Source organism: Emys orbicularis, chromosome 4 (genome assembly GCF_028017835.1).
Source record: "Emys orbicularis isolate rEmyOrb1 chromosome 4, rEmyOrb1.hap1, whole genome shotgun sequence".
In the NCBI taxonomy this organism is placed as follows: domain Eukaryota; kingdom Metazoa; phylum Chordata; order Testudines; family Emydidae; genus Emys; species Emys orbicularis.
In genome coordinates this window covers 77,312,873-77,384,961 of record NC_088686.1, presented here as the reverse complement: position 1 = coordinate 77,384,961, position 72,089 = coordinate 77,312,873, and the positions used below count along the sequence as shown (strand labels likewise).

General features: G+C 43.7%; 1 protein-coding gene across 1 annotated transcript; it reads left to right on the top strand.

Moving 5' to 3' along the window:
- Positions 1 to 22,987: 22,987 nt before the first annotated feature.
- PRDM11 (PR/SET domain 11) lies at positions 22,988 to 54,896 on the top strand. Its single transcript, XM_065404120.1, has 7 exons — positions 22,988 to 23,103; positions 23,498 to 23,601; positions 25,176 to 25,438; positions 27,880 to 27,947; positions 47,726 to 47,913; positions 51,288 to 51,938; positions 52,732 to 54,896. The coding sequence occupies exons 1-7, from the start codon at positions 22,988 to 22,990 to the stop codon at positions 54,894 to 54,896; spliced, it is 3,555 nt and encodes a 1,184-aa protein (XP_065260192.1).
- The last annotated feature ends 17,193 nt before the right edge of the window (positions 54,897 to 72,089 follow it).

Genomic DNA, 72,089 nt, shown 5'->3' with positions numbered 1-72,089 from the left:
GTGTTGGACAAGAGAGTGTGTTACACTCTCCTTCACTGCAGCCGGTACGTGCTCTGGTTAATTTCTGTTCAGGTTCTGATACCGTGCCCATAAGTGTCTTCCCCTAGTCCCCTTGAGCTAAAGGTGTAACTCAGAATGATACTGCTGGGTTAGCTCTGCATTTTCCTTGCTTGATAAGGACCTTTCTGTGCTGAGCCTGCCCATCCCCAAGATTCTGGGATGCACCACTGGGTAGTGTCATGTCTTGCCAGCATTTCTCAGCTGGCCTTGTCAGCTATTGCAGAATTTAAGATTTTGTTAAATAATTATAGCTAGCACTGCAAAGCAAACCTGTGAATGTGAACAAACATCTTATGTAAGTGTAGTTACACTGACATAGCGAACTCGGAGAGGTGTGAAATGGTCCCATTTGTGTAAAGGTGTCATTGACTCTGAAGCCTAAGGATGTCCGTTTAAATGTCAGCAGTAATTACTCTATTGCTTATTGTTTTAACAAAAACTTCAGGCTGGTTTGAGATTATAGGTGGGCCGTGAGTAGTGTACCATCACTTCTTTGTTCCCAAAATAACCACTGTTACAAATAGATAGCACAGAGAGAAATTCTCAAATTAAAAAGTGAAGGTTTTTTTTGTTTTTGTGGAGTTATATGTAGTGTTCCCAAGTATTCAGACAGCCACTGCAAATCCCAAACTTTTTACAAATGATCATTTTGACAGCAATTGGCTATACTATTTGCTATTGATCATTCATTTATACTTCTGCGTAAGCAATTTGTTGCCACTCAGGAAACAGACACAGTATCATGTGGTTTGTGTGACAAACCACACATCATGCATAGCCCCAGTTAGCTGCTCACAAACACCCCAGAGGCTGAAACTTGTTCTCATAAGTCACTGGTCAGATACTTCCAAATAACAGATTTGCAGAAATCACAGTTTGGTTGTGAATGATTTGAAGCCAGAAAAAGTGTGAAATCTTCAACAATAAAATAGTTGCAGTGAATAATTCAAGAAGGCCTAGCTACATGCTTTTATAGTGCCTGTTAGTGTGGTGCCTCGATTTAGCATTTAGAAATAATTTACATTTTCAAACCATTTTACAAAGTAAGCCTCACCACCCCATATCCTCAGTAGGTAATTAAGCACTATCCCCTACTAAGAGAAACAAGTTTCAGAGGTGAAGTCACTAACTTGAGATCTCACAGCAAGTCAGCACCAGAGCAGCCAGAATTAGAATTTGTTAGATCCCGGCTCCAAGTTCAATCTGTTGGATTCTGATCCATCCATATAGGGTGACCAGATAACAAATGTGAAAAATTGGGATGGGGGGCAATAGGTCCCTATATAAGAAAAAGCCCCAAATATCAGGACTATCCCTATAAAATCGGGACATCTGGTCACCCTAGATCTGTATATGTATAAAAAAAATTAGAAGTTATTTAAACGATGGTGGGCCAAAATACAAGGTTAAAAACTTTGAACTTGGTCATCCTGTGTCGTATACAGGAAAAAAGAAGAGTGGCTTGAAGTCAGAATTGGAAGGTGTGAAATATTGTTTAGGATTAAGAAGGTTTTTGGTAGTACTTAAAGTAAGAGTGGATGAGAGAAGACAAAGAGCTATGTAGTGCAACGTAACATTGTTTTTTATATCAGCTGTATTTTGAAATCATTTAAACACGATAAATATTTTAACAAACAACTGACTCTTGCTACAAGAATTAGGAGTTATGCTGTTGTCTGGACAGATGAGCCCTCAAGGTTTGTAATATGTTTGCTAAAAGCTAAGTCCATGTGGAGTATATTTCCTTGGGAGGAACTAAAACTTGTACTATCCAGGGATCTACTTATGTAAAAGAATAAGATCTGCATTTTCCATTTTGAGTCAAAGCTGGTCTCTGCATATTCATTTACCCAGTATTAATGTTAGTAAGGTTCACGTTGTCTGGTTTTAAAATTAAAACTGAGAAACACGCTTTCCCCTGCCCTACGTCCCCCACACAGTGGAAATGGAAAAGTTGTTGCAGTGCTTTGCTGAAATAATTTACCATGTAGAAATTGTTTGAGTTGAATGCATATTGTTGATATGAGCAGTGAAATTCCTTTTATTTTTGTTATTAAATCCCTGGTGCTTCCTTCTGAACCCTGCCCCCCCCCCCCCCAAGAAGTGAGGAATATGGCTTCTCAGTTTGGGAGGAAATCAATTCCTTTGATTCTCCAGGCATTCCGGTTGGGGAAGTGAGATAACTGCGTCAAACCATGGTAGATCCCTGGCTTGTTGAATTAGGAAAGCTGTAGTTCAGCCTCTACGCAAAACAGTTGGGCCCTGTGTTCCCTTCTCTTTTCAATGACTAGGATCTTATATAAATTGAAGAGAAAAAAGGACTGACTTAAAAAAAACAACCTAAAACCTATCACAGTAAACCATTGTTCCTCTAGCACTGTGACTGCATTGAGTGTTTTACATTAGGTGCAGTGTACTTAAAAAAATATTGATTCCTGCCCCAAAAAGTTTACAGTCTAAGGATCCAACCTGCTAAGCAGTTCCTGGGAAGTAAAGAACAACTTCAACTGCCACTAGAGTCAGTAGAACTTAAGGGTACTTGGCACCTGACAGAATTAGACCCTAAATGTTATCTTGGTATGGAGTGAAATGTTACAAAGCAATGAAAGCAGGGAGGGAAGTGGCTCTATTTTTTAAGCTCCTTAATGACATATAAAAATTAGGACAGGGCATTTTTGCTTTAAATTGAGGATTATGATCTGAAACAAAACATAGTATTAGGATGTATATTTATTTTCAGGCAAAGGACACTTCTACCTAAGACACTATTCTCTACTGGCCTACAAACAACAGTCCAGCATTTCCCTGAAATATAGTTCACACACACGTATATCAAGCACATTATTGTCTTGACATTTCATGGGTTGCTCTTTATCTTTCTGATTCTGAGTCACATTAGCTGCTCTAAAGCTGGCAACAATCACTTGCTTTTTGGATAGTTCAGTAGGAAGGATTTTGGTGACGGTCACTTTTGCATTGAAATCTAGTTTTAAGAAAACTTGATTTCCTGCAGTTAATTATTTTATTGCTTGCCATTTAATGTAGTAATGCAAGGTTTTTTTGTTGAGATTTTTTACTTTTATTTGTTTTTTATACCCAGCAATAAAATGAAGGAACTTCTTAAAATCTTCTCCAGAAGATTTGCCTGGAGAAGCTAAACATAGCCCCATATGCATCACATGAGGGGGTGCATGTACCTAACACATAGAAAAATCTATTGCTTTCACAAGAGAAGCCAAAATAAGCAAAAAGACATTTTGCTGAATATGTAGTGCAGCTCTTTGGAATCTTAAGAAGTTGGTAGTCCCTTATATTCTAGATGTAATTCACATGCTTTCCCAGTGCAAAATTGGAGTTCTCTTGTCTCAAATACTTGCCCTTTGGTTAACGTCAAGCGCAGTGAGTACAGGTTCTTCTGAGTCCAGGTATGTGCCTTCCAAAGGCACCTTGTCTGTTATAAAGGCAGTCTGTGCATTCAGCAACTGCTATTATTAGGCAAACCACAGAAACATTACCACATGGTAATATTTATTAGACTAGTGCCCCCTCATTTTGCTAAGCTCTGTACAGACACAAAATAAGAGAATGTGTCTGCCCCAAAGTGCTTACAAGCTAAATAAACCTGACAGACAAGGGCTTGGAGGAGAAACAGAGTCATAGAAAGGTCTGTGTTAGATCGGGGAATAGAACCCAGGTCATCTGACTCCCAGTCCAGTGCCCTATCTAGACTGTGCTGGCTTTGGTTGGGCTGCTTAGCTTTTCTGCACCTAATCCCAGTCTACCCTCCTTCTCATTAAATTTACATTTGCAACACATTCCACCAAAAAGGGCACTAACTAGTTTTTGCTTGAAAAATGAGAAGGTCACCTCTGCAGCCCTGGCTTTTGGAATGAGAAGCATAAGGTTTCAATGGACCAACGACTCCTGCACAGTTGTAGGAGGTTGTAGCGTCTCCCTTAGCACTGGCCTTTTCCCTAGTAATGGGGCAAGTGGGTGCTCATTTTACAGGCTTTGGGTCTCTTCCCCATTTTCTCTCTGCTGCTGAAGGCTTCCCCACCCCACCCCCCAAGTGGAAAGGTTCCTTCTATACCGATGGTCCCATTTTGGCACAACATTGGCCCAGTGCAATGTTGTGTTTTTAAGGATTCCCTGTTGGTTGAGCTCATGGAGGGAAGGTTGGGGGCTGGTCACTTGATTCCACTGCCTAGAAGAAAAGTCAGAGAGGAGAATGTGCTGGGAGAATCTTCAGAATAGAGGCGATCCCCAAGAGAGCAATCACACTGCAGACTGAAAAGGCCAAATAAAGAACACAGAAAAGCTCTGCATGTGGCCTCTGGAGGGAAAGGGTGAGAACAGAGAGGTGGGTGAAAGAATAACAGGGAGAAAAAGAGAAAAGCTTTCCAAGGCAGGGAACATATGTTTTATTTGTTCTGCAAAGTGCCTATTTCATGTCAAGCACTGTATTAAAAATAGGAAAGATTGGGTAGGTGAGAGAGTGGGAAAGGAAAGGGTGGTAATTCTGAGGTGCTGCATGTGCAAATATTTACCATTTGGAAATACTTTGTATATAATGTAAACTAATGGAAACTGGTCTGTGAACAGTTTTCACACTTTAGAGTACTCATTAAGTGATTCAGGCTACAGCCAGGGGCAGTGTGGGGGGAAAGAGAAGGTATTTGAACTCCCAAAATCTCAAGTTCTTTTGGCTGAAAGAATGAGGCTGTTCAGAATGCTGATGCTTAAACTGTTACCCTTAGGCTTCAGAGTCAACACCTCATTGTGAGGAATGGGACTCATAAACATTAAGGCCAAAAGGGCCCATCATGATTATCTAGTCTGACCTCCTGCACATGCAAGCCACAGAACCTTGCCCACCCAGTCCTGTAATAGGCCCATAACCTCTGGCTGAGTTACTGAAGTCCTGAAATCATGATTTAAAGAGGTCAAGTTACAGAGAATCCAGCACTTACACTAGTTTAAACCAGCAAGTGACCTGCGCCCTATGCTGCGGAGGAAGGCAAAAAACCCTCCAGGTCTCTGCCAGTCTCACACTTCACATTTCTCAGAACTATTGCTTAAAAGCTTTGTGTCTTCAGCCTCCAGAAGACAACATTCCAAGTGTTTCACATTCAAAACATTTTCTTTGCATTCAGAAGGTGAAAACATTTTTTTTTTTTTTTAATGAAAGCTAAAATCTTCGGAAACTGATGGTCTCCAAAGAAATGTCAATGAAATATACTACAGGCTACCATCTCAGTGCAGCCCATAGGTCACAAATAGCTATCATTTTTATAATGTGCCCATCGCCAGGGTATCTAGGTGCATACATCTAATTTAAGCACACTTCACACAAAAGGCATGCCTACACAGCAGTTGGGAAGTATGCTTCTCAGCTCGTGTAGACATACACTAGCTCTGCTTGAACTAGCGTGCTAAAAATAGTTGTGTAGCGTGGCAGTACAGGCAGTGACTCAGGTTAGCTGCCTGAGCACAATCCCACCTGATCCCTTGGGTGCCTACTCAGGGAGCTAGCCTGAGCCTCCACTCTTGCTGCTGCTGCGGCCACTCACTATTTTTAGCACACTAGCTTGAGCTGAACTAGAGTGTATGGGTCTGTGTGAGCTGGGAACCATACTTCTTAGCTGTTATGTGGGCATACACAAAAGGACTAGCTTCTCCACCCCTCTCTCATTATGCTGCTGTTTCTTAGGCCTGGTCTACACTACGAGTTTAGGTCGAATTTAGCAGCGTTAAATCGAATTAAGCCTGGACACGTCCACACGACGAAGCCCTTTTTTTCGACTTAAAGGGCCCTTTAAACCGGTTTCTTTACTCCACCTCCGACGAGGGGATCAGCGCTGAAATCGGCCTTTGCGGGTCGGATTTGGGGTAGTGTGGACGGAATTCAACGTTATTGGCCTCCGGGAGTTATCCCACAGTGCTTCATTGTGACCGCTCTGGATAGCACTCTCAACTCAGATGCACTGACCAGGTAGACAGGAAAAGCCCCGCGAACTTTTGAATTTCATTTCCTGTTTGCCCAGCGTGGAGAGCACAGGTGACCACGCAGAGCTCATCAGCACAGGTAACCATGATGGAGTCCCAGGATCGCAAAAGAGCTCCAGCATGGATCGAACGGGAGGTACGGGATCTGCTCCCCATATGGGGAGACGAATCAGTGCTAGCTGAACTCCGTAGCAGTAAACGAAATGGCAAAATATTAGAAAAAGTCTCAAAGGCCATGAAGGACAGAGGCCATAACAGGGACGCACAGCAGTGCCGCGTGAAAATTAAGGAGCTAAGGCAAGCCTATCACAAAGCCAGAGAGGCAAACGGAAGGTCCGGGGCAGAGCCGCAAACATGCCGCTTCTACACGGAGCTGCATGCCATGCTAGGGGGTGCAGCCACCACTACCCCAACCGTGTGCTTTGACTCCATCAATGGAGAATCACTCAACAGGGAAGCGGGTTCGGGGTATGAGGAAGATGATGATGAAGACAATGAAGATAGCTCACAGCAAGGAAGTGGAGAAACCGGTTTCCCCAACAGCCAGGATATGTTTATCACCCTGGACCTGGAACCAGTAACCCCCGAACTCACCCAAGGCGTGCTCCCAGACCCTGAGGGCAAACAAGGGACCTCTGGTGAGTGTACCTTTGTAAATATTACACATGGTTTAAAAGCAAGCGTGTTTAATGATTAATGATTAATTTGCCCTGGCAATCGGGCTGCCTTATCCCGTCCAACATGGTAGGACACTTTACCACGCCAGGCCAGTAGCATGTAGTCTGGAATCATTGCATAACAAAGCATGACAGCGTATGGTCCCGGTGTTTGCTGGCATGCAGACAACATCCATTCCTTATCTCTCTTTGTTATCCTCAGGAGAGTGATATCATTCACGGTCACCTGGTTGAAATGGGGTGATTTTATTAAGGGGACATTCAGAGGTGCCCGTTCCTGCTCGGCTGAACAGAAATGTTCCCCCCTGTTAGCCACGAGGTGGGGGGGAGGGGTGAAGTGATCATCCCAGAGAATTGGGTGTGGGGGGGAGGGTAGTTGGGTTTGTGCTGCATGTTAACCCGGAAACCGAAGCCCCTCCTTTTACATTGCAAACCCATTTTAAATGGCCAACCCAACGGGTGCTTGGTATGGGAAATGAGGGCACTACTGTTTGAAACCATTCCCACATGATATGAAGGTTAAAAAAGCCAAAAGACTGTGGCTTACCATGGCTGCCTGCAAGCCAAATTCTGTTGCCTGGCACTGCGTGAGTGATCTCTCACACCAAACCGGCAGGCCCTCAATATAAGAGGAAAAATGCGACTTTTTAATGAAAGCACATGTGCTGTGTAATGTGAACAGCAAAATTTAACATGAAAGAGTGTACCCATTGTTCTCTAAAATGTGTCTTTTTTTATCCACCTCTCCCTTCTCCTCTACCAGCTGCAAATGTTTCTCCTTCACAGAGGCTAGTGAAGATTAGAAGGAGAAAACGGCGGACTCGGGATGATATGTTCTCGGAGCTCCAGATGTCCTCCCACGCTGACAGAGCACAGCAGAATGCGTGGAGGCAGTCAATGTCAGAGTGCAAAAAAGCACAATATGAACGAGAGGAGAGGTGGCGGGCTGAATCGCGGGCTGAAGAGAGCAAGTGGCGGGCTGAAGAGGATAGGTGGCGTCAGCTTGCTGACAGAAGGCAAGAGTCGATGCTCCGGCTGCTGGAGCATCAAACTGAAATGCTCCAGCGTATGGTTGAGCTGCAGGAAAGGCAGCAGGAGCAGAGACCACCGCTACAGCCCCTGTGTAACCAACAGCCCTCCTCCCCAAGTTACATTGCCTCCTCACCCAGATGCCCAAGAACGCGGTGGGGGGGCCTCCGGCCACCCAGCCACTCCACCCCAGATGATTGCCCAAGCATCAGAAGGCTGGCCTTCAATAAGTGTTAAAGTTTTAAACTGCAGTGTGTCCTTTTCCTTCCCTCCTCCCCCACCCCTCCCGGGCTACCTTGGCAGTTATCCCCCTAGTTGTGTAATGAATTAATAAAGAATGCATGAATGTGAAGTAACAATGACTTTATTGCCTCTGCAAGCGGTGCTCAAAGGGGGGAGGGGAGGGTGGTTAGTTTACAGGGAAGTAGAGTGAACCAGGGGAGGGGAAGGGTTCATCAAGGAGAAACAAACAGAAGTTTCACACCGTAGCCTGGCCAGTCACAAAACTGGTTTTCAAAGCTTCTCTGATGCGCACCGTGCCCTGCTGTACTCTTCTAACCGCCCTGGTGTCTGGCTGCGCGTAATCAGCGGCCAGGCGATTTGCCTCAACCTCCCACCCCGCCATAAATGTCTCCCCCTTACTCTCACAGATGTTGTGGAGCGCACAGCAAGCAGCAATAACAATTGGAATATTGGCTTCGCTGAGGTCTATCCGAGTCAGTAAACTGCGCCAGTGCACTTTTAAACGTCCAAATGCACATTCTACCACCATTCGGCACTTGCTCAGCCTATAGTTGAACAGGTCCTGACTACTGTCCAGGCTGCCTGTGTACGGCTTCATGAGACATGGCATTAAGGGGTAGGCTGGGTCCCCAAGGATAACGATAGGCATTTCAACATCCCCAACGGTTATTTTCTGGTCCGGGAAGAAAGTCCCTTCCTCCAGCTTTTGAAACAGACCAGAGTTCCTGAAGACGCGAGCATCATGTACCTTTCCTGTCCATCCTACGTTGATATTAGTGAAACGTCCCTTGTGATCCACCAGGGCTTGCAGCAGCATTGAAAAGTACCCCTTGCGGTTTATGTACTCGGTGGCTTGGTGCTCCGGTGACAAGATAGGGATATGGGTTCCGTCTATCGCCCCACCACAGTTTGGGAATCCCATTGCAGCAAAGCCATCCACTATGACCTGCACATTTCCAAGAGTCACTACCCTTGATATCAGCAGGTCTTTGCTTGCGTTGGCTACTTGGATCACAGCAGTCCCCACAATAGATTTGCCCACTCCAAATTGATTTCCGACTGACTGGTAGCTGTCTGGCGTTGCAAGCTTCCACAGGGCTATCGCCACTCGCTTCTCAACTGTGAGGGCTGCTCTCATCCTGGTATTCTGGCGCTTCAGGGCAGGGGAAAGCAAGTCACAAAGTTCCATGAAAGTGCCCTTACGCATGCGAAAGTTTCGCAGCCACTGGGAATTGTCCCACACCTGCAACACGATGCGGTCCCACCAGTCTGTGCTTGTTTCCCGGGCCCAGAATCGGCGTTCCACGGCATGAACCTGCCCCAGTAACACCATGATTTGCACATTGCTGGGGCCTGTACTTTGTGAGAGGTCTATGTCCATGTCAATTTCCTCATCACTCTTGTCGCCGCGCTGCAATCGCCTCCTAGCCTGGTTTTGCTTTGGCGTGTTCTGGCTCTGCATATACTCCAGGACAATGCGCGTGGTGTTCATAGTGCTCATAATTGCCATGGTGATCTGAGCGGGCTCCATGATCCCAGTGATATGGCGTCTGGGCTGAAAAAAGGCGCGAAACTATTGTCTGACGGAGGGAGGGAGGGGCAAGTGATGACATGGCTTACAGGGAATTAAAATCAACAAAGGTGGCTGTGCATCAGGGAGAAACACAAACAACTGTCACACAGAACGGCCTCCCCAAAGATTGAATTCAAAACCCTGGGTTTAGCAGGCCGTTGATTTCATGGAGGGAGGGGAAAGCAACTGAATACAGAACAAATCTGGTCCATCTATTTTTTACATCTTAGGCTGGCAGCAGATGGTGCAGCATGACTGATAGCCATTGGCATCTTCTGGGTGCTTGTCAGAAGATGCTGTATTATGACTGCTAGCCATCATCGTCAAGATGGTTCAATAGGACTGCCGGCAGGACTGAGTCTCCAGGAGACAAAACATGTCTGCCCAGGTGCCTCTGACCGAACTCACTGAGGAGTACGACGACGACGGATACCAGTCGTAATACACCATCCACTGCCAAAAGGCAAGGAGCTGCTGCTGTATAGCAATGCAGCCCCATGTCTGCCAGCACCCAGATAGCCGATGACGGCTACCAGTCATACTGCACCGTCTACTGCCAAAAGGCAATTAGCTGCTGCTGTGTAGCAATGCAGTACCATGTCTGCCGGCACCCAGATGACATATGGTGACGGTGAGCTGAGCTGAGCTGAGCGGGCTCCATGCTTGCCGTGGTATGTTGTCTGCACAGGTAACCCAGGTAAAAAGGCATGAATCGATTGTCAGCCGTTGCTCTGACGACATGTACCCAGAACCCCCGCGACACTGTTTTTGCATCATCAGGCATTGAGATCTCAACCCAGAATTCCAATGGGCAGCGGAGACTGTGGGAACTGTGGGATAGCTACCCACAGTGCAACGCTCTGGAAGTCGACGCTAGCCTCGGTACTGTGGACGCGGTCCGCCGACTTAATGCACTTAGAGCATTTTATGTGGGGACACACACAATCGACTGTATAAAACCGATTTCTATAAAACCGGCTTCTATAAATTTGACCTAATTTCGTAGTGTAGACATATCCTTAGATGACAATTTTACTTCAATTGTCTGACTGCGTCAGCAACATAGCCCAGCCATTTTACAGCTGCTATTAGGCAAACCACAGCATGCCCCATATGATGGTAGTTATTTGTAATGTCAGTTTATACAGTGTGCCTGACAGAAATGTTGTAGGCTTTTGAACTCTTAATAAAAACATATCAGTAAAGAAATTAAAGTTGGCGCAGTGTTAACCTACAGAGCTAAGATCTTCCCTGTCTCATTAAAAGCCTTGGTAAAAGACAATAGAGGCCTGGCAATGGATTGCCTTGGAGGCCAATGGATTGAAGTTGTGTTGGACCAAGATGGGAAGCAAATTCCAGAATCAAGGTTCTCTACCAAGTACATCATGTCCCCGTCCCCTCTCTTCTCCAGTACCTCAGCTGGAGGTATAACATGGAGCGAGAGGCAGGTTTCTTAGGGTATGTCTACACTAGGGATGTAAATATGGTTTTAAAAAGTACCCATTTAAACTATTACAATTATATCAGTTAACCATTTAATTGTTAACATGACGGGGTTGGGGGCTGTTGCCTGGCGCCACACAGTGAGGGCTAGGGTCCAGGCTGCTGCCAATCTGTTTTAAACATTAACTGATATATATACGGTAAGCTAATACTTATTGGTTAACTGTTTAACCGTTTAATATTTTACATCCCTAGTCTACACAGCAAAGAAAATCCCGCAGCTGGCCCGAGCCTGTGGACTCCGGCTCATGGCTGCGGGGCTGTAGACTTCCAGGCTCCGGCTGGAGCCCGAGTTCTGGTACCGTCCCACCTCACAGGGTCGTAGAGCCCACGTGCCAGCCCAAGCCCAGATGTTTACACAGCAGTGAAACAGCCCCACAGCCCAAACCCTGCTCGCCCGAGTCGGCTGGCACAGGCCAGCCGTGGGTGTCTAGTTCCTGTGTAGAAATACCCTATGATACACGGGACCCAAATCATAACAGGCTTTATCAGTTAAACCAGCAGTTTGAATTACACCTCACATTTAACAGAAAGTCGGTGTAGTTCATAGAGCAGTCCCCTTGGCAAGATGCCCAGCTGAGCAAGTGGAGAACCATATTCTGCATTAACTGAAGCTTCAGAGTAGTCTTGACAGTTGGATTAGCCCTTGTAGCCACAATGTTGTGACCACTTGGGTGCTAACTAATGTGCCAGGTATGTCACATATGAAGTGCTGATGTCCCAAATGGATTGGCGAGCAGAACTAAAATAGAAAGGCATGCTGTGCTGTCTGTCATTACTTAGGGGCATCGTCCGAGGTTTGTGAAGGGAACCCAAGACTGGTATAGCAGGGGGTACTGTGGGTCAGAAATAATCTGCACTGGCAAAGCTGAGTGCCTGTAGTTTTGTGGATCCTGATTTTGGGCAAGCCCCTGTGGTTGGCTTAGCTCTCAAATTAATTGCCAAAGTCAATGAAGGCTCATCTGTGTGTAACTGGGGTGATGCATGAGTATAAACTGGTGACAATGCATGAGCTGATGGTATGAAACACTATCTCATATTTAGGCATTTTTTCTTACCTTCCACTGAAAGCCACACACATTTCTGTTTGTATTACACTAGCATAAAGCAAAGTGAACCTATTTATTTTCACTCCTATCCGAATTCATGAGCCAGGACACAGATAAATGTTTGGGAATCCCACACTTGTGAACAATAAACAGGAGTGTTACAGACCTGAAACTTTTACGAGTTCCTGATGAGTCCTATTTCTAAGTTCACCCACTCAAGGTCAGTAATTGGAGCTATTATTGCTAGGGGACATCAAATGTTTCCATGCTGACAATTTAAGGCAACAGCTGAAACATTGTATAGCACATTCTCTTTCAGTACAATGAAGCTTTATTTTGATCACCTTTCATAGAAACTGTATCCTACACTGCTGTATTAAGTTAAATAAATATAGTTGCAGAGTCAAATAATAACTAATAAGACAGGAATAAATAACTAATAAGAAGAAACTAATAAGAGAGGAATATGCAAGGGAGAAAATATGTTTTCAGTTGCAATTGTTTTAAGGATGAAAATTCTAAAATCATTTGTACCTTTCACTCTGGGTTCCCAAAATGCTCCTTTGATTGCTGGCTTCTCTTTTACACCCAGTCTGTGCAGCCTGTCTCCTTATTGTAGTCTGCTATTTTCTTTGAAAGAGGAGACATTTTGCTTGGATGGTACCAGGACAGATGTTAGATATGGCTGCAGTTAGTGATTGGCCTTTTAAACCACCTCAAGAAGCAATTACTGAACTCTGTCAATAAACTTGGAAAACTGACCTCAACAGATATCAATATTGGTGATTGATTCTACTCATTCATCATAATACATTCTCATTATATAAATATATATTAGAGACTGCACATGTACTTGTCTCATGAGGGCTTGAAAAATCCACTTTCCTAGGCAAGTAGGAAGCATCCCTGAATAGGTACCATCAACTTTGGCAGAATCTAAGCTTTCAGTTTTTTTTACTACTGAGTTTCTATCTCTTACGGTTATAAAGAAAACTTCCAAATGTGAATAGCATGTAACCCAATGCATTGATGTCTACCTGAATTTTGATAGTACCCAGGCTCCTGCTTCTTATAGGTTTTGGAGGGAAGGAGGTGTGGCAGTGCAAAAGTAGCTTTCATAATCCTGGCTAGTAGGCAAAGTCCTTGGGCCATTAAGGAACTTTATGAATTCTTCCAACCTTATGCATTCTTTATCCCTCCAGAGCCATCATTCATATATGGTTAAATATCCCTATGTGCATGGTGGGTTGCTTTGTTCCTTGAGAAATCTGTACTGTACACTGTGGAAATGTATCGGAAAAGAAACTGATAGGATTCCAGTGCTATAGGGTCTGCTCAATATGGAGCAATTGCAGGGGCTGTGCTCTCTTTATCTTGTACATCCAGAGGCTGTAACTACTTGCTGGATTGCTTTCTTCGTGGCATTGAGAGTTAGCGCCAAGGAAATCAATGCTATTTCCTTCATGATTCTGTGGACTTTGCTGATATTTGTTGAGTAGGATTATTCTGTGGCCATGTGTTTGAAAGGCTTTTCTGGATATTCTGGGCTAGCATGTGGGTTTCTGTGGTCAATGGGATAGTTTGTTCTTCTGAAGTATTGTAAGGTTTTTCATTAACTTTGCTATGAATTGGATTAAGCCCTTCGAGTCTTTTTTTTATTTGCTCTAGAGTGTGTTCTTTAAATTTAGCTGCAGCTATTCTTGCTTAAACTGCTTGCTTTGGGGATAGAATGCACCCTCAGAATAGAGGTATGAGGGAATATAATTTCAGAAGTGCCCTGTCTCTGTGAGAGGCTCTGTGCAATTAGAGTAACTGGGTTAGGGAATGCAGTGCCCAAACTTCCCCATCTCTATATAGAAGGGAATGTGCAGATAGAATTATAGCGTTGATGAATTCAGCACACGGATATCTGATTTCTTGGCAGATTTGATCCCAGGAGTAGCTGGCCTGCAGCCTACGCTGAGGAAAAGGCGTTCAAAATGACCACACTCGGGCAGTACGGATGCAAGCTGTGTAACATGAACCCCTAACCTACAGGCAGATTTACCAGCTCTGAATAATGTCTGTTGTACTGTGAGATCTTATCTTCCTAATGGCCTGCAAGAAGGTACAAATGAGGAAGAACAAATATGACTCTTGCTTTGGTTTCCATTTTACAGAACAATTTATTTGCTATTGTTATGCTTTTAAAGAGCTGAGTGAGTTTCTTAGAATTTTCGAAATTCATGTCAATTATGTCAGGAGTTTTGGTTACTTTTGCCCTCTTCCTTTCTAAAGCTACACCTCCCCCATTCATTTGGAGAATGATGCTAGGGCCTGGTCAACACTAGAAAATTAGGTTGGTTTAACTATGTAGGTCAGGGGTGTGAAGGCACTAGTTCAGGGGTCCTCAAACTGAGGGTCGGGACCCCTCAGGGGGTCGTGAGGTTATTACATGGGGGATCGTGAGCTGTCAACCTCCACCCCAACCCCGCTTTGCCTCCAGCATTTATAATGGTGTTAAATATGTTTAAAAGTTGTTTTTAATTTATAAGGGGGGTCGCACTCAGAGGCTTGCTATGTCAAAGGGGTCAGCAGTAAAAAAAAACTTTGAGAAACACTGCACTAGTTTGACAGAAGAATTCTTTCATCAATCTAGCTACCACCTCTCAGGGAGATGGATTACCTACGCTGACAGGAGAATCCCTCCCATCAACATAGGTAGTGTCTACACTGAAGCTACACAGCTGTGGTGCTGTAGCATTTTAAGTGTAGACAAGCCCTAAATCTCTGGAAAGGAGGCAGCTACATGATATGTAACATCCTGTAATATTGATAGTGATTTTTCTCTATAATAACTGTAAAGAGCCCATCAAGTATCCTCATCCTAGAAGTCAGAGATGAAAAAGCTCTGTTGGATCCTACTCAGTCAATCTCTCTGGAGCCAGTAGTGTTATTCAATATTTATATTACAGTAGTGCCCAGAAGCCTGAATTGGATTGGGAGCCTGCTGCATGAGGTGCTGTATGAACAGAAGTAGAAATGGTCCCTGCTGCAAAAAATTTTAAATCTGAGAATTTTTTCCTACAGTACACTTTTGATTTGGGTGTTTGAGAACTGCCCTTCTCTATATCTGTGTGTCTATTGGTATGACTAACTCTACCACTGTAGATGGTTATGTAAGTGACCTGAGATCTCTTCCTACTCCCCCACCTTTTTAAGATGAAGGGCTTGAGGTTGCAATAGGTAAATAATATAGTCTACCCCTAGAGACCTGATTTCACATGAGGGTTGGATCATGAATGGAAGTTAGTTTTGTACTTAGTCTCTACTTAGTCCCTAGTGGGCATTTGTCCAAGTGGCAAACCACTAGACAGTCCGATAAGATCATCAATCTACTTAAGAGAAGCCAAAGACTGAAAAAATAGGGCACACTCAGGGCTATGTACATTGTCAGAATTGTGTGGGATCCCAGCAGTGGTACATCTGGGGAGGCTGCATTGAAGTACATTGTCAGAGCAGCAAGATGGATAGAGGTGAATTGATCAAGCTCTATGTGGGAAGTTTTCACAGAATCTGCCAATGCTTCACTTGTCTCTCACCTGTGCTCTGTCCATCCCTTTCATCAGCACTCAACATTCAACTAAATAAGGGAAAAGAAAATATTATTGGTAAAGTAATGAATGGCTTGAACTTCTAGATACGGAAAGAGTGAAAGGCTACCTCTTTGTAATACTGATATGCTCTTCAGAGGGACTAATACATATGAAACCTTGATCATTGGCTGGGTGTCCTTCTGATGGGCACTGGAGGTTGAGATGCCAGGTGGTGCTGATACTGCGGGCAGTTCTGTCCATGACAGTTGGGCCATATGAATTATCTCTGTGCCTTCTAGCTAATTCTTTCCTGTTGATTTTCATGAATCACTTCCCATCTCTGTGGGTAAGAAATTAAAATGGCAGTTTACTAGCTGGAATAGCCACATCTGCTATTTAAAATCCCATCTCTGGGGTCTGCTTCCTGCCCACACTCTTTGTTTTGGGGTAGATGTTGAAATACATCAAGAACTGGTGTCACTTATCTAGGACATTTCACTGGCTAGCCAGAAAAAGTGCACACTGGGTGAATGTTTAGAACCTGCATGAAAATGCCTTTGAAATGCATTGGAGATTTCATTGGAGGGGCAGGGAAGCAGTTTGATCCTGGCTTGTAACTTATTGGGTGTTATGTGGCAGGGTCCCAGATTCACAGCTAGGTTGGCTGATGAAGCCTTTTGGACTTGATGTGTGTGGTATAAAATGCTAAAGGCACTCGGGTGCCCTCCCTTCCCCCCCCCCAACACCTAATGTAAGAATCTAGACAAGAGAAATCCATTACTCTAGCCCAGGGTACCGGTACCAGGCATTCCCTGATTCTGGCCTCAATCTCCCCTGCCCCACCTTCCCAAAACAAACAAACACAAACCCCACAGGTGAGAATGCTGTTGATGCTAAGGAACTTTGAGCCTTGACAATGGTTCATAGGGGAGGTGGTCAGGAGAAAACTTTTAGCTTAGGACCAAAATGTAAAACCCATTTTGAAGACATTAAATTTTATGAGTGAGAACTGCCTGGACTCACCAAGATTAAAATTGGCAAGTGTTGCAGGAGGTATGTGGAGCAGTATAAAGACTAGTAGGACAAGATTTTCAAACAAGCTGAGCCTCTTGGATTCCAGCTCTTTTGAAAATCTGGCCCTTACAGACCCCAAACATAACTTCCCTTTGACTAATTGTGTGTATATTACCATCTACAGGGACTGTAATGTGTGTGGTAGCAGGAGTAAGGGAGGCATGTGTTGTTTTTCAGGAATTTGTAAAACTAAAAGCGACACTATATAGTAGTGTGGGACCTACGGATAAACAAAGCTGTGTGCAGCTGTGCTCAGGACAGGGCATGCTCAGCCGCAAGATCACCAGAAGCTGCCCAGAAGTCGGGGGGCCATTGGCACCCGAACTATGGGCCCACCCCACCTCTTCCCCATAAGGCTCCACCCTCGCTCCGCCTCTTCCCCTGAGTCCTGCCCCCTGCTTGCTCCTCTCCACCTCTTGCTTGCCCTTGAGGCAGGTAAAAAGCGGGGAGGGCTCCTTTGAGATACAGTGACTCATAGCTTAATAAAGTAATGAGACGAGATCAGTGTATATGGGGCAGGATGGAATACACAAAGTGCTACGGTTTGCAGTTTGTGAGTTTGGAGTTTAAATTTAATACTGGAAGGGCAAAATTTTTTAAATCTCAATCCTATCACCTGCAATGAGCAGCTTTTTTCCATTTACAGAATATGGTACCACCTTAAAGGACTGTTCGGTTGGAGCTCTATCTTGTCTGCATCCCTGTGTTCTGTTTCAGTAGCTCAGGTCTGTTGAAGGCCTATCTTAACTGTGAGCCTAACCAGTGGAAAGTAGGTAAAGGTCCATGAACTATCACAATAGCCTGTTATATAAAGTTGTTTAAAAAAATAAATCCAAAGAGGAAACAAAAAACGAAACTAATTTAAACAAAGAGGATTTTCTAATATTATCCAACTAGGACTGTATTAAAATTATGACTGGTAAACAAAAGAAGTAAGGGATTGAAAATTAATAAACCAAAATTGGTGCTTCGAAAACTAGGCCTAAGTGGTAGACAGAGTAATAAGAGGACCATTCCACCCATTATCCCTTTTTGGGGTTCTTTTAATTAAAAAAAAAAAAAAAAAAAAGCATGGTTGAGGGGGAGGGAAGGAACTTTTACCATCACTACAGCTGTGGAGGAAGGATTTTTGCTGTGACCTCAAACATCAGTACACTAGTAGGAATGCTTGACAATCATTGTTGCACCAGCAATGACCCCAGCCTAATACACGTGAGATCCTGCTCTGTCTTCCCCTCCCTCATGTGTCCCTTTCCATCCTCCACTATCTTCCTCTTTTCTCTCTCTCTCTTGGCTTTTCAACTGCACTACATAGCACCAGCATAGTGAAATAAGACAGCCCATCCAACTCTGCCCGGTCTAAAAAGGACCAGTAAAGAAGAGGGACCTGACCAAACCAACCAAATGATGTTCCTGTCTCGGGAGGCAAGCCAGGATGCAGAGCAACAGCTGTCATTGGCCAACTTGCCAGCCCAAAGCATCCATCCATGATTGTCAAGCTGCCCTGTATCCTGAAAACATCAACAAAAGTGGTATTTCTCCCGTCTTTACTATCCTACCTCTTCTCTCCCTTCCGTGTCTGTTTTGTCAAAAGCAGGAAAGTGACTTAGGGTATGTCTACACCCAGCCGCTAGTTCGGCGGCTGGGAATTGAAGTTCCGGGTTCGATTTATCGCGTCTGGTCTGGACGCGATATATCGATCCCGGAAGCGCTCGCCGTCGACTGCGGTACTCCAGCTCGGCGAGAGGAGTACCGCGGAGTCGACGGGGAGCCTGCCTGCCGCGTGTGGACCGCGTCTGAACCGCGGTAAGTTCGAACTAAGGTATGTCGACTTCAGCTACGTTATTCACGTAGCTGAAGTTGCATACCTTAGTTCGAATTTGGGGGTTAGTGTAGACCAGGCCTATTATTCTCAACTCAAACAACACAACTAAACGCATCTTCCACACCAAGGGCGACTGTTTGACAGAAAAAGAGATTTTAAAGCAATATTCATCCTCTCAAAAAAACCCTCCAAACCCCGATTTTTAATAGGTTTTAATTGTTTGTTTTGCTTAATCACTCAATTTCAGTTGCAATGCTTTTTGCCTTATTTTAATTCTTTTCCTTTTGTATGTTTCAGTTAATACATTTCTAACCTTTGGCATGAATTTCCTAATGTGTTTGCCACCGTGGTATGAAATAGTCTGAGGACTCTGTATACCAAACCTTGCTTAAAACTGTTGAATGTTGGACATTTTCTGGGTCATGTTAATACTTTGACTCTGTGCCTATATAGTCCATCTAAAATTTAGATTCTCAATGAATACAGCAGTGCAGTCGTGTTCTGACTCAACTCTTACTATAGAAAAGCTGCACTATAATGCACTAAAAATGAGATGCATAAAAAAATCCTGCTTGCAGGAGCCTATGGGAATGGGAGGCAAATGCTATGGGTCAACCAGGATGTAGGATTTTGTACCAAATCCCATAAAGTCAACAGCACACGCAACTCTACCTAGAACCATCCTGGGTGTAATGAGAGAGATGCTTAAAAATTCGTTCAGGAATTATTTCATCCCCCACTGAAATAAATCTAGCCCTGTGGTCGATGTGGCAGTGCTCAGCAGCACAGCACAATAGATAACAGTTTAGGACTGACAGTGAGGATTAACCTTGTCTCCAGTTTTAACTACAAGAGGAATCTAAAGTTTGCAGAATATGATTGACTATGGTTCCAGGACTAACACCAAGGAGGTGGCATGTTGGTGCAGTGGATGGAGCAAATCTCAGGACTCCTGAGTTCTGTTTCTGCCTTCCCCACTTAAATCACTATGATTTTGGACAAGTCATTTAAACCTCTCCCAGCCTTCTCAACTGTCTCCAGCCAGCCCCTGAAAAACTGAGCGCCACTAAGGAAATGCCTAAACTAAAGGATCTGAAGGGAGTCCAGTGGCTTATATGAATAGCCAGTTATCTTTCCAGAGTCTACACACACCCTTGAGACAGCTAACACGCAATGATACAGCATGGGAATGGTCAGAGACCCAAGAACAGGCATTTGAAAGGTCAAAGAAAATCCTAAGCAAAGCATTAGTTCTAAAGTACCACAACCCCGCAGAGCAGCAAGAGCTAGAGAGATGCCTCAGAAGGAGGCCTAGGAGCAGCATGGATGCAAAGCCAGCAGCCCACAACATTTGCTAGTAGAGCCCTGCCAGACGCAGAAAGGGGATATGCTCCGATAGAAAAGGAGCTACTGGCGGTGCTCTTTGAAATGGAACAATTTCACCATTGGCACAAGGTGGATATGCAGTCTGATCACAAGCCATTGGAAAGCAGCATGAAGAAGGTGCTGCTGAGTGCACCTAAGTGACTGCAGCACGTTACTGAGGGCTGGTATACAGCACTTATTAGAAAACTGGCTTCCTCTGTTTACATGCCAGGTCTTCATATAGTTATCCTGGATCTGAGAAGGAACTTCAAATCCCTCCTTGAAGTGGAAAGAAAAAGACAAGACAATGTCTGTTCACGCAGCCACATGTCTGCTCCGTCCATGAGAGCAGGCAGTCTGAAATTTTTCCCGCTGAGGGGCTTTGGAGTTGTGGGTGTTGACCTTTCCTCAGGGCTTCCTCTTGCATGCAATCGCTGGAAAGCTAAGTTGAATGTCTGCCCCAGTGCCAACAACAGCACATGCCTCCCCTCAGGGAGGCTTTGTGGGAAAGTGCTCACAGCCCTCTGCTTCCTCCCCATTAGTTCTGCTTTTTCTTTTTGCTCTGATGAATTTTTAAAGTAAGGTCTTCAGGCAAAATATTTTCTCTTTCTCTGGAGAAGGCTGGTACCCTCTGTCTTCAGCCCAGGTAGCTAGAATTGGTTATTAGAATTCTTTCCCCTCTGTGTATGTGGATGTGCAGACAGAGCTCTGAGCCCCAAGAAATATCCAAGCCCATTGCAAGTCACTGCCCTCAATGTCGTGCTTTCCCTGGAATTAGCTCAGAGGTCTTGAAGGAAGTTCTCTCTTTTGTTGGTTTGGGATTGGCAATGTTTTATAAAGAAACAAAAGTGTCTGTGCCTAAAGATGCATGTGTGCATTATAGCACTTACATTGTGGCTTCACCTTCAAAATCCACTGAGTATTAACTCATGAATTCTCAATACGAATCAATGTTTCCTCCAGTTTAGATTGACAGGTGTGAAATTGAAGCTTGAAGGATTGTGACTTCCTCAGAGTTACAAAGAATATCTCTTAAAGCTAGGAATACTATTATTTATTTGTATTGCAGTACCACACACAGACCCCAGTCTTAGACCAGAATCCCATTGTGCCGTGTTATGGACAAGAGTTTACAATCTAAGAATCCAGAACCTATTCTTGAATAGGACCCAGGAGTCTTGTTTCTGATTCTGTGCTCAAACCACTGTTCCTAGGTGGGCACTTCTGAAAGAAGGGTTCTGATTGACTATTGAATATTCTGTGTGCAGATGTCCAGTGTTCTGAGCCCTGGTTTACCCTACACAGTTAGGTTGACATAAAACAGCTTATGTTGACCTAACTACATCAGTGTACAAACTACAGCCTTGTCCTGTTGATGTAAGTGCCCCACTACATCGACATAACTCCACCTCCTGGAGATGCGTAGGGCTCATGTTGGTGTAGTTAGGGTGACACAGCGGCAATGTAGACACTGCATTACTTACATCAGCTGTTGGCTGTCTTGTCAATTTCGTGGCTCTGCTGGAGCTCGGCTCCTCAACTACTGCCTGGTGGCTTGCGCTGCCCCCCAGGGTCCTGGCTCCTCACTCCCAGCAGGGAGCCCAGCTGCACTGAGGCTCCCGGCTCGGAGCCCAGGTCCCCCACCCCCCCACCCCCCCGCCCGGGGCTCTCAGTTCCCTGCAGGGAGCGTGGCTGCCGACCAGACTCCGGGCGTGGATCTCCCCGCTGGAGGCGAGAAGCCCAGGGGGCAGCTGGGCTCCTGGTGGTGAGCTGCGCAGAGCTGAGAATTCTGGCTCTCCATCCCCTACACTGCCTCTCTTCAGTCGGTAGAAGGGCTCCTGGTGAGGATGTGCACCACCAACAGAAGGAGAGTAGTGTGGACGTCAGCCACCGCAGTAATTATTGCAGTGGCTGTAAATTGACCTAACTTAGGTCGATTTAAGATAGTGTAATGTAGACATGCCCTGAGTGTGGCATGAGTGTGATGATATCAATCTGTGATGTAAAAGAATTGCCATGTTGGCTCAGAACTGAGTTCTGTCTAGTCCAGTCTCCTTTCTCTGATAGTGGCCAGCACCAGATGTATCAGAGGAAAGTGTAAGAACCCCACAGTAGGCATATGTGGGGTAATCCTGATCCCTATCCTGATCCCTAATAGTTACAAATTGGCTGAAGTCCTGAAGCATGAAGTTTAATCCCCCTTCCAAAAATTTTGTTAGCATTAATTATAACAACTCTGAATATTCTTGACATCAATATGTATATCCAATGTCTTTGTGAATCTTCCTCAGTGGGATCCTGTGATAATGGGCTGTGTGGAAAAGCATTTGAATTAGCCACCTTTTAATTTAATTGAATATTCCCTTATTCTTGTGCTGAGACAGGGGAGCAGCATTTTAATTAAAACAGTATGCCTCTAAGAGGGTGGTGATAAGTGATCCCCGTTAATCACAAAGGGCAGAGAAAGAAGTGACTGCTAGGCATAATGCCGTTCTATTGGATTCCTGCATGCCTTTGGCACTGAGGGCACGTGACTTTGTGTCATAGTGCCCAAAGCATATGAGGACTTCAATGAGCCCGTATCCTCATTGAGCCCATATCCACCCTCTGTGGCACACTGGGATATGGTGCATCCATACACCTAGATAAGTCATGGCTCATTGTCCACCTATAGACTTCTGTTTCTAAGCATTATTTAAAAACAAGTCTTTGGTTATATAATCATACTCTGCACTACTGTAGTGTCTTCCATCTGATGATCTCAAAGCGTGTAGCCCTGTATTAGCTTTTTTTTCCTGCAGATTTTGTGTAGCATAGTCCTACCTTGCATCCTTATTCCCAGGGCCCCACGTTACTCTCTGTATCTTGCACCTAGGCCTGACCTGTGATAGAATTACTATTGCCTCTTGGTCCAAGAAGGGATTTTTGTTTGTGCCCCAGATAGGTGTTTCTAGTGGCGGGATATATAATTCTCTCCCTGTCCCTATTTTTTCATTCTCTTTCAGAACATGAGTGAAAACCTGAAGGACTGTTTGATCCAGACCCACACTTCCTTAGGGGAGATGGTGACAATAAAGACTGAGGCCTGCTCTCCGTGCCGGGACCAGGAGTATGGGCAACCCTGGTAAGAGATTGTACCTCTGCCTAATATGTTCCTTCATCTTGTCTCCATTTCAGCCATAGGTTTAAGATGGGTTGGATTGATGGTGATCCCCCTGAGTCTCCCTGACCCAAAGCAGACATGGCAGATTTCTGCCAGAAATGGTGGTTCTCCACCGAAAGCTCCCAGGCCATGTAAGCAGTAGTCACTTGATGCCATTGGAGCACCTTGTTCTGGCAGGACAGCCTGGGGCACTATGTATCAGCAACTTAGATGGCAAAATCAAGCTTGACACTTTAGGCTGGGGAAGTAGGGTATGGCTGTTCACACACCTTTTGTCTCATGGTCTGTTCCTTTCTATTCTTTCTCCAGCATATCACATTCTTAAGTTCTTTATTCTCTTTCTTTCTCTCCCCAGCTCTGGGAGGGCTGACTCTCAATCCATGGAAGTGGAGCCTAAGAAACTGAAAGGGAAGCGGGATTTGATCATGACCAAGAGCTTTCAGCAAGTGGATTTCTGGTGTAAGTGTCTTATCACTGGAGGGAATAGACACCTCCACCTAGATAGAATTCTCCTCCTCTCCCAGTCCACCTGTTCCCCCTGGATAGGAAAGGAGGTTCTGGGACAGAATTTACTTGTAAACCCGTCACTTTAGTTAAACTCCTGAGGATGCTGAAATACTTGGTGATGAAGCTGTCAGGCAGGGATTCGTGACAGTCAGTCTTCAAAGTTCTGGATTTGTAGTGGGGCTGTGTGGGGAAATAGATGGAAAATGTTCTAGAGGCTCTGAAGCATAAGGATTGGGTAACCATGGAGTAGGCCTGGCAGCCCAATAGAGAGCCTACAAAGTTCAGATTTAGGAGTTTTGGAACCATCATTCTCAGGCAAGGGAGCATTGCATGGGTAACTCCTCTTTTCTTTCTCCACATCCTGGGAGGCAAAAGTGGCCTGGCATATACTTGCACACCCTGAATATTGTTAGCCTCCTAAGGAAGCTACAGTCCCTTCCTGCTGCAGGAGAAGTATATGATGCTGTCTGTCGCTGAGGCATATGACAAAGGCAGTGGGATTATGTGGGCAAGGGTATTTACTGGATGTGTACAATGGGTCATGTACCCAACAAGCAAATGAGAGTGCTGCCTCCAAGAGCTAGTAGTTTGAAGGAGTGAGACAGCACAGAATAAGTGGGATACAGGCCTCTATGGCTGACATGTTCTCGGGAACAGGTAGGCTTTCAAGAGGAACTTGCAGGATAAAATGCTTGGCAAACTGCTCTAGGTGTAAGCTGTGATATGGGAGGAGCCACAAAAGGAGCCGTTGGCAGGCAGCTTGGGAAGAGAAGGGGTATTGGAGGGGATATGGGAAGAGACATAGGTGGGAGTAGAATTGTATACATCCTGGACTGGAAGGAGGATTAACTTGATACAGAAAGCGTGTGGAATCTAGTGAAGGGCTTGAGGCAGTGGGGAGACGTGGTCAGAGCAGCAGGAGAAGAAGGCAGTCTTGTTCCTCTTTTAATGAACTGGCTTTTTGTGTGTGCATTAATGCATAGGAACATATTTCTGCCCCCTGCTGAATGGAGGCAGGACTGCTAGACTGTGTCATAGGCCCTGTATTGCTGAAAGATTCTCCTTTTCCTCAGTAACAGGGTTCTTTGCTTTTGGAGTAGAAGAATCTGAGTTCTGTCCTTATTGTTGAAGGTTGTATAAGCTAATACAGGGGTAGGCAACCTATGGCACGCGTGCCGAAGGCGGCACACAAGTTGATTTTCAGTGGCACTCACACTGGCCACCGGTCGGGGGGGCTCTGCATTTTAATTTAATTTTTAAATGAAGCTTCTTAAATATTTTTAAAACCTTATTTACTTTACATACAACAATAGTTTAGTTATATATTATAGACTTATGGAAAGAGACCTTCTAAAAATGTTAAAATGTATTACTGGCATGCGAAACCTTAAATTAGGGTGAATAAATGAAGACTCGGCACACCACTTCTGAAAGGTTGCCGACCCCTGAGCTAATAATTGCTTTCAGAGGTTGGCATTTCTGCCAGTGGAAGTTTCAGCTCACAAGTTAATTCCTGTTTCCTCCAGTTTGTGAGTCCTGCCAGGAGTATTTCGTGGATGAATGTCCAAACCATGGTCCCCCCGTGTTTGTGTCAGACACTCCGGTACCCGTTGGGATCCCTGACCGGGCAGCACTGACCATCCCGCCTGGCATGGAGGTAATGAAAGAACCCAGCGGGGAGAATGACGTACGCTGTGTGAACGAGGTTATCCCCAAAGGTCATGTCTTCGGGCCGTATGAGGGGCAGATCTCCAGCCAGGACAAGTCAGCAGGATTCTTCTCTTGGCTGGTGAGTGTCCTAACTGCCTCCCTAATTATGACGATCCAACCACACAGCCTAGAGCAGTGAGTTATGGGGTGATGGTGCTAGCTCTGCTAAAAGAATGGGTGCCTTTCTGTTGATCTAAATGTGCAGCAGCTCCAGGTCCACCTATTGTAATTATTATTTTTTTAGGGATACAGATTAGAGAAGGGGGCTGGGAGTTAAGATTCCTGGATTGTATTCCCAGATCTGGGAGGGAATGTGGTCTAGTGCAGGACTTCTCAACTGGTGGGACAAAACCCACAAGTGGTCCACAAAGGGGGGGTGCCCTCTGGGTCACAGCCTACCGGCTGAGAAAGCTTCGAAGTCTGACAGTCACTGGAACTTAGAAGGAATGAATGAATAGCTTACTCCCTCTCCTCTGCCTCTTGCTATTCTCTCTGGCATGCCCTCCAGCCAATCCCAAGGAAGCTCCTCAATGTTTCTTCCTTGACTCTAAGAGTTGAGGAAGATTACTTCTGGAGATTACAGAACTGTTTCCATGGCCTCTTGAAACAGCACTTCCCACTCCCCTCAAGCAGAGCACAGTGAAGTGCGAAGGAGGGAGAAGTCCACCAACCAGGATTCAACAGTCCCAGCACCCCCTAAATCTGTCATCCACTGGGATGTTGACCTGAATTTTATGGGTTAGTTGTTATGGCTCGCCACTGATCGCATCCGACCAGAAGATTTATAGGTTCTTGTCCAATTCAGACTACAGGGTCCGAGAACTCAGAGTTCTATATCAGGAGAGGACTCTCGGGGTGCTTGGCAAAAACACTTACACTGAGGACAATACCAAATTGATAAAAACTTTATTGAGATTAACAAAAGAATAATAAATGCTGTGAAACTTATAAATGCAAAACAGTAAAAGAATTCCAAAACTCCTGGTGGTAACATTCCTATTATAAGTACCTTAACTTAACATACTCACACCCTTCCTTGAGGACCCGATAATAGGAGGTGAAGGACCAGCCTTACTCCTGGCATGCCCGATAACACGATGGTTCTGGCTTCCCCAATAGTTAGGGATGTCGAGTAATTTTACTATACTACACAAGCTGAGCTGATAGCGTGATAGAAAATAGAATGATAGGTAGATAAAAAATTGTCCTCCTATATTCTATAGACTAAGAAAAGAAAGAGCTAAAAGCCTCCTATGATATCCTTACAAGGTATTTTATAGGATCCTGACCCTATGCAATTCAGGCCCAACCTACTATACCCAAATCTTATTTCCGCACCCTAAGAAATTTATGGGTACTCTTATCCTATAGGTTAGTGGATTATGACACTTACTCTCTACATATTATCTCACTCCAAAACTGCCAACCTAGGCTCTCTTGGCGACTCCCAGGTTTGTGGTATACCCTGCGGTTACCAACCAGTTGCAGACGCTGGATTAACCTGTTCAGTGTTGTGTATAGTTCCTCCCTTTGGTTCCCCAAAGTTCAGGGACCAGTCCTATCTGTGCCAAAGGTTGCCAGCTTTTATGCTGACTTACTCTTAACTGATTATACTTTTAGCTATTTAGCAGATCTTACTGGATACAGGCCGGTAGGCTTCTTGCATTTCAGCAAAACTTCTTCTATGTATAATTATTAGGAAACATATATCATATGCCTCAACACATCCTAATTTCATAGGAATTAATACTGATAAAGAATATATAATATGATATAAGAATGAAATGGATTAATTCAGAAAGAGAAACATATTATTTGATACAGCTGGCTGGATTAGTAGGATATAATGGTTAGCAAAATAATCCTATGGGCTACAGGGAGCAGCTCCACTACCACACACTGTCTTCAGCATTAAAAACCATCCTGCTATTATCCCAATCCCACAACCCTTTTCAGCCATAAAGAAACCACTAGGTGGATTTGAGGTTGTGGGTATGAAACGTTTGTGAGTGGTTAAAGCACAAACTGGGAACCAGGCCTCCCAAGTTCTGCTCACAGCTCTGCTGTTGATATGCTTTGCGACCTTAACCCAAGCCCTTATCTCTGTGCCTCAGTCTAGCCATCTGCAAAATGGGGATATGTCTCAGTTCTGAGGGAGAAGAGGAAGAGGGGAATTCAGTCTCTAGCATCTTAGCTGAGACTGTCAACAATGCACAAAATAGTGCCAGCTGAAGTGATAGGTTTGTGATGTGGATATGTGTACTCTCGGCAATGGACTGATACCACCAAGCTCATTTCACAGAGGGGACCGCAAACACATATCCAGTGGGAGCAAGCTAGACACTCAACTGGTCCAGACTAGATTTGAAACCATGACCTAGAGGCAAAATGCTTTATATCCCAGGACCGTCTGACCAGGGGCTAGAATGGAAATATGATCTAGAGGTGAAGAGTTCTGTATTCCCTGATTCCCTCTGAGCCAGCCAGTCTTCCTGTTACTTTTATTTTATTATTCTACAGATTGTTGATAAGAACAACCGCTACAAATCTATAGATGGGACAGATGAAACCAAAGCAAATTGGATGAGGTGAGTCCGGCTCTCTTCTGACTACCCTGGAAGGGGCTTATGAGCCAGAGAAAAGGCAGGATGCGCTTCTCATCCTTCTGTATGACAGTTACAAAAGAGGCCCTTTCTTACAGGGTTCAGCTCTTGTGTTATGTGCTCTTGTGAGAGTCCTCTGCTGTCAGATTGAATGGTCGGATCCAACAGAGAGGTGTGTGCAGAGAATGGCTGTTCTTTGTGATGAGCAAGCACAGTAAAAATAGTGAACAGATATACGCTTCCCCCTTTTTACAAATATTAACAAGTCTCACTCCCGTTTTCTTTGATTTCCCCCCCCCCCCCCCATTTTACTTTCCAGTGTTTGCAAATAATCTTGCAGAAAATATTCCATATTGATTTTATCCTTTCCCATTTTCCAGACATTGGGGGAGAGAGAGAGACTTTTTCCTTATGTTTCTAATAGAGCAAAATCTGCTACGGCGCTCTTCTGTTTGTTTTCTTGTTTGTGTCACTAGTCTGATTGATTATATAGGTACAGCACTTGTTATTGAACTCTACTGGCTGAGTGGCTTCATAGCATCAGAACACAAAGCAGTGTAGGTACTGGACAAAAAGTGGATCTGGTTCTTGAATGGAACAGTGAGAAATGAAGATGTTTAGCATTTATACAGCACTCTTTAGTTTCAGAGTTCTTTACAAGTATTGATGTACTCTTTGCAGCCCCCTGTGATATTATAAGCAGGTAGCATTTACCTTGTATAAATGGAGAAGCTCCTCCAAAGAGGTGCCATGGATGTATCAGTAGCAGAGTTAACAGAGGGCATGAGAACTTGTGGGTTTCTTGCTACTTCTGTGTTCTTACCAATCAATAACACTGCCTTCAGTGGTGGATTTTTGAAGAGCTAGATAGTTGGCGTCAGGAAAGCATTCCAGACAAGAACAAAATAACTTTGGGGTTAATTGGATTGTTGGCCCAAATGAACAGTTCCCTTATTAACTTCACCAAGGAAAGAGGCATAGTGTGGAACATGTGTGGAGACACTACAAAGGCAGCCAATCCAGCCTATATTCTGGCACTGCTCTTCCTTTTTGTCTGCTTGCATGAATGGAGGGTGTCCTGACACTTGTATCCAGGATGTTCAGCCAATGAGACAAGAAAGGTTGGAGATCTTAATACTGTCATGTGCTCTTCGGTGTGTGAGAAACCTTTACTCCAGTAGGACTGGTCTCTAGTCTGGAGTTATGTAATTCATGGAAAAGAGAACGGGTGGGAGGAGGAATGGATGGATATTTGGATGTAGCTCTTACAGCAAAGATTTCAAAGATCAGAAGCCATAGTCGAGATTTTCATGGTCAGAAGCCATGGAGAGATTTTTCTGCCATTGTTACCTCTTCTTGTAACCCAATCAGGGGCAAAAGTGGGAGTAGAGAAAACATGGTCCCATGAAATGAGAACCTTATAATATCTTCCTCCTGGATTTGACTTGTATGGCCCTACCACTACCAATTTCATAGTGGCCCTATCCAGGACCAGTTACCAGTACAGCACCATAGGACAGAATGACTTCACAGGAACCTTTTCATAAACCAGCATTTGCCTTGGTTATGTCCTGATGGAATGGCCAATCTGTTCTGCTCAGCCTGGTAGAGTGAGTAGACTATAAAAGGTTGGATGGAGAGCAACGGGACAACAATGGAGATAAGGTGCAAGAAGGTCACCAGACTCCTTTAGGGGTTGTTTATCAGGAGACCCCAGACAGGTCATGCAGAAACTGAACTCCATGGAGTGAAATCTTTCTGATCCTTCCACCTACAGCCTGGAAAAAGTGCTTCCCACAGTAGTAGTGTGGGGACTATGACTGTATTCATGCTAACAAACATGGTGTTACTAGAAAGGATTGATGGGGAAAGTTTTTGTGAATTCAGAAACTTGCAGATTGGGTAGGCATTCAGGGTCCTGCCTTAGCATCTTACCCCTCATGGATATTATCCTCAAAAGCTATACTGCTAGGAATGCTGTAGCAGCACCTGAAAAAAGAGTAGCTGTCTCCTTGCCATTGCAAAGCATTCTCTCTGGGAACAGAGTGGGTCTGCTCACTGGTATAGGGTAGTACGTGGACAGCAGCCTGAGCTGATTCACTTTGTATTGTGTTATGTGTCATTTTATGTGTGTTTGACCCACCAAATCTGATCATCTTTATATTCCTAACGATGGAATTTGGCACCTTCCAGTTCTTACTCTTTGGGGAATCCACATCCTCTTTACCTAGGGCAGTGGATAGGAGGAAGGGAAGAACACAAGACATGGCAAGTGACGAGCAGCTGTCAGATGACACATACAATGTTGCATTTTTCCTTCTCCTCATGCTTTGTCTCTGAGAAGCTGTTGAAGCTGGGCTGCATGTTGAGATGGCCACTGATCCAAGAACCAGTCACTGTAACAGTCTCCTCTTCGCATGAAGGGTTGTTGTCTCTAGTACTGTGTGGAACGTAGTGGTTTTGTTTGTAGGGATTTCTGTGAACGATTTCCTCGGTCTCACTTCACATAGGGACTGGCTTTGAACAAATGCCCTGACTCAACTCAAACCTCAGTCAAAATCGCTATGTTGCCTCCAGCTTTAATAAAAAAAAACATGAATCTACCCCGATCCTGAATCTTACAAGGGCTCGCACAAAACTGAGAACCAGCCCGATTGTATTGGGTTACTTTTGGGATGTGGAGGAGACACTTCATACAGATCTTGGTGACTCTTTGTCATAAGGGATGAGGCAGGGGATACGTCTGGAAAAGGGAACTGCCTTTGAAATAGGGCAGGGAGCCTTAGGAAACCCTTCTGGGTGACTCACCATTGTCCTCACTGGAAGATGGTGAAGGGAAGCATCTGGAGTTGCAGCAGTGTCTAAGGGGATTATCACAGTGTGGTCTCTCATACGTGAGAGTCCTAGAATTCCTGTGGCAGGTTACAGTCTCCAAGCTGTTGCTAGAAAAGAGCACTCAAATTCTCAAAAACGTATTACCTGGTCCAAATCCCCACCCTTGGGATAGGAAAGTCTTAATTTACCTCACCATGTGCACATATGTGCATGGAAATGTCTCTGTGTTTGCTTTTTTAAGTTTTGCATTGTTGGTGCAACTCCTTGGGAACATTTTCCTACCAGCTTTATGATGGCCGCATATGCACACAGTTGGGATGGGTTTGTAATAGCACTATCTTACTTTCTTCAGCCCTTTGGTCATGACCAGGGATGGATACCTGGCTTCAGTGCCCATGCTCATTTAATTTAGTTGGGTGGCATATATCCATTTCTGTTAGCTCTCAGCGTGTGGGCCTGAGTGCTCTTATGGGTCCTCCTGTTTCAGAGAATTGCTGTGAAGGAGTAAGAAGTAATATATTGCAGTATCACTCTGAAACTCTGACGGAACCACAAGCTCCCTGCAAACAGCACTCTGAGGCCATTGTGCATTTGCTCCTCAGAAGCAGTGTAGAGTGTAGGTGGCTTTGTGTTCAGAACGGTTCTGTATATCACACATTAGCAAGTCTCAAATACTCCTTTGCAACTGAAAGTGAAGGTTGTACAGCTTTAAGCTGTCTCTGGGGACCTGCCCCTTCTGAGCTGAGGAGTGAATTCAAAACTATGGATGGGCTGTTATGGCTCCTGTGGGCAGGGCCTGGCAACATCCCACATTTCATTCTGCGTGGGCCACAACACCTTGAAAGTTAAAGCCTTCTCCTTCCATTCACCCAATAGGTGCCAAAACTAGAGGCCTGAAGAATCTCTAAAGGGCAAAACACTAGGTTTTAATACCAACCCAAAACTCATCCCAGGCTCCTGGTAACTATCACTACACCACGCGAGCCTGTCACAAGCCTGTGCAAACCATGTCTGCTGGGAACCTGACACTTGCTGGCTTCATGTTTTGTCTTAAAATCAGGCCAGACTTCCCAGTTTTGGTAGAGTTTGTTTTTTTGGGTGTTTGGATTCTCTTAAATGGCAAACTGAAAGGAAAATTCCACTTTGATGCACAGACGCAGAAGAAAAAATTGGTATGAGCCCCTAGGACCTGAAACTGCCACATCTCACTTTAGCTTGTGACTAAGTGCGTCTGTGCAATTCCCTGTACGGCATTAGCTGCAATGGCAAATTTGGGACCCATAATTCACCACTGGTGCAGCTCCAACAATGATAGATGTCGTGGAAGCTGTAATGTATACAGGGCTCAGTCTTGTTAACACTGTCACCTTACCTTGCTCAGAGCAACTCCCAAGCGAATTCTCTGTTAAAATCTCACCTGCTTTCCTGTTATAGAGAGATTATCATACTGTAACCCCTTTTGACCAGAACAGTTAGCCAGTACTGGAAATCTTGCCAGTTGTTTCAGTTAGAAGGAGAAATTGATGATGTTGTCAGGTATCTGTTTGATACAATTCTGCTTATTTACAAAGAATGTGCATAAAGTCCAGTTTCCCTGAACGCAGTAGGAATCATACAGGAGACAATTTCCTTGCAAATATTCCAATCCTCTGTTCCCAGCTAGCATTCTGCCCCAAAGCTCTCTCTTAGCTGTCTCTCAGGATCACGCTACATGTGCTGCTCTGGCTGTCCGCTTTCTGCTGCCTTCTCTGAGTGCTTCTGAGTTGTTTCTGGAATCTTCTGTGCACAGGCAGGTGTACACACACACACACACACACACACACACCCTCCACCAGAACAATACCCCACCCTCGGTATTTGCATTCAGCCTCCAGTAAAACCCCTCAGCCCACATAGCCCAGCTCCTAACCAGCCTTTTATGTGGCCTGTGTTTTGGGCAGTGGCTCCTATTGTTTCAGATATCTGTTTCGTAAAGGAACTTAGCTGCTTCTTACCTTGATCCTGAACAAGGCCGCTGTTGTGCCTTCAGTGAAGTTTCACCCCTCCCTCAACGTAACAGTACTAAGGAAAACAAACAAATACACCTGAAAGGAGTCCACTTATTTTTCCATAAGTTTTTGTCATAGTTTACATTTGTCTAGTGCCTTTCATGCCAATGTATCCCAAAGCTCTCAGCACTGGGAGGCAGCCACCTCCTGATAACTAGTGCAGATTACAAAAAAATGGGACATATTACCTACCCCTTAAAATGTATCTTGGGATCTTTAGTGTCCATGCAGCGCAGACAGGACCTTTTGTTTAAGATCTCCTTCAACTAACACTCCCCCGCCCAACTGCATGACATTAACTATAACTTCTGGTTGAACATGTAGTGACACCATGCAGTAACAATATAATTATAATTAGGCATTTTAATGTGTGGTGCCAGATTAGATTAGATTAAACTGATTTTTAAAGACAAGTTAGATTTTTTTCATTTTCCCCCTGCCACCATGGTGCTACTATGGCACAGAGTTAAGGTGGTTTGGATGCTCTAACTGGACATTTCCATACTTAATATGTTTGGATTTCTTTTAATTTTTAGCATATGTCTGAATTTCCTGGGTTTGTAATTGTTGATTTTGGGGTTAGTTACATCATCACTGATTTGTTTTTACCTTAAATTACAGATATATACTTTCAAACTTTACTCCATCTTGATGTAGATTTTGTGTGAAAATTTCCTTTTTTAAATGATCAGAAACTTTATACATCAATGCTAAACAGGAAACCCAAAGAGAACATTATCATATATTTTTAATGATTGGAAGATGTGTAGTATCATCCTTAAATCATATTTATTTGAAATTTTGGGGCCAGAGTCACCTATGTGTTCTGACTGCTTTACTCTGCTCTGGAATAACACAAAGCACCCTGAACATATTGGTTAGGTAAGATGGGTTTACAGGTGCTTTGCATTCTCAGTGCACACCTGTTTCCCCTGCCCCTCCAGTCTTCCATTCTCCTGCACCCACCAGGGCCAGATTAACCCATCACTGGGCCCTATGTAAACATACACTTCTGGGCCCCTCTCTGCACATGAATAACAAACAGCTATAAAGTACACTTGCCATGGCTGGGCTGGCTATGTTGTGGATCTGCCAGGACCAGTTCTCATAGTGTTGCTGCTCACTATGGCAGAGGGGCAGCCGGGCCAAACTTGGATGAGTGGCGTAGTGACCCAGCACTACTCAGTGTACTGTACGGCTGTTTGTTGGAATTCTCTGAAGAATAGTATTCATTAACTACACCAAAGAAGAAACTTTCACTTAAGATAATAAGTAAAAAAATTACCATTAATCAGTTCTTAAATTTTAAAAAAGTATTCATATGGTAGCCTGTGGATAAGATTTCAGTGAGTTTTAACTTTAAGGGAAATTGAGTCTGCATTGTGTTCCCTTATTAAAATCATTTAGAACACACAAGTAAGGTCTGACACAGCATACTAAGGTTTTTTTTAAAGGTCCCATTTTTAAATTGTTAATTCATAAGCTAATTAATGGACTTTGTAAATTCTCACAACATTCATTCACTACTCAGTGTATTGGTGAGGATATGCTGAAATGTTCATACGTAACAAAGGCTTTGAATCCCTGCTTTGAACTCAACTCAACCTTAATTGTGGGGCTCAAACTAGCACCTCCATAATAGTCCCAGTTTCAAGCTTGAAAGTTACCTTTTAAAAAACAAAATGGCCACCCTTTTCTGTCTCAACTGAGGAATATTGAAAGCTTGTTGTGGGTGTGGGCGGAATTGGTCCCCACCAACTCCCTCTTGCTGGAGATCAGCCCCAGTGCAGCACTGGCCATGTGGTTGGATGTGGGAGGTGTGGTACTTGGCGTTGATTTCTTTTTACCCAATTGTGCTTTGTGGGATGTTCAACCCAAGGAATATGACTGAACGAAAGAGGAAGCCCAAGTTTTCCAAGGAAGAGCTGGACATTCTGGTCACTGAGGTGACCCGGAACGAAGCCATGCTGTTTGGGAGGGAGACAATGCGTCTATCCCATGCTGACAGGGACAAGATCTGGGAAGGCATAGCCAGGAAAATCACATCAGTCAGCCAGGTCCCCAGGTCTGTAAAAGACATTAAGCACAGATGGGACGACATGAAGAGAAGGACCAAGGACAAACTGGCATTCATGCAGAGGTCGCTCTCCAGCCCTGGCAGCACAGGGCGGCCCTCGGCCATCGTCCTGACCGCCCACGAGAGAGCCATCGAGTCGACGCTGCATTCGTCACACCAGATGCACGGCTTCCGGAGAGCGGATCTGGACGTGGTTGACAGCCCATCAACGAGCTGTAAGTATCTCTACATTAACCTCTGTTTTATGCTCACATATCTCAGTTTTGACACAACGGTGTCATTTGTGTATGATACGAGGTATTGTGTTGCCTTCCTGCTCACTATGGTGTTGGTCGCTAATAGGTCTCTGTTGATCATGGTGAAGTGAGATGGAAGCGAGTTTCCCCCATCCCAAATTAAAATTTTATTCTGCGTCCACTTCTCCCAGCCTTTTGCCCTATTGTCTCTCGCCCCTCCTATGACTGGACAGTAATAAGGTTCTGCCTTTTTAAGGGGTGGACAGCAGCTATCAAAGCCTTACCCAAGCCAACCAGGTATGGGGAACTGGATGCAACTACTTCCAGTCAGTGGAAAGGCAGTTATGAAGGACTAGGGAGGGTTCCCAAACATGCATCCTGGTAGGGAGGAGATTTGCACCAAGTCCCATTACTAATGGATCCGCTGCACTGTAACCAGCTTCAACAAGGTCCTCTTTTTATGGTGACCACTGACGCTTGTGCTCAGGCCATTGTGGGCTTCTTATCTAGTGGTTTGAGTGTTCAGTGTAAGTAATATCAATAGAAAGGGCACGTTGATGATTTTTTTTCTTTCCTGAAACAGAAGATTGACTCTGCTTTTTAGTTACACTTCTTATAGTGAAACTCACTAACCCCTTCCAGCTCTGTAGGCCTAAGCTCCTTTCTATTCTGTGTTGGTTTGTTTGATTTTTTGCCTTTACTTATGAATTTTTCTGTGTGGATGTGGAACTTATTTTGCTATAAGCCTTTGGAGAGATGAAGTAGAGAAGGAGGGATATCTGTTATTCTGGAAAGTAGACTAAGTATAGTTTCACTCTTGGTCTTCTCCCACCATGTTGTGTCTCTTCCCTTAGTACTCTACCAGTTAACGTTGTTAATAGAAATGCAAGGACAGAATTCTACTAGCACTGGCAAAGTGGGGCTCAGTTAGGGTATGTCTATACTGCAGAGAAAAAACCATGATGCCGTGTCTCAGAACCTGGGTCTAGTGACTCAGGCTCACAAGCCTCAGGCTGTGGGGCTAAAAATATCAGTGTAGACATTTCCGCTTGGGGTGGAGCTTGGGCTCTGAAATCCTGTGAGGAGGATGATCTCTGGTTTTTGTTTTTTTGTTTTTGCAAGATAGACATGCCCTTAGACAACTCCTTGCGCCTACCTTTGGAAATCAGTAATTTATTTTTCAGAATCAGAAGGGTAATGTGCACATTTATACAGGGTTTCTAGTCTTTATCATCCAGAGATTCTCGTCTGAACTTATAGTCTTTTTCAAAATAGTTACTATGTCTGTGTGAGGATATCAGTAGGTAGCTAGGAGTATAAGGCATTATCATTATATTTGATGTACATATGCCCATGAACAGGATTATCACTAGATTTTTATTGCAGTCAGTGTCATTGCATTGAAATGGGGTTTTATTTGTGTGGCTTTTTCTCCCTGCATCAGTCTAGCATACCTAGTTAACTTGAGGTCCTGTTGTTTTAAAGCAGCATTACCAAATTACATCCCTTGGCACCAAACCAAAAATATTGCAATGCAAGTCAAATTTGGCAAGGACCAGGTGCCATTATATAAAATATAATGTAAACAATAGTACATGACCAGGTGTTTGTTATCAGATATCTGCACATCTCTGGTGAGTTTTGACACTAGCCTGAAGGCCAGCTGTCTTAATTTAACCAGAACATGCAATTTTTTTACTTAACCATGCTTTTGGAGAAGGTAGGTCACCACTATTGTTTAAAATTATTTTAGTTTCTGGTAACAAATCCTGACCCATGTGGTTATACTGGATACCCTCTCAGGTTGGATCCCTCCTCAACTGATTGGGTTCCTTCACTCTCAATGCCTGAATCACAACATTTGTCGCTCAGGTGCTAATATTTGCTTTACATGGGCAAGCATGTTTAAGTTATGCACCAAAAACTGTATCTGGAGGCTTGTCTCTAATGCTAGGATAGTGAAGAGAAAGCTTTCCAGCTGCTCTAAGATCTCTTGAAACAAGTCATTGGAGAGAAAGTTTTGCCATAATAATTTGCACTTCTTGTTCTGTTTAAAGATGATGAAGATGAGGAAATGCCAGGCCCCTCGCAGGAGCACCACTTCTCATCGCTGCAGAGGGATGGTGAAGAAGCCAGCCAGCTCTCTGGGCCTTCTCTCCTCCGCACTTCTTCTTCATCTGATCAATCAGAAGCTACCAACCAAAGGCAGGAAGTGCAGCACTTGTCCCCACATGCCCAGTCATCCTACAAACCCCCTCACCCACGCACCAGGAGCCCACCTCTTTCTAGCTTCGATCGGCAACTACTCCATTCCCACACCCAGCAGACAGACCTGTTCAGGCAGTTCTGCCAGGAGCTGGTGGCTATCCATAGAGACATGGCGGACAGCATGCATGTGATTGGCCAGAGGATGGCTGACCTGACTGGGCAAGTCAGCCAGATGTGCCAGACCCTGACAGAAATCCGTGATGGGGTCCAGGCTTTTCATAGGGTGCAGGACCCTAATGCCACCTCTAGAACTGTCCTGCAGGCACCCTGCTCAAGGAACCCATCTGAGCCCCATGCAGAGTCCAACCAAAGCCCCCCAAAGCAGACTGCTCCTGCACGGACTACCAGGTCACAAAAGAGAAAACACCATTTTTAATCTGCTTCATGTTAAATAAAAGAAGGAAGGCCCATCCTGAGCTGTTGCGAATTCACAGGGCCTCCACCCAAGGATCAGTATTACATGGGGAGGAGCAGCAGACCCCCCTTACCTGTAAAGCAGTATGAGTTGTGGCAGCTGAGTAGTAGGCCTTGCCCGATATACTGACAAACAGGTGTCTCAAGCCTTTTAGAACCTGGATTGCGGGGAAGTTAAACCTCAACTCTTTTTGTCTTGTGGCTATTTCGAGCCATCATGGCCCCCTGTGCTTAAGTGCTCTAGAGACTGAGAGATGCAATTAGATTGATTTCTTTGATCTTGGAGAATGCCTGTGAAACATTGTTAGGGCAACATATTTGCAAACTTCCTTTAAAAACCAAACCACAAAATATCCCAGCCTCTGTCCTCCCACCATTATCCTGCAAATTGGCATATGTGCCGTGCAGATTCTTAACTAAGTGATGCATCATTATAGCTTTAAAGGCTGTAATTGCTCATTAGTTCACCTTGTGCTCTGCAATAATGGGAGACCAGGGCTTACTGTAATAATTATATGCAGCTTTGGGAATGGGGATATAAAAGTGCAAATGCTGAGATGGGGAGAAAGTAGATGCAGAGAGAACCTCCCACCCACTGCAACTTGGAAGAGACTGTCCAAGCACAGTTTGACACAGAGGATGGTTCTCAGTGTCCACTGAGAGTAGGATAAGAAGTAATCCAGTTTAGTTTGCAGCAGAGGAAAATTTAGCTTAGATATTAGGAAAAACTTCTTAACTATAAGGATAGCTAAGCACTTGAACAGGCTTGGGAGATAGTGGAATCCCCATCACTGGAGGTTTTTAAGAAAAGGTTGGATGAACACCTATCTGCGATGGCCTAGGTATACTTAATCCTTCCTTAGCATGGGAGGATGGACTAGATGACCACTCTGTCCTCCCTACATTTCTATGATTCCATAAAACCCTCAAAGCTGTGGTGTTGCATTTACCCAGAACCCTGCGGTATTGCACGCACTTGCACTGCAGGGTCTAATCCATCTATTTCCTTGAGTGTATCTGAGGCTCTGTCTGCACGTCACAGTCAGGGTTAAACATGGCTAGTTTTTTGTAATATGATTGTGGCCAAACAGGGTTGTACCATGTTCTTTTCTGGCGTGTTATAACCTCTATTGTTTTTGTACACCAAAAAATGTACTAGGTACTCTACAGAAACAAGTAAAGACATAGTGCCTGATTCTGATCTCATGTACACTAGTTTTACATCAGTATAATTCGATTGACTTCAGTGGAGTTATTTACACTGGGGTATCCTAGGGCAGAATTTGAGGCATGGTCTCTGCCCTGAAGAGCTTACAATCTAAATTTCCTGATAGATATCTAAACTAAAACCTCAAACACTTTGTTTCTGTCCAGACAAGAGAGAACTATGTTTCAGCATTTTAAACTTTGTTGTTGTCATAGGCTCCATCTGTCTTTACATGTATAATCTTGGTTTTGAAACTAGGTTTTAATACCTTCATCTGACCTGGCTACAACACACATTGTTGAGTTGAATCCGCACAGCAGTTTTTTCACAACACCACTAGGTGTTACCCTGGTTTGCACATCCTCATCTGTCATGCCACCTCAGACTGTAGAAAAATCTGGGCAGTTGTCCCTGTGTGCCAAGAGGACATTCACGCAGAGCGACACCAGCAGCTTGTGAGCCTGTGCTCTCTGGGATGTCTTTCTTTTCATAGAGCTGGGTAACAGGAGGATTATCCAAACTGGAGACACAAACAGAGTTGGGGGGTTCACATCTACACACAAGTGTTACTACCTGGTTGCACAGAGACAGCACATGTTATCCTAGATCTCTTGAAATGGTGACACAAAGCTGCCACAGTTACTAACCAAGTACTAACCATGTTGGGTATGTGAACACAAATCCGGTTTAGAGCCAGCCTTGTCACAAGCCAATTGCAAATTCAGCTAAAAGTTGTGTAGGCAAAGCCTTCAGCTAAAGGTTGTGTAGGCAAAGCCTTAGTGGACAGGGAACTCAGACAGCACAATATGTGAGACCTACTTTACTGTTCTGAAACTGTTAAGAGTGTTTTCTTCTTTCAGCTGTTTGCCATTTCTCTTCTAAAATATACTGTGATAATTGTCTAAAATACTTCAGTTCAGTGTTACTGCAGTGGTTGAGCCATTCCTGGTGTGTATATTTTTATTTGACAGTCCTAATACAAATAGGTAAAATTTTAATTGCTTGAGAAAGGGCTCTAGTTCAAGAAAGCCAAGGTCTGGTGAGGAGAAAACCTCCTTTCTTCTAGGAATTAATCAACTTTGGATTCTCATAGAGGAATTTCCCCAGAGCATCAAGGCCAGAGCAGGGCAATGCTCGCTTTCCTTTCTATTAGTCTGCCATTTTGCTTCAGTTGCAATATTTGTATTCTGTAGAAAAATACTCTTTTTGGTTTTTTTGGTGGGGGAATGTATTTGGTCAGAGGTTGGAGAAACTTTTGTAATGTGGCTTAAGGAGAAACTGAGAAATGGCAAATGTTTTAAAAAGCTTGTATGAGTAAATATGGTGCTACTGCTGGATATTATTAGTACCATTCTTAGTTTATATTTATTATAATATTTGGTCCATGCTGATGTCTTGTTGATATAACTACAAGATTAGCCCCCCTGATTATGTTGTCCTCGGAGAGCTGCCGTGGGAACTCTCAGAGCTAGACAATAGAGGCCTAACCGCTGCAGCTGGTAAGCATCCACAGTTCCCAGTGGCTTTTATGGTAGTTATGGGTACTCAGAATGTTTTAGGATTAAGCCCTTAATGTACAGAAGCACTTAAATAGTGATGACCCTCAGAGGTGGTAGTCCTTTGGGGGACCTAAGCAAGAATAATTTAGGGGCCCTCCATTACCCCTTACCCACTCCCTAAAAATACTAACTGCATTATTTCTGATGTACCAACACATGTACCAAAAAATGTACCAACACATCACATACTAATATGCTTGTTAAAATCTCCACCTTAAATAAGACGAATAGTATTTTTGGGGTAATACTAAATCGGGGGCCCTCTTGAGCTGCTTGGGGCCCTAAGCATTTGCTTAGTCTTTTTATGCCTGGAGCCACCACTGATGACCCTGTTTTCTGTTCTGCTAATGGGACAGTCTAAAGCGCAAACCCAGGGCTCGGGGGATTGGCGACAAGAAAGGACCATGTATTATAAAATCCAATGACTAGATTAAGTTTTATATATATAATTTCCTCTGTGGGGTATTACAGATGGGGCCTGGTTCCCGGGGAGAATTGTCTGCCCTGTGTAGACCCTCAGTGAAATGGTTGCTTTGTACTGTCTTGCAAAGGGCACTTCCTCCTGTGCACATCACACTGACTGGTGATTGAAGTCTGATAAACAAAGTGCCCATATTGAAGCATACTGCTGTGCTTATGCCAGTATTTCCATTTCTTGTATATGCTGGAAAAATATTTCTTTAAAAGTATTTTGTTAAATAAATTACAATAAATATATAACACTTTTAACACACATGCTTGTTGGGTCATTTGTCCTTCCCACTCCATCTCCGCGTGGATTTGTGCCAGGGAGCTAAAGTTAAAGATCTAGTGTACGCAGCCGTCTCAACAGCCACATCCATTTGCTGTCTGACATTCCCAGACATCCCAGGGCTGCCAAGTGTCACAAACCTGGAGTGACACACAAGCCTTTGGCAGCCCTGTCACTTGAGGCTGGGCTGCAGGCAGGCATCTCCTGTGGTCACTGGAATGGAGGTAGCAAGCACTGCTGATGTTCCTTCTGGGTCTGCTGTGGCACATGCCTTCAGGCAGCCAACTGGGCTTCTCTCTTTCCTCCCCTTGGCTTCTACTGGCACCAGACCAGCACAGAGCCCCGAGGGAGGAGATAGTTCATGTAAATGGGGGGAGAAAAGAGGACAGAATTAGGGAGGCTGACTGGGAGAGGGGCAGAATGACTGAGGCTCCGCCACAACAAACCTTTTCCTGGGCTTCCCAACTGTCCCACAACACACACACACCCTACCCTCCAGTGGCCTGTGGCTCTCTCCAATACTTGAATCTCCACTAGGTCCCCCTTGTTCCCTCCAGATCTCCCTTACTTCTGAAGTGTGAGAGAAATAGCTACACCAACCATCCCTGAGCAGGGAGATGCCGAGAGCTTCTTGGTCGCTGGGAGTCCTGAGTCAGCTGTAAGAGAGAAGCAGGGTAAAGGGAATACAGAACAGCGTTCAGCCACTAAATGGAAAGCACATACTGCAGGGCCAGCTTCTGCATAGCTAGGATCACTGCTGGTGCCTACTTGCCTCTCCGACAGCTAAGGAATCAATTCCAGTCAATACACACCAGCAAGAGCAGCAGGCTCCCACGTCTCTGAGCAGTGTAATATCTGAACAGTGCTGTTGATCTGAGACCTGGCATTTCGCTGGGTCGGAACAGACTGGGCAAAGTCCTTGTCAGCATTTGAAGAGGGGTTTGCTATGACTTTACACCTTAGCTTCTCTGTCCTAGGGCATGGGACAGCTGGGAGACTTTATCACCCATGTGAAAGCTAAAATTCATTATTTTCACTTTACTCAGTAATCTGCAGGTACCTCTTCAGAACCCGAAACTATTGCAGATGGATGGGTTTGACTGAGTCGCATGTCCATGGTCACCAGTATCTCTCTCCTTTTGGAACCTCACCTCACTTAGGAATATTGCTGGGAAACCGCCTTAAGGTCTTGTCAGAAGTTGTACCAGTGTCTACATCGTCACTAGAAATGTTGCAGCACTACAGCTGCACTGCCATAGCACTTCAGTGTGGACGCTCACTACCATGACAAGAGTTCTCCCGTCACTGTAGTTACTCCATCTCCCCAAGAGGTGCTAGCTAGATCAACACCGGGGATTAGGTTGGCTCAACTATGTCGCACGGGGGGTGGATTTTTCAAACCTCTGAGCAATATAGCTGGGTCAACCTAACTTTTTAGTGTAGATATAGTTAAATTGCTTCAACCCTCTCATGTAGACAGTCTTAAATTGATTTGAGCACGTTAGGCAGTGTCTACACCTAAAACGTAGGTTGACCATTCTGCATCACCCACGGATGTGAAAAAATTTGCCCCCATGAGAGATGTAGTTAAGCTAACTTAAGCCTTGGTGTAGACACCACTAGATTGATGGAAGAATTCTGTCAGCCTAGCTACCACCTAGCTACAGTGATGGAAAAACCGCTGCCGTAGCAAATGTCTGCAGTACAGTGCTACAGCTGCAGTGCCGTAGCTGGGCCACTGCAGTGTAGATGTAGCCTTACATCAGTTTTAAGATAATTCAATACTGTTAAAAGGCGCTCTTAAACAAATTCAGAAATCCCTACACAATGGGATTGTACTGATCTTAACTACACCAGTTCCTAAACAGGTTGAATTACAACAGTGTAATTTGTATGTGTAGACCAGGCCAAAGACACTGGCTAATTGCTAGGTGGTTAACAGCTGGGAACTAACCATTTTCCAGAGTAGGCAGGGGCCACTAGAGAGCTGTCTACAAAGGAACAGGGAAGGTTTTTGGCTGCTGGGAGATTGGCTTGGGTAAGGTCTTCTGGGAAAATGCAGATCACCTGGCCTTTCTTCTCAGCCAGGAATTATCTGATCATAGAAATGTAGGAATGGAAAGGAGCTCAAGAGATTATCTAATTCAGTCCCCTGCATCAAGGAAGAACTAAGTATTATCTAGATCATCCCTGACAGGTGTTCGTCTGACTTGTTCTCACAAACCTCCAGTGATGAAGATTCCCCAACCTCCCTAGGTAATTGGTTACAGTGCTTAACTGTCCTGACAGTTAGGAAGTTTTTTCTAATGTCTAACGTAAATCTCCCTTTCTGCAATATAAGCCCATTGCTTCTTGTCCTGTCCTGTCAGGGGATAAGGAGAACAATCTGTCACCTTCCTCTTTATAGTAACCTTTTTACGGTACTTTTACGTACTTGACTGTTATCATGTCTCTTCTCCAGACAAAACAAACCCATTTTTTTCAATCTTTCCTTGTAGGCCATGTTTTCTAGACCTGTAATCATTTTTGTTGCTCTCCTCTGAACTTTTTCCAATTTGTCCACATCTTTCCCAAAGTGTGGTGCCCAGAACTCCAGCTGAGGCCTTATCAGTGCTGAATAGAGCAGAAGAATTACTTCTCGTGTCTTGCTTTCAACACTCCTGCTAATACATCCCAGAAATATGTTTGCTTTCTTTGGCAACAGTATTACATTGTTGAGTCTCATTTAGTTTGTGATCCACTATAACCCCCAGATCCGTTTCTGCAGTACTCCTTCCTAGGCAATCATTTCCCATTTTGTATGTGTGCAGTTGATTATTCCATCCTAAGTGGAGTACTTTGCATTTGTTCTTATTTAATTTCATCCTATTTATTTCAGACTGTTTCTCCCGGTAGATCATTCTGAATTCTAATCCTGTCCTCCAAAGCACTTGTAACCTCTCCCAGCTTGGTATCATCTGCAGACTTTATAACAGTACTCTCTATGCCATTATCCAAATAATTGATGAAGATATTGAATAGAGCCAGACCCAGGACAGATCCCTGCGGGACCCCACTGAATATGCCCTTCCAGCTTGACTGAACCATTGATAAATGCTGAGTATGGTTTTCCAAATAATTGTGCACCCACCTTGTAGCAGATTCGTCAAGGCTACATTTCCGTAGTTTGCTTATGAGAAGATCATATGAGACAGTATCAAAAGCCTTAATAAATTGGGATATATCACATCTTCTGCTTCTCCCCCATCCACAAGGCTTGTTACCCTGTCAAAGAAGGATACTAGGTTGGTTTGACATGATTTATTCTTGACAAATCCATGTTGACTGTTACTTGCTAGGTACTTACAAATTGATTGTTTGATTATTTGTTCCATTATTTTTCTGGGAATCTGCCTTGCCATTTAAACATGCTCCCAGTTCTCGTGTTTTCCCCCCCTCCTCTCATGGTTCACACCTCAAGGGGACATTCAGTGACAATGTAATTTTAAACCGGTGAAAGGAAATGCTTCTTTACAAAATGCATAATGAATCTGTGGAACTAACTGCCACAGGATATTATTGGCTAAAAGCTTGGTAGGATTTTAAAAGTTTAGTTATATGGATGAGAACATCCACGTTTACATTAGATTGGAAAAATATAAGGGATACAAAGCCTCCTGCTTTAGGGCATAAACCAACCACTAATTGCCCCAGGCTAGGAAGAAATTTACCTATGGGCAGATTATCCCAGAACTGTCCATTATGGGGTTTCTTGATCCTTCCTCTGAAGAATCCAGCATTGGCCACTGTCAGACAGCCTGAATTAGATCCACCACTGATTGGATCCACAATAGCATTTGCTGTATTTCTCTGTATTTCACACACACATCACTAGTTCCCGGTGTGATGGAAGGTCAGGAAGTGGCAGACAAGGTAGGTTATACTGGAAGCTGTGGCTGGGAAGAAACAGTGTGCAGCCAGCACTGTACCTGGGAGGGAAAGCCAGGCTGGCAAAAGAAAAATGGGTGGGAATCATAAGGTGGGAATTGTGGGTCCTTAGTGTATCTAAGGATCAGGCAGAAAATTTGAGAGGTTTGGGGGGTTGGCGGGCATAGTAAGCCGTGTAACAGGAAAACGTGACTTTAACATTATCTTGTTCTTGAGGGACCTAATAGAAAATGTTACCAGTTCACTCTCACACAAAGCTGAACCTTATTGAATTCTCAAAATCTCTATGACAAATCTAGTTATTGGGCACATACAAGATTATCCTGCCCTACAAGATACTATCCTATAAATATCAGTGTTGTTGGCTACTGGGTTGAACTGTACGCATTCTGTAAAGGATGAATGCCTTTGTGGAAGATGTTAAATATCTAAAAGTAATCGTGCTTGTGTAGAGGAATAGACTGATCTCATCAACGTTCCCATGGAACTGGGAAGCTGGGGATGAAGAGTAGCTGGAGAATCAGGTCTTAACTGTCACTGGAACATTTCTGTAACTTTGTTTGTGCTGGGGCAAACATTCCCTGCACTTACTTATGCTGCTCAGGTGGACTAACCACTGAACAGATCATAGCAAAGCAGCATATCTCCTGGGTGTTCTAGGCCTTGTTTTTTGAATGCCTGAATAGGTCAACACAGAAGTGACATCTGATGCACAAGCACAAACCCTAGTAGCCTTCTTCCCAGTGCTACGTTGCTGTGAATGAGGGCTCAGTTTTTCTGACATTTATAAAAGGCTAGTTAAAAAGTCTCGTAGGCTGTTTGGATTATTTTGCTGGTGGGAGTGATAAAGGCTGTTGTTTGCATAATTACTGATGACTATAGACCATTGTGGGTACTGTGTATAGCACAATAGTACATAAAACATAGCTGATTACAGTCAAACGGGCAGTTGGTTAACACTAAAACCAGAGCTGATTGAAGCTCATGCTGCCGGAGGCTTTGCAAACCTGTTTCTTGTATTTGCAAAACTTGATCAAGTTTGTGAACTTTTTCCCCCTGCAATTTTGTGTGTGTGTGTGTGTGTAAGAGAGAGAGAATGTGAATTCAAGGAAAAATACACACATTTCTCTATCCAAAGAGAAGTTGTGCTTTGAATTAACAATGATTCATACAAACCACAACAGTAGGAGACTGTAGAAGGAGGCATATTGGCTGCTCTCCCATACTGACATTGGGGTCATTGTGACATGGAGCCTTTAAAGCTGAAGAGAAGAGGAGTAAAAAGGGGAAAAGATGTTGTAAATTATAAAATATATAATATATAGTTTTTAAATAGCATCAACCAGTTTTATATGCACAGTTTTTGGGTTTTGCTTCTAGTCCTATAGGACTACAAAAGGCGGTTAAGCAGCAATGGATGGGACCCTTATGGCTTACAGGATGCCTTTCTTTCCTCCTCCAAGACGAAGAAAAGGAGGCACTAGCCTGACTATTATATGTCTACCTCTAAATCTGTATATTATCGAGATGCATGTAGAGGATTGGCTGACTAGCAAGATTAATTTCCGTGTTCCCACTGTGCTGAAATTGGGCTTCTTGAGAACAGGGGGGGGGGGAATCTCATTGTTGAACTTTGATCTTTCAATCAAAAGTCATTAGCAGATCGTTAGCCTGTGTTATTGGATTTCAAGCATTTACAGTTTGTCTACACTATTTTTTTGTACTGGATACTAATGAAATTGCACAAGTGCAAAAGCCACCAGTGTAGATGATCCCTCAGTTTCCTAGACTGCAGTTCAAAATGTTTGGCTCATGCACTCATCATCAGCTACCATGATCGTCCCCCTTTTGAGTATCCAGGTACTGCTTAACCAGCAAGGGAGAGGCTAAGAAATACGGCTCATCTTGAAGGGTCAAATGGTGTTTGAGCAGCTGTTGGTGGGAGGCCAGGATTGGTGGGAGGCCAGAAGGTTCCGTCATTTCCAGGAATGAGAGGGACTCCTGGGGTGGAACAGGCAGTAGCAGATTCCAGGAAGTCCAGAGTCCAGGAAGTCACCAATTCTGTTTAACACATTTTAGGCAAGAAAAATGTCAAAGGTGAGTGTGTGCGTCACAAGCACTGGCACTGATAGTCCTTCAGATGGCATATATATTGTTACAGTAATAGAAGTAGTAACCTCCCTTCCCAGGCAGAAACAGTTACCACAGACCCAAGAACCTGTTTAATAGTCCTTAAGTATCCTTGTTCGTGTTCTTGTATCTATACACTGGCATATCATTGTTCATAATTCAATGCTATCCAATCTTGCTGTTGCTGTGGCTGTCTTTGAAGATCATTCTGGCATGACTGTGGATGTGTCTCAGTTGACTTTGATAAGAAAGGGAGGGAGCACACTCCCACTGAAGTTTGTGATTCAAGCCTGCCTTATCCTCACCCTTAGGTATGTGGTCATATCCCGAGAGGAGAGGGAGCAGAACCTGATGGCCTTTCAGCATAGTGAGAGGATTTACTTCCGAGCCTGTCGGGACATCCGGCCTGGGGAGAGGCTGAGAGTCTGGTACAGTGAGGATTACATGAAGCGGTTGCATAGTATGTCCCAGGAGACCATCAACAGAAACCTCACAAGAGGTGAGTTCCTTCCTTCCCATCATCCCTTTTTTCCCTTTCTGTGATCAAGCTTTGTGCACCAAGTGCTTTCCATCGAAGGCATAATATAAATAAATAATACTCAACCTCTATACGGAGTTCTGAACGTCTATAACCAAAGCCCACTGAGTGCAAAGTCCCTCCTGCCTGGTTCCCTGGGATAGATATGAGTAAAAAAACCCACATGTTTTGGAATGAAGGATCACAGAAGGGCATTTTCACTTTATGTACTGTAAGAAATTGAAACAAAGCACTGGGATCTCAGAGCTTCCCCTCTACAAGGCTCTCTGTTCTGAAGGCTGCTGAGTTGATGGCTCCCCTGAAGACCATAGATTCCAAGATCAGAAGGGACCATTGTGATCATCTAGTATTTGGATGGTTCTGTATGCGTGTGAAAGGGATGTTTCCTTGGTGTGTTTTGTATATGTCTGATTTCCTGACATAATTTCTCTCTATCTTCAGTGAGTTAATTTGGGAATATCACTGCATTGGCTAGAGACTCATCAGACATACAGCTTTACATGGCTTGTAATGCATATGGCAGGCTTTGTAATTGGCAGTGGAATCAGATTGTTTTTTCCTTGGATTAGTATTGTTGTCTTATTGCAGGAATAGCCACACTGGAACAAATCTTGTCCTTTGGGCCAGCATTCAGTTGCCAATAAGGGAGATTTAGAGGATGACAAAAACAAAACAAAACACAAAACCTCCAATGCACCTGATTGTCTGTACAATGCAATGACACAAAGGGGACCAAGGGAATTTCTTTGCAAGCCCAGCCACAGAATGGCAGGGCCTCTGAGAGGCAGCCAAACTAAATACAATTTTATAATTAAAAACCCTATGTGTATTATTGCACAGCTGCTGCCTTGACTTGGTAAAAGGTGTCTTCTGTTAAAACATGGGTAGGGCAGGACCTCCTGGAAGATCTGTTTATTCTGTCACCCTGGTTCTAACACATTGGAAATATGATATATCAATGATAATATTTGGTGAATATGCACTTATTCCATGAACAATTATATTAATAATTGTACTGTATACAGGCTTTAGGGGATTTGCTTTATCCCACACATGCGCCAGTTGCACAAATATTTTGAAACTTTCAGAAGATACTAAAGGGAAAGAATATGTCCTGGGTGTCCCACATGTCAGCTGGCAGTTAAGTGGTATGCCCCAATGCTGGTCTGAGCCTGGGTGCCCATGACACAGGTTCTGGAAATCAATAGCCCTGCCACACAAACACCACACTTGCATTTAGACCTTGGGTTTGTATGAATTCAGAGATTAAGTCACAGTGCACATTGGACCAGAGTGAAGCTATATATGTAGTGAAGAATTGGGTCTGTGTCTCACTAGGATCAACGAAATCCTGCTGCATGATCTTGTTTTAGGAGAAATTGAGATGGTTGAAAAGGCCTACCGAGAAACCTGCAGGTATCTCTGGGAGCCAGTCGCTCTCTACAGTGGGCTCGGTATTGCAGAACAGAAATGGAGACGTTGCAAATACTGAGGCCTTGTCTACACTACAGGGGAAATTCGATCTAAGCTACGCAATTTGAGTTACGTGAATAGCGTAACTCAAGTCGACGTAGCTTAGATCTACTTACCGCAGGGTCCACACTACATGATGTCGACGGGACATGCTCTCCCATCGACTACCCCTACTCTTCTTGATCCGGTGGAGTACAGGAGTCGACAGGAGAGTGATCTGCGGTCAATCTAGCGGCTCTTCACTAGACCCGTTAAATCGACCGCTGATGCATCAATCGCCGCTCGTCGATCCCCCGGTAAGTGTAGACAAGCTCTGAGCATCACTTGCAGATTTTGTTTAGAATTCCCAGATTTTACAGCATCTGCTCTGAGGGTGGCTCTGGAAGGTGCTTCACCTTGCTGATCAGTAGAAAATAGAAATCTGTTAAATAATATTATATTTAGACGCATACCCGAAGCATGCACAGTCCTCTACAGCCTGCCAAGTAAAAAGACAGACTTTGTAAAGTCCCAATAAGTAACAAAGCTGCTATTATTTTTCATTTTGTTTTTATCATCAGAGTTTCTGCCTTAAAACCTATTATATAAGGGTTTTTAACGTGGTTTAATATCTTTATATGGGGCTGAACCATTTATTTAATTATAAAAGAAGTAGGATCAGTCTTAAGTCAGTTCCTTTATCCGTGGCTGCAGTCCTCCACTAAAGGGGAAAAAAATAAGGTAAAATATTCAAGCCCTTAGAAACGCCCTGGTGAAATGTGTTGAAACACAGGCTGTTGTTTTGGTTCATACAAGATGGCAAGTGGGATACAACCCTACCCTAACAACCCAGCATGAAATTGGTTGTCCGATCCAGCCCTCCATATAGTGGCATACCCTGAGTGTTTTGAGTCTTGCATCTTTTCTGCATTCTTAGCATTGCTCTCCTCAGAAAGACCCTAGTAACTCCTACACTGTAACTTACGAAAGCATGAATATGTTTTAAAAACAAAAAATCAGCATAAAGCAACCTCTTGTTTGGGAAGTCACCAATACTTGAAGTTATTTACAAGATAGAAGAAAGATGGAAATTGAACCAAACCTATCATCCTTTGAATATCCAGGTAAGGAAATCTGGCTATTCCCTTTGTTTTAAGCAATTAATCATTTGTATAATGTTGCTTTTATTTTTTAATTTTGAATAGTGGCCACATTGTTAGAATCCATTGGGACAAGATAGCTGTCCCAACCTTGGAGGGCATTCACCAGTTCTAGCTGAGTTGGCAACATGTACCATACGGATTAAGACTGCAAGTCTTTGATCTCTTTGCGCTCTCATCTCTGAAAGAGCCTCCAAACTGAAACAGAATGAAAAGGCTTCCAAGCTTTCTGTTGTGAAATGGGCAGACTCTGGGGTTCTGATGGAAAACTCTGAATCTCAAGCTTCATGTGTTGTTCACCTGATACCTTTTACCAAGTCAAAGTAGTCACTGTACTTCCAGAAGGGAAATAAGTATTTGGGCACAGGGCCCTGGGTTCCACTGTGATCAGTAATTAATTCTGTAGTCTCATTCCAGCACAGGTTGGTTATACCTGTTATGTTCGGCAACTTGCCTATAGTTTTTCTTCTCTTAAAAATGTATGGGTCCTACTCCTGTATGGCTACCTAGATACTGTCTCTCCATGTTGAAGGCTTGCCCATTAGTAGACCTCCTCTTCTTCTGAGTCTTGATTTCCACTGAATTCTTTTAGTTCCCTTATTTGTAACGCAATAAACACATATGCAGGGATTTAGCCTGCTTTTTTCTTTTCTTTTTAGTTTTGGATTGAGGAATATTTCATAGTTCTCTTTGATGATCCACACCCCTCACTTTCCTTTCTAGGAGATAAAAAATTACAGAGGGAAAAGTCAGAAAAAAATGTGGAAAATCAAGAGGATATGAGAGGCCCCCTCCAGCTCACCACGTTAAAGCAAGGGAAGAGCCCCTACAAGCGCAGCTGTGATGAGGGGGAATCCCACACCCAGATGAAGAAAAAGAAGATAGATCTCATCTTCAAAGACGTGCTGGAGGCTTCCCTAGAATCAGCAAAGCGGCAAGAGCACCAGCTAACAACAAGCACACCCCTTTCCATTAGAAAGGCATCCAAATACCAGGCCGAAGACATCTTTGAAAGGTGTGGAGCTGCCATTCAGCATAGCTCCCCAAACTTCAGCAGAAACCAAAATGAAGGTGAATGGAAGGTCCCCCATGGTTCCTCTTACAGTGCGGCCAAAGAGATGGGCCTCCTGGAAGATGAAGACGAAGAGCCTCTGTCACTCACGGCAGACAGCCCGACTGAGCTATCGCTAGCATCGACTCAAGGCAACTCACATGAAATCCCCACAACTTCCTTCTGTCCCAACTGCATACGGTTGAAGAAAAAGATCCGTGAGCTGCAGGCTGAACTAGACATGTTGAGATCTGGAAAGTTACCTGAGCCACCTCTTGTACCACCTCAGGTACCCGAGCTCCAAGAGTTGTCTGACCCCACAGGTAAGTCATGCAGAATTAGAATGTTCTTCAAACCCTGCTTAAGGAGAGTAATGGAGTTACTATCTGCTGTGTATATCTAAAATGTTTTACCCTGAATATTCTGAGGAAGGCCTTGTTTTATGGAAGCCTGCTGACTAGGTTTTGCAGGGGGCAGAAGCAGTTGCTGTGAGTAGAATAGAAGACATGGTTTGGGGAAGATTCTGTAATGATGACGTGCTCTATTTGTTTCTATTGTAATCAATACACTGTCAATAAAAAAACAGAATTCCATTGCAGCTGGTTTGTTTGCTGTATTCTTGACGCATTCTTTTTTTTTTTCAGCAGAAGCATCAGGAAGCTCTGCTTGAAAGTCTGAATGACTTGAAATGCTGAGTCTGAAATATACTAGCTCACTGCATGTGTATAAAGAATAATGAATACTTTGCCTCCTCTGGAAGCATTCATTGTTCACTCTATGGCCTTAATGGAAGCATGTGTCCCTTTCTGAAGATGTTTCATTTCCTCCAGGAACTTAGTGACTTTCTCTCCCAAAGCAGTACGTGGTGTACCTTATGCATTGTGCTAGTGGCCAAAATGTCATACCATTTCTTTTTGTCCAAGGTGGCCTGATGTGTAAGATTTTTATGAGAATTATGTTGATTTTTCTTTGAAAATTTGTATTCAGAGGACCAAACTCTACTACAACCAATGAAGGGTAGAATTTGGGCCAGTAGTTTAGACAATATTCTGTGTTATCTTTTGAATGTTTGCTGCATCTCTGAACTTTGTAAATATCTTTTCTTTTTCTTTTAAGCTTCTGAAAGCATCATCTCTGTTCCCACAATCATGGAGGATGATGACCAGGAGGTGGACTCTGCTGATGAATCAGTTTCCAATGACATGATAGCTGCGACAGATGAGCCTTCAAAGATGTCTTCTGCAACTGGCAGGAGGATTCGACGCTTCAAGCAAGAGTGGCTTAAAAAGTTTTGGTTTCTTCGGTACTCCCCTACGTTGAATGAAATGTGGTGCCATGTCTGCAGGCAGTACACGGTGCAATCCTCTCGGACTTCAGCCTTCATCATTGGCTCTAAGCAGTTCAAGATACACACTATAAAGCTTCACAGCCAGAGCAACCTCCACAAGAAGTGCCTGCAGCTCTACAAGCTCAGGATGCATCCAGAGAAGACAGAAGAGATGTGCCGAAATATGACCCTGCTCTTCAACACAGCCTATCACTTAGCTCTGGAAGGCAGGCCCTACTTTGACTTTAGGCCTCTTGCAGAACTACTGAGAAAGTGTGAACTCAAAGTGGTGGATCAGTACATGAACGAGGGAGACTGCCAAATCTTAATCCATCATATCGCCCGGGCTCTGCGAGAGGATCTGGTAGAACGTATCAGGCAGTCTCCCTTTCTCAGCATCATTCTGGATGGGCAGAGTGACGACTTGCTTGCCGACACAGTAGCGGTTTACGTTCAGTACACGAGCAGTGATGGCCCTCCAGCAACTGAATTCCTGTCTCTTCAAGAGCTGGGCTTTTGTACAACAGATAGTTACCTCCAAGCATTAGACAGGGCTTTTTCCAGTTTGGGAATAAGATTGCAGGATGAGAAACCAACTATCGGCTTGGGAGTAGATGGTGCTAACATTACTGCCAGCCTGAGAGCCAACTTGTTCATGACAATCAGAAAGACTCTGCCTTGGTTGCTTTGCTTACCCTTTATGGTACACAGGCCCCACTTGGAAATTTTGGATGCCATCAGTGGGAAAGAGCTTCCATGTCTGGAGGAGCTAGAAAACAATTTGAAGCAATTGCTTAGCTTTTATCGTTACTCTCCCAGGCTGATGTGTGAGCTGAGAGTCACTGCTGCCACTCTTTGTGAAGAGACAGAGTTCTTGGGAGATATCCGAGCAGTGAAGTGGATCATAGGGGAGCAGAATGTCCTCAATGCGCTGATCAAGGATTACCTTGAAGTCGTGGCCCATCTCAAAGATGTCAGTGGTCAGACACAACGGGCAGATGCTTCTGCTATTGCCTTGGCTCTCTTGCAGTTCCTTATGGACTACCAGTCAATTAAACTGATCTACTTCTTGCTGGATGTGATTGCTGTGCTTTCGCGCCTCGCCTACATCTTCCAAGGTGAATACCTCCTTGTGTCACAAGTGGATGACAAAATAGAGGAGGCTATCCAGGAGATCAGTAGGCTGGCAGACTCGCCTGGAGAGTACTTGCAGGAATTTGAAGAGAACTTCCGTGAAAGCTTTAACGGAGTTGCTGTGAAAAACCTGCGGGTGGCTGAAGCCAAATTCCAGTCAATCAGAGAAAAGATCTGCCAGAAGACCCAGGTAATCCTGGCCCAAAGGTTCGATTCCCGTAGCCGAACATTTGTGAAAGCGTGTCAGGTGTTTGATCTTGCAACTTGGCCCAGAAACACGGAGGAGCTCATGAACTATGGAAAGGAGGATATGGTACAAATATTTGAGCACCTGGAAGCTGTTCCATCATTTTCAAGAGAAGTTTGCAGAGAGGGAATGGACACCAGAGGGAGTTTGCTGATGGAATGGAGAGAACTCAAGGTGGATTATTATACCAAAAATGGTTTTAAAGACTTAATCAGTCACATCTGTAAATACAAACAGAGATTCCCACTCTTAAATAAAATAGTTCAGATCCTCAAAGTCCTTCCCACCTCAACAGCCTGCTGCGAGAAGGGGCGCAACGCCCTGCAGAGAGTGCGCAAAAACAACCGCTCTCGGCTCACTCTGGAACAGCTCAGTGATCTTTTGACGATTGCCGTTAATGGGCCACCCATTGCCAACTTCGATGCCAAGAGGGCACTAGATAGTTGGTTTGAGGAGAAGTCAGGCAATAGTTATGCACTGTCAGCAGAAATGCTGAGCAGGATGTCCTCCCTTGATCAGAAGCCGATGTTGCAGAGCATGGACCACGGCTCTGAATTTTACCCCGATATTTAGGAAGGAATGCCTCAAATTCTGAAAGCTGTTGAATAATTTTTTTAGTCTATACTCTAAACTTTGATATATTATATAAAATATATATATTATATATATATATATATATATACATATATATATATATAAAAAAAACTCACACTGAAAATTAAAAAGTTAAGGCGATGTGCATCTGGTAGAAGCTAAGTGGAATTTTAAGAAAGAGACAATATTTGAAATTTACTGATTTCTCCAAACATGGCAGCTGCAGCGTAGGTGGCAACATTTCATTTCTCAGAAGCATATGCTGGGGCCATACTCTACATGTTCAAACCTAACAATCAATCTATAAGCTAGATGACGGGTCTCTGTCAACCTCCTCCTCACAGTTGTTTTCCTTGTGTGTTTGTGTGCGTGTGTGGTGGCGGTGGGGACGAGGGGTACCCCCTGCCTTTCTTTTCATTGTTTAGTCTAGTTATGAGCCATTTGAGCCATTCACTGATGGCTGTCTGATTTCCAACAGAGCGACTTGTGCATGTGTATTGGGATCCCTCCCCAGCTCCCCAACTTCATCTTGTTTTCTTGTTTAGAAGTGGAAGCTTTATTCACTTATGCAGGGTGTTGGATATTTTTTTTCCCTATTTGAAGAACAAATATATCAGCTAAACTGTGATGCCCGTTTCTCAGTCCTCCCCACTGGTGGGCTGTAGAGTAAGGCAAAGCTTTCAGGTCCCCTTGTGATAACCCCATTACCGGTCAGACATATTATAACAATGTCATGTGCAGACTGTAAGATAGTATAATGGAGAAGGCATGGGGAGTTTTTTGCATTTATATTTTTATATTGTAGGAGATTTAAAAAAATTATACAACTGTTCATTCAGAACCAGGGCTGCTGTGGAAGTGAGACAGCCAATGAGTCAAGACCCATAAGAGGGTGGAGATTTCAGGGCTTAAAAATTATATTCTGATTTACATTATTTATACTCTGTCTTTATAATCATAGATTGTTGTGGTTTTGGTTTTATTTTCTTGAATGGGTGAAAAAACACCTGCTCTAATTCCGTGGCAGGGAATATCAATGCAAGATCTATCTTGGGTTATAATGGTGTGATGATGTATTTTTAAAGGTTCATGTATTCTCTTGTGACCAAGGTGACATGTTTCACAGCATGGCAGAATGGCGACAAAAGGAAGAAGAATTCTGTACTTCCTGTGAAATATTTTGTCCTTCCTTGAAAGGGCGCGAAGTCCAGCAGAAATGTGGAAGTAGCACTTTCACCTTGAATCGCAAATGAGTGGGGGTTTTTTAACAGAATCACACATTCACACAATTATCGCTTCAGGTTAGAAAAGAAAAAAAAAGGTGCAGAAACTCCCCAGATGCTAGTGCCTTGCCTTGCTGATGTGTATGGGCAGCACCAATCTGACCAGAGCATCACGGGAGTTGAGACCGTGTTGTCCAGAAGAATCAGGCTGGCATGTTCCCAATTCCCAGAGGGAAACGTCTTGTGCCAAGCTGTGTTGTTTGGAAACATGATGGTGATGTCAGCAACACTGAACCTTTCCCTTCTACTGCTACCCTCCGCCCTTGATCTTGGTGCTAAGATATCTCTAGAAACGTTGCTGCTAGTTGATAGTTTTTCATTTATATAAATATATATATATATATATAATTATTTTATTTTTAAACTTTTTTTGTTTTTAATGGTGATGTAGCATGTTTTAAATCGATCTCTCTTGGAGTCACTTCTACTGCCAGGGTTCGCTCACTGTCTTCCCCAACAAAACACACACCACTGCCTGGATCCCGCTGCACCGTCCAAACTAATCTGTGCTGAACAGCAGCACACAGGGCAGGTGGAGACATGTGGCTGAGCCACCATATTCCGGCTCAGCTCCTAAGCCCAAGGGAAACGGCAGAACTTGTATGTCTGATGGGTTTGAAAGTGCATCCTGTCTATCTACATTACCCCTTATGGGGTGCGTTGAGGAGTGGAGTTGGATACTGTTCGAAGCATTAATTGTGATGACTTCCTATGTTCCTTACCCTAATCCTGCCACACATACTATATAGCAAGGATGTTTAGCTGGTCACTTTTGAAAGGGTTACAATAGACCAAGGAGCCTCTGAATTAAAATAGTGATGTGTGGGAGGAAAGCAATACAATTTGCAGCACTTAACTTCTTCCTTTCTGCCCCTGCCATTCCCCATACAGTATATGGAATGAGTGTGCTAGTGCAGATGTGCCAGAGTGAGCTTGATAGGTAATGTCTAATGTACATCAAAATCACCATTAAGAACCAGGAACTGGAATGTTTCCCCCTGGAATCCCCTTAGAAATCAACAAGTGAGTCAGGTCATGACACTGTTCCATATCAGCACAGGGGAAGGCAATGTAATACCTGGCAAGTGAATAATGGTAATAAACTGCTGAAATCCCCTTCACTCCCAACAAAGCCTTGCAACAGGACGACCCATCCTCCCAAATGAGGAGAGCTGTAGACCAGAGGCCCAGTGGAATTGTGCAGACTCAAACAGCTCATTGCTTAGCCGTAAGAGGGGAAGCTCTTGCTAGAGACCCAAGGTGTTCACAGCCCCTACTGGCCTGGGAAGTAAAAAACTGCTCATTGCACTGTCACAATACCATCAGATCAATTTCCTTTTGGGGGCTTGTCTTCCACCTTTTTAAATTAAAATGTGAGAAGATAAAAATTGAAATCCCCAAAAGAACCACTGCGCCACTCTTGAACTCTGAGCTATAGCCTGACAATGTGAACTGGGATGCTACTGCGGGAGGATACTGGGCATACTGCAGGGAATTTCTCTTTCTTATGACACACAGATATCTAGGAAATCTGCTGCAAAGTGAATCATAACAGTAGAAAAAGTGCTTGATATAGACGGCTCTGAGTGTGAGGGAGACTTTAAAGACAGCTTCCCCTCTCCCCTTTTTGTATTTCTGTGCTCCCCTTTTTGTGCTCAGCACAAGAACTTGGAAGATCCGAGTGTTCCACACTCCTCGTCATGAAAAATCTGTATATTCTATTTGCAGTAGAATAAGTAATTTGGCACATGGCCCTTTTTCAAACTGGAGCTGCAAACTCCGTGGCCATCTTTCTGGAAAGGTCCAGCCCCAAAACAGTTTTTAAATAGTAGAGCTCACCAGGTCCTTGTTCAAACCAGTGTTAAAGCCACAAAAAAGCCTGTTTACAACCTCGATATTGAGTACCACCAGAGACTGGCTCAAAAGTGACTCAAATACAACTCATCATTGGTGACATCTCTCATAACAAGTTCTCAACAGTAGAATGAAATGTGTATAGGGTTACTTTCTACCCATTCTGTCTGTAAAGCAGCGAGGGCTTCTCTTGCAAAAAATACCCCACTTGTGTGTCAGTGATATGAGTGACTCCTAGTGGCTGGATCTACTGTTTCTATTAACTGGAAAGGCAAGAGATGCCTAGTATTTAGCTGTTAAAAGCAAAAAGTGTTCAGTCCAATAACTAGCTGAACCACACTTACGGAGATTTATTTCATTATCATCTTTTTAACTGTTAGTTAGCCAGTTTCTCTCACAGGCAAAAGAGGCTGAAATGTGCTGGGTTGTAGTGATGACTGAGGGACACCAGAGGGTGCCAGTTCACAACATTGGTTGGGTTCCAGTGTAGCTGTAGCTGCATCACATAGTGTACTACCGTTCAGAAATCTGATGGGGTAGATGTAGACATCTTGGACAGATTCCTCCTGAGGTGGGGAGATTAATGGGATCCGGTTTAAATTATTCCCCTCCTGCTCCATTTTAACCAACAGGCGATTGTTTTGAATGTGTTGTTCATGGTATCTTGAACGTCTTCAAGAGCAAAGAAATAATGGGTTTGTTATTCCTTGAATAAGCTTAGCCTTTTTTCTTTTCCGTCTTCTTTAAGGCAGCTGACCGTGAATCACATGCACTTCTCCAGACCCTTGGTTTTGTGGCCCTTGGGTTTTTTGGTTGCCGAAATCCTACCCTCTTTTTTCTCAGGCTCCTATACTCCTTTATCCTGCTTGTTGGCAGATGTCCACTAAGCACATGGATGTTTTCTTCTACAGAGCTTGCCAGTAGCTGCATGAAGTCTAGGCCTCCTGGCCACTAGGCTGATCGCAACAGGGACAATCCTAAAGGCCCAGGAAACGAAAGCTCTTCCTGTACTAGCAAGAGTGTAAGGATTACATATGCATGCTACAAGAATCATGTACCAAATATGCAAGAGTGTCCCTAAGAAGGCATTGTCCTGAAATGTTCTTTGCATTAAACCATGAATTGATCTCTGTGGTATGCAGGTGTACTCCTTGCATGTTTGGTGGTATGGATTCTCACATGCTTTTCAGGTTCTAAATACATTTCTATCCCACAATGCAAACTCAGCCAGTTCGCCACTGGGGCTCTTTGAAATTACATTTCTTTCTTAACTTGTTAATATTGCTATTTGCTTGGCCAATGGACAGTTTCCTTGGCAAACATTCAGTAACATCTGCTTTAGCCAGATTCCTCTCTCAACCCCATAAAAAGAGGTTGTAAAAGTAAAGAAATGGTACGTTGATCCCCCAACCATTGTACTGTCAATCCAGTAATGCCTATGCAATTCCTGTCTCCCTTGGAGACATGTATAACATGTGTGCATGTAAGCTAGTGTATGTATACAGTACCTATGCATACAGTCTATATATTGTATATACGCACATCCCAGTACATTTTCACACAGCGTAAGAAATAAAAATCACATGCCTATATATCTATAAATAAAATCCTATATATTTATATATTTCTATGTTTTCAATAGATATAAACCTATAATATAGATATAGAATCAATTGCCCTTGTATAAACCTGGCCCTGGCCCTGTGTTCTAGTGAGAGGTATGTAATACAGAAGACTGAGGACTTCAGTACAGCTTTAATCTTATGCTGAGGGGGTCTACATTTGTGTGTATAGGGACTTTGCTGTGGTCAGGACAAGGGGGTTCTTTCCTTGTATGTTAAATAAGGTGCTAAATAAGGCTTGTGGAACTGTAGTATTGGGACAGTGTCTTGGTGATGGAGAAAGGTGAACGCCCTTGTCTTCTTTTGGATAAGCGTACCATAGCTCCTGTGTACTCACTCTTGGGCTGATACATATCTCACCCCTTTATGCACTTTTCTCTGTCTTCATGGAGATGTTCAATGACCAGGGGTCTGAATGCAGTGAAGATGTGGCTTTCTGCTTCACCTGGTTGGCATTCCTTGGTGGCCACCAACATGCAGTAAGCGGGAACCAGTACTCTTCAGTAACTAGTCCAGCGCAGTACAATAGAATTTGTTTATATGTAGTATATTTCGCACACAGCATCAGCCAATGTTTTAGAGATGGGGTTAGAATAAAACAAGAGCGAGAGAAAATGCAGAGTTGGTGCAGTCGCTCTTGTACAATCAGAGATGGGAGGAATGATGTATGGAGAGGGAGTAGAACAAAAGAAGATGGACCGTGAGTTAGGAGTGATAAAGATGTGTGTGTTCATACTGAACTGGGAATCATACCTGCAGTTCCACCAAATTGAGCCATTAGGCCACTTCCCTTACAGTGGACCCAATGAGTGCAATTGCACTGATGTTCCTCGGTGAGTGCCGTGTTTCACCAAGGGCAGCTATTTCTCAGTTGTTAACTGATGATCTAGACGGCTTTCTTGGTGGAGAAGGGAATTATTTGGCTAAGTGAAGGACACTGTAAATGACACATGATGGACACTTAAGCTAATAGACAAGGTGCATTGAGATTGCTGAGTTGAGCCATTCAGGGGGCTCAACACCTCACCCCCTCCCTTGAAAAGAAAACTAAGATAAATATTTTTCTATGAATGGCAGTTCCAACTTGAGGACTTCTTGGTGGATCCAGGACACAGCTTCCATGGATTGACATTTACAGAGTGTGTGCTAATGTCTGCGCCTCTTTCCCTTCTTCCTCTCTCGAAATTGCTGCTGTGGACAGAGCTGTGCGTATTACACTGGCCTTCCTCCATAGTGACGCTTTTCATGTGTGAGGCAGGGCGGGATGACTAGAGTAGCTTTCCTTTCAAAGGTAATGGATTCATTGTTGCTCCTCCCTGAGAGAGAGCTGTTGTAACTCCAAAGGAGGGGAATGGAGATTTGGCTTTCCAGCTCCAGAGTCAGCCTAGCAACCACTTAACTTCTTATGTTTGTTTTAATTTTTCATTTCTTTTGGGAGGAGGGAGAGTTCGGTGCATTTTAGCTCTGACTGTTGAGTGACTAGTTACACTGGTATTGCATTAGCAGATGCTGTGCAGACTTCCCCCATGCAACCTCAATCCCCTGCTATCCTGGGCCTCTCCCTTCACACAACTCTGCTAATATGCCTCAGTCACAAACCTGCCTTTCCTGAGTCTCTCTGAACTATGACTGCCAATTGTGCTGAATGGCACCCAGTTAAACACATACAGCAGAGAGAAACTAGTACCAGTTCCTCATGAACCTCATGGATGGTTTCCCCACCCCTCGCCTTCTCCTGAAAATGCCACTGACATTAAACTCAGTTAGCAAACCAACCCCCAGTCCACATGCTGCCAATAGAGTATTTCCTGCCTGGCATTGGAATCCTTTATACACTGCACCTCATGTACAGAATGCTCACTGGGCTGTGCGGGGGAGCCACGTCCCATATGTGATTGGAGGGCTATTAGGGTTCCTGTCATTCAGGCTTCCTCAGACTCATCAACCATTTTACACAATACATTTTTGTTTAACTTCCTACAGAAAACAAAGTCTCTACCTTCCCCCCACCCAAAGCACAGCCCTGCTGAACTGTTTGTTTCACACACACACACACACACACACACAAAATGAGAGAAAAAATATCTAGAAGTCTATTATTACATATGTATTAATATGTTAATATCACACTTTTGGAGAACGTTAAAATGTTATTACTTTGCAGACTATGCTTTATAGTACCTGTGTGAAAGGACCTAGGACACTGGATACGAATAGAGCTATGTTGATATATCATAGTATGTACACGAGAACTTTCCTTTTGTCATATTATCCTTGTAATGTAAGATGATTGTTAATAAAAACATTTAAATTTATCAGGTTGGGTTAGTTTCTCTTTATTTTATTATTTAAGGCTAATAGAACTTAATTTCCTAAAGGGAGGGACACCTAAACTGCCAAAAAAGGGCCTATTTTGGCAACTTGCTAGGAGGGCACCAATAATTTGCATCCAGTCTGTTGCTTCTTGAGGATGGTCAGCAAAGATGCTCCCTTCTGCCTCTGCATCACTTCAGCTATCACAGTCTTCCTGTATTCCTTATATGGAGTGCCCCAGCCTTCCAATGTTTCTGCTACAGTTGCCTAAATTGTGAGACCTTTGTTTCAGTCACACTGGTGCTTTTCCTGTGTGTTACCATACCCAGCTCAGCTGTCTCCACACATTCACAGAACTTTGGTTGGATTTGGCTTGCAGAACAGAATCCCATTTCGGACTCTCCATGCTTCCAAGGTAGGGGAGACCAGACTCTCTCACCCTCAAAAGAAGTTTTATTTCGGGATGCTCCTTCTTTTAAGTTGGTGTATTTTTTGCATGCAATTTTCGTTAAGGCCAAATCTACACACAAAGCAGCACGAGGTAAACTAAAGTTGTGATTTTAAGCCAGTTCAGTTAAACCAGAGCTACTTTGTGTGTGGACATTCATATCAGTTAAAACAATTGCTCAAGTTTTTAAATCAATATAGGTGCTTTCACATGGCTTTGTAATGGTTTAACTTAAATCACTTTTTAAACTAATTCTGTAGGGTAGACCAGGGACAAGTAAAAAGACCTGGGCATCATTGTGAAGAGTTTAACAAAAAAAGGCAGCAAAAAGGATGTACGAAGAACAGTTTAGAAATGATAATGCCATTATTTAAATCAATAATACAACCTCACCCACAATGCTACATTCTGTGTTCGTCACCCTGTCTCAGGATATATCTGAAAGAGTCCACAGATGGACCATATCAGTGGTCTGCACAGACTTCTTTACAAGGAGAGATTGGAACTATTTATTTTAGTGAGTAAACAAATAAAGATCATATAAAAAGTAATTGTATGGAGCAGGTAATTCATGCACTTCTATTTACCCCATCTTATAATACAAGACTAAAAGGGGCACTCAAATGGAGACAAAGGAGCAGCAAATGTAAAACTACTGAAAGGGGACACTTTCTTACACAACTGCCAGTTCCTAGATTAGATGGACTGCTGCCCTGATTGGTCTGGACCTGTTCTCTTTCTGAATATCTGTCTTAGGCTGTGTGTACACTACAGAGACTATCCTGGCATTGCTATGTTGGTGTAGCTATGCTGACATAGCCCTGTAGTATAGGTGCAGCCTACACCAACAAGGGGTTTTTCCGTCCGTGTAGGAACACCACCTCCCTGTTAGCTACATCGATGGAAACATTCTTCTGTCAACATAGCTACGTCTACACTGGAGGTGAGGTCGGCATAGCTATGTCAGTCAGGGGGTAGTTTTTTCATACCCCTGACTGACATAGTTTTGTTGACTTTACTTTTAAGTGTAGAAGAAGACTAATTTCTTACTCCCTATGAATCAGCATCTTGGTGGATGGTGTCTTTAGAGAAAGAAAAGTTACTTATCTGGAATGCTGCCTCAATAAAGATACTGGAATGCTGCCTCAATAAAGATACTGTTCCAAGAATCTGTCCAGGATACCCACCTCCCCTCAGAGTTTGGGGATTATCTTCTTTGAAAGTGTATCAATGCTAGCATCTTGCTTTTTGGGGAGAGAGGGAGTTGTTTTTTGTTTCTTGTTTTAGTCCTAGTTAATCATTTTGAATTGTCCTGTCATCTTGGGAGCTTCATATCCTGCACAGCAGAAGGAACTGACTAGAAAGTCCAAAGGGCAGCATTTATGCCCAGAGTGGGCCTGGATCACACTCTGCCCCACAACTGCCGCCATCAGGAGGCCAAAATTCTTTGAGGAAATTCCACCAATTTCAGATGAAGGAGCAAGAATCGTGTGATACTGTTTCCCTGGTGATTGCATTCTGACAGGTCAGTAGTTTTCCCTACGTCTACACTGGAGGTGAGGTCGGCATAGCTATGTCAGTCAGGGGGTAGTTTTTTCATACCCCTGACTGTGACATAGTTTTGTTGACTTTACTTTTAAGTGTAGAAGAAGACTAATTTCTTACTCCCTATGAATCAGCATCTTGGTGGATGGTGTCTTTAGAGAAAGAAAAGTTACTTATCTGGAATGCTGCCTCAATAAAGATACTGGAATGCTGCCTCAATAAAGATACTGTTCCAAGAATCTGTCCAGGATACCCACCTCCCCTCAGAGTTTGGGGATTATCTTCTTTGAAAGTGTATCAATGCTAGCATCTTGCTTTTTGGGGAGAGAGGGAGTTGTTTTTTGTTTCTTGTTTTAGTCCTAGTTAATCATTTTGAATTGTCCTGTCATCTTGGGAGCTTCATATCCTGCACAGCAGAAGGAACTGACTAGAAAGTCCAAAGGGCAGCATTTATGCCCAGAGTGGGCCTGGATCACACTCTGCCCCACAACTGCCGCCATCAGGAGGCCAAAATTCTTTGAGGAAATTCCACCAATTTCAGATGAAGGAGCAAGAATCGTGTGATACTGTTTCCCTGGTGATTGCATTCTGACAGGTCAGTAGTTTTCCCATTGTACTTATCTAGTGCTTTGTATTTGCAAAGCTCTACCCACATAAATAAATAAATGCCAAAATTTTCAAAAGTGGCTGCTGATTTTGGGTGCATCAGTTTTGGGGTATGCAACACACTCTGGAGCCTGATTTTCAGAGGTCATCGGCCTCCCGCACTTCTAATTGAAGTCAATGGGAGTTGCAGCTGCTGAACACCTGTGGAAATCAGGGCCAACAGTGTCTCAAGCTTGGCACCCAGAATTGTAAACATCCAAAATCAGTGGCCACTTTAGAATATTTTGGCATAAGTGACTTGTTCAAGGCCACCAAGCAACCCAAGTTTTACATTAATTTGCCCTTCTTTGGAAACTTTCATCCTAGGCATCTCAAAGGATTTTTTTAAACATTAATGAGCCACCCAGCACCTCTTTGAGGTAGGTAAATATTTATCTCCATTTTACAAATGGGAAAACAAAGACACGGAGAGCCTAAGTGACTTGTCCAAGGTCACATGAGTGGTCAGTGGAAGGGACAGTAATAGAACCCTGATCTCCTGGGTTCTTTTCATACTGTGGAAGTGGTGTAGAACCAGTGCAAGGCCCCGTTTCAAACCAAGCTGATTAAACCAATTTGTGAAATACAAGTACAGCATGTGAAATGAACTGGTGAGTCTCAGTTTAGTTCCTGGCAGCCAGGTGTCCATGACACACAAAATCACCATCACAATTAGCTGTAATTGGATTCCATCGTGGGAGCTCAGGCCAAGGACTACATGGGCCATGGAAGCAGAGTACAGGGGATGAGACAGTATGTGGAAGGGAAGCTTGTACTGCTGGTTACCTGCTTTGTGACTAAAGGTAACTTCAGTCTCCAGGGCTGCTGATTTTAATGTCTTTAACAAACACCAAATCTACATGAAAACAGTGAAAGGGGGAAAAGAGGAAATAATTGTGATAGTTCCATTAGCATTGAAGCCACTGGCAAACTCTCTCCTATTTCTGCTGGTGTCATTATCACTGTCCATCAAGATGGCTGCTGCTGGCAAGAGGCTCTGAAATGCTGGTATCTAGCATCAGAAAAACAAACCTGCAGTTTCTTCCTGGTGAGGAATATTACATATGCCCATGAGGCCTGTTGTAATTCCACACTGAGGGAAAGGGGTCAGCTTGCTTTTAAATTGACCCAGTCACGCAGGGGAGGCTGTCAGCACTTCTTTGGGTCTATTGTTAACTGTTTATTTTAATGTAGTAGGTGAAATGAAGGGAGCAGTGTGTGCCTATGTGGGAGAGAGGCAGTTAATGGGTTAACACTTTTCTCTCAGCTCTTCCTTCTTTTAATAAACTTAGATTTCCCTAGTCAGCTCACTTGTTAATTTCCTTTTGATGTGACTATAATGCTGTAAGTTTCCTTAAATTCAGCAGGGCACCTCAGGACAGGCTCTGTATGAGGAGACTGAGTCTGCAATGATGTGTCTGATTCAATGAGTTAGCAGCTGAGGCTGAGAGGCAAGGAACCATGGTGTGACTTTCCTATTAATGAAGCAGATTGGTTTCTATGGAGATGCCTTGCTCTCCTATCAGTCTCCATCTTCCCCTCCCCCTCCCAAGATGTCTCAGGCAAGCAGTGGCTGAAAGGAAGGTTTTGCCAGCAGGCACACACCATGCCCAACACACAGCTGTATGCTCTGACCTGTCCCCAGTGGGCTCAATAAACAGATCCCTCACCGAGGGTGTTAAATTGTAAGAGCAGCCTTCGTGGGCTGTGCCACGTGCCTGTCTCCTTATGGAGATACTGAGCTGTGGGCGAGAGAGAGCAGCAGATGCCAGTTTTTGCAGACAGAACAGTTGCCACATGAATTGTGCTGCAATTCATTTACAAGGGGGGGGTGTCTAAAAATAGCAACTATCTGACAGAAAATCAAAGGCACAAAGCTGCTGTAGAACAGAATGTGGTGACTCGACTTTTCATCACTCTGAAGCCCTGGATCTGAAGCCCATTTTAGTCCAAGTAAAAAAATAAGTTTTGCTGACCTCAGATGGGTGGTTGTTCATATTCCTTACAGCTGCCTCACATTTCTGAGTGATTGGGACACTCAGCAGAGTGGCCTTCAGAAAAGAAGAGGGAAAGGGCTACAGGTTGGGACTGAAGTGATCCAGGACTGGCAATCACATGGAGTACTGCAGGTCAGGTTTGAGGGGCAGGCCAGGAGCAGAGGTGTGTGTGTGAGGAGTTAGACATACTATAGCAGGGTGTGATGCAGGTGAATATTGAGGTGCACTGGGTCCTGCATTGGCCATGGGGCCATTGACAGAGCTGTGGAAGATGCTGAAGGACTGGAATAGCAGGGGTTGCTGCAGAGACCGGATTGAGGTGAGTCAGTAGAGCTGTGCTGGAAAGCCCAGGATTGGAGAATCAGGTAGGCTGCAGGTCTGGGTTGTGGTGTACTAGCAGACCTATATCAATTCAAGAGCTTTGGAGAGACATTTCACAGCCCCTGTCTGGCTCTGGGCAGTGCTATCGGTCTTCAGTTTTCACAACCACCAAGATTTAAATGAGAAAATGTGAAGTAACCTGGGCAAAATTTCCTAGGGATTGGGTGGGCAGGGAGGAGGAGTCTTCAAATCCCCCGGTACTCTGAGTCAGGTTAGTCCCAATATCTATGGCAAGGGCCCTGGATTCTGTTACGCTCTGGTGCAGCAGGCTGGGAATTCCATGATAGTTTAATTAAAATTTACTGGACGCTTCCTTATAAAAAAAAAAAAAATTAATCTGAAAATAAACACCACTGCAAATAGGTGAGAAGGCATTCCCAATGGCAAATTGCCTCAATCTTGTTTGGAAGTAAGGGTATCCTCAGAACCTCTCCTCTTCCTCTTATGTAAAAAAAGGGATTAAGTAGAATTGACCTGATTGACCATCTGAGCCTTCTGCAGGTGGGAACATTTTGCTGATCTCCTTTGTGACACCAGCACCGGGGTGTGGGAACCCCTATGAGACATACTATACCATTTCCCCACCATGTTTTAAAATTATCTTAATCAGAATGATGTCTCTGCTGTTAATCGAGCTGTACAGCCTCCCCCACCTTCTCTCCCAAAGCTATTTCCTTGGCTCTTTTGCTCTTCTCCCTCTGTGACAGCTCGGACTAGTTACAACCTTGAACACCAGTTCTAAATGGATGACTCAGAACTCAATTTCCTGTGTCTCAGTCTTCATGCTTTTGTCTCCCATCTCTCTGTTTTTGCTCTCACCCCCTGAGACACAAAGGACACCTCCTGTGCTCTTATGGACTTGGTATTTCACTGAAGTGCTAATGTTTGAGAGGAAGTCAGCACTGAAGGGATTAAAACTGGGGACAGGCCCAAACCAGAACCTCAAATCCACACCATTGTTGGCTGTTCTGGAAGGAGAAGATACTACATTGGAAATGCAACTCCCCTAATCCCATGCACCAGTTAGGGTATTCAGATGGGAATTCAGATCCAAATTCACCTTTACAATTTTGATTCAGAGTCAGCTCCAAATACCATAAGAAGCCTAATTTCCAAATCTGATCTGCTCATCCCTTCTCATCTTTAAGTGTGAAGTAATATGCATTGGAAAACATAATCCCAACTATACATACAAAATGATGGGATCTAAATTAGCTGTTACCACTCAAGAAAGACATCTTGCAGTAATCGTGGATAGTTCTCTGAAAACATCCACTCAATGTGCAGCAGTAGTCAAAAAATCTAACTATGTTGGGAACCATTAGGAAAGAGAGATACAATAAGACAGAAAATATAATAATGCCATTATATAAATCCAAGATATGCCCATAGCTTGAATACTGCATGCAGTTCTGTTCATCCCATCTCAAAAAAGATATATTAGACTTGCAAAAGGTACTGAGAAGGGCAACAAAAATGATGAAGGGAATGGAACAGCTGCTATATGAGGAGAGTTTAAGAAGCCTAGGACTGTCCATCTTAAAAAAAGAGATGACTATGGGGGATATGATAGAGGTCTATAAAATCATGAACCATGTGGAGAAAGTGAATAGGGAAGTTTTGTTTACCCCTTTTGCATAACACAAACATGAGGGGTCACTCAATGAAACTAAAAGGCAGCAGGTTTAAAACAAACAAAAGGCAGTACTTCTTCACACAAAATGCACAGTTAACCAGTGGAACTCATTGCCAGGGGATGCTGTGATGGCCAAAAGTATAACTGAGTTAAAAAAAGAATTAGATAAGTTCATGGAGGATAGGTCCATCAATAGTTATTAGCCAAGATGGTCAGGGGTGCAACTCCATCTTTTGGGGGTCCCTAAATCTCTGACTGCTAGACTGACTGCTAGTTGGTACTGGATGATGGGATGGATCACTCAATAATTCCCTGTTCTGCCCTCTGAAGCATTTGGCACTGGCCACTTTTGGAAGACAGGTGACTGGGCTGGATGGACCATTGGTGTGACCCAATATGTCCATTCTTATCTTCACAGCTTCATGAAAGCCTCTCCAGCACTGCTTTTACATTTTCTTGCTGAAAAGCAAGGCAGGAATCTTCCTGTGCTTGGCAAGGGTGTGACCCTGAACTCTGTCTCATGCCACAGCATAACCTTATACCATCTATGTACTCAATGGCATAGCTCAAAAGGTCTTCCTCAGATTTCCACTGACCCACCACAAAAATGTTACATGTCTGATTTGTGAGTTAGAGGCATAGGGGACTTATCCTACCACAATTAAAACAGACACTGTGTTCACAGTTTGGAATTATTTATTTACTATTGAAGATTTACATTTGTGCTGTAATGTCCGACATGATTGACAAGTCTCATGCTCTCCTTTTGTGCCTTGGACTGTGAGTACAACGTAGACAACCAAAAGCTGGTTCTGTACAATAAAAACATCAGTGAAAGGGGCTGAGTAACCAGAAGAGCTTGGTCATTCCTGTTGGAAGGCCACTTGTCACCATTTTTCTGTGCTGTTCAATATTCTTCCTTCCTTTTGAGACTTACCAATGAAAAGAACTGACTGCTAAGTATTATTATTTCCGATAGCTCATCACTCTGTTAACTTTCAAGAGAACAAAATTCAGATGTGATTGAGCTGAACTTTAAAACATGTTCCATCTCAGCTCTTTAATTAGATCTAATTAGACCTAAACTGACCTTCACAAAAGTGCAAGAAATGAGGCCAAAGCCACATCAGTTCAGTGCCTTAAATTTGTCATAGTGCTAGTAAATGTCATTGTGTTGAAGTCTCTGTTACTGATGTGGATTGTACCCTATTTTCCACCTCATTATTGAATCACATATGAATCATGCATTTGCTGGTGAATAACAATTGACAACTTGCACTACACAGTACATAACAGAGAATCAATAACTCTTTACATTGTGAAGTGGAGGTAATTACAAGTTAGTCCAGTATGTACTTCAGCTGGACATAATAGGAATCAAGTAATGCTGGTTGCAATTGTAAGATAACTGAATTTCCTGTGTATCATTTAATGATAAAAGAGGGGCTCAGTCTGGAATCTCAGATCCAAATCCCAGGCAAACACTGGGGAAACTTGAATTCAGGGCCTTCAGCTCTTGGGCTTATCTCTCTAATGGAGCCAAACTACAACCTCCTTCCATCTGGGGGGGGGGGGGGGACTTTGTATCTGGTTCCAGCTTCCTGATGATGGGTGATAATATCATACACTTCTCTAGCTCCTTTCCTCTGAGTCTTTCCAAACATTGGGCCAGATTCTCCTCTCACTTATACTGGTGCAAGTCTATTGACTTTAATGGAGTTGCACTTCAATGTGTGAAAGCATAACTGAGTCCATCAATTTACTGAGCCTCATGCTGACCCTGGTGAGGATATATAGTGATCACTTCATTCATCACTGAAATGAAATTCCTTTGCATATCAAACACAGGAAACAGCCACATACTGAACAATTTAGGATTGGAAGTTTGAAATTGCAGGGGCAGTTTAGGGAGGACAGGATCTAGCTGCTACATCATTAGAATTAGGCAAGGAAACCAAATATAACACTGACTTACAAAACATAGCATGGAAACTTTAATAACCAACAATGTTTTCCAGCTATCCTCCCTTACTTCCACGCTGGTACATTGATTCAGCGCTAACTGAGAGAACAGAACTATCCACACAGCTGGGATACAGCACCCTACAGTTAAAGTACATATTGTAACAGAATAGATGGTTTTAGCATCTCCATGAGTCTTGTGCGGGCTTTTCCTCCATCTTGTTCAGAATTTTGGCTCTTGCTTATTAATTAAGCAGCAATCTTCTGTAGGCCAGGGAACAAACTGTGAATAATACTGGTTTAAAGTGACCAAATGTGGTGGAGATTGGGTAATTGCTTAAGTATTCCAGAGCTATGGACAGTATGATTATATTTTTAGCCCCTTGAATGCCTTGTCCCCAGGCATGTCTCTTAAAGGTGAGCCCGCTGTTTGCAATGGAGTGGCAGGACAAGCAGGGAGCTCATAGGGACAAAGCAATATCTCTTTGATGATACCCCTTCTGTATCCCAAGACATGGAAAGGGGTGTAAATAATTACACTTAAGCCATGCCAAATCTCAAAAGCACAAGAGAAAGGTGATGGTGAGTTAGTGGGCCAGTGAAGAGAAAGTCATTCAGTCCTGAGATGATGTAGTACCTGGCAGCCTTCTGGGCTGCTCTTCTAAGCAGTGCTGGTAACTAAGATTGGGTTTCAGTATGGCACCTCCGCATCAAACCCAAACTGCTGGTGAAACAATCCTATGTAATTTACTCAGTCTCATCTGCTTCCTGGAACATAATCAGAATATCCAACACCTGCTCATTTCAGAAATGAGTCTATTTCTAAGCAGAAAGGATGGCAGTAAGTAGAAGGATTTGTGGCAATTCATTGGCAATAACCGGATAGAACACCGTCAGTGATTTTTCTGAATTGTGGGATGGATCTCCTGTTCTGTTCATTCCCTCTGGAGCCCCTGGCATTGGCCACTGTTGGAAGACAAGATACTGGGCTAGATGGACCTTTGGTCTGACCCAGTATGGCCGTTCTTATGTCCATGCATATGAGAGAGAGAGAGGAGAGCTCCCCCAAGAACACTGGGAGAAAGAGGGATACACTACTTACACATATAGATTTGGGATAAGAAACCTTGAAGCTTTCATGTTTTCAATGGCTTTTAGCAACCCTAAATCCAAGATATCAAAGACTCCATCAACGAAGGAACAGGAAGGAATCCAGACACAGGGTTTGGCAGTGCTCACTTCAAAGGCTGGGTATGTACAGTACACTATCAGGAGAATACCTCTGCTTCTTTGCCTCTCTCGCTCTTTTTATATGATCATCTCTCTCTCTCCATCTTTCTCTGTTTTTCTCTGTGTTCGTCTACTGTCTTTTTACGTTTCTGCCTCTTTTTCCCTTCACGTAGCTTCTCTCTCTTTCATATCTCAGGAATCAATTTATTTTTGCTCTCTTTGTTCCATACGGCCACCTAAAGCAATATGGAAAACA

Excerpts from the sequence above, each read along its gene's own strand:
- PRDM11 (XM_065404120.1), top strand. The coding sequence starts at position 22,988 with ATGAGTGAAAACCTGAAGGACTGTTTGATCCAGACCCACACTTCCTTA. Across the intron at positions 23,104-23,497 it reads CAGGAGTATGGGCAACCCTG|CTCTGGGAGGGCTGACTCTC; the intron begins GTAAGAGATTGT and ends TTCTCTCCCCAG. Across the intron at positions 23,602-25,175 it reads TCAGCAAGTGGATTTCTGGT|TTTGTGAGTCCTGCCAGGAG; the intron begins GTAAGTGTCTTA and ends TGTTTCCTCCAG.